Source organism: Nicotiana tomentosiformis, chromosome 12, assembly GCF_000390325.3.
Source record: "Nicotiana tomentosiformis chromosome 12, ASM39032v3, whole genome shotgun sequence".
Taxonomy (NCBI): Eukaryota; Viridiplantae; Streptophyta; class Magnoliopsida; order Solanales; family Solanaceae; genus Nicotiana; species Nicotiana tomentosiformis.
In genome coordinates this window covers 34,650,302-34,722,390 of record NC_090823.1, presented here as the reverse complement: position 1 = coordinate 34,722,390, position 72,089 = coordinate 34,650,302, and the positions used below count along the sequence as shown (strand labels likewise).

The 72,089-nt window shown below is 39.1% G+C and overlaps 2 protein-coding genes across 2 annotated transcripts; both read left to right on the top strand.

Annotated features, from left to right (window-relative positions):
- Positions 1 to 26,824: 26,824 nt before the first annotated feature.
- On the top strand, positions 26,825 to 27,899 carry LOC138902460 (RING-H2 finger protein ATL39-like). Its single transcript, XM_070190328.1, has 4 exons — positions 26,825 to 27,233; positions 27,303 to 27,309; positions 27,530 to 27,578; positions 27,753 to 27,899. The coding sequence occupies exons 1-4, from the start codon at positions 26,825 to 26,827 to the stop codon at positions 27,897 to 27,899; spliced, it is 612 nt and encodes a 203-aa protein (XP_070046429.1).
- A 33,521-nt stretch (positions 27,900 to 61,420) lies between these two features.
- Positions 61,421 to 62,028, top strand: LOC117277581 (uncharacterized). Its single transcript, XM_033656990.1, has 2 exons — positions 61,421 to 61,534; positions 61,738 to 62,028. Exons 1-2 carry the CDS (start codon positions 61,421 to 61,423, stop codon positions 62,026 to 62,028), a joined length of 405 nt encoding a protein of 134 aa, XP_033512881.1.
- The last annotated feature ends 10,061 nt before the right edge of the window (positions 62,029 to 72,089 follow it).

Here is a 72,089-nt window from a genome sequence, read left to right as displayed (position 1 = left end):
TTTACTTTTGCGAACATCGCAATTGCGAATAAAAGTTCATAATTGCTATATCTACAGCTGGGTAATTTGTGAAAAACTCAGGACTCGGCTCATTTTAAACATTTTTTGAGCCCTAGACTCCATAAAAGTAATTTTTGGAGAGCAATTTCTTCCCAAATTTATAGGTTAGTAATCTTAACTTGTTTTTATTCAATTTCTATTACTTTGTCACGCAATTTATCATTAAATCTATGAATTTCAAAGTAGAAATGGGGGGGGGGGGGGTTTTAGGTAGAATTTAGAGATTTTATAACACTGAGATTTAGACCTTAAATTGAGGCAGAATTTCAAAATAAATCACATATCCGAGCTCCACTGTGAATGGATAATCGAGATTTGGCCTTAATTTCGGATTTCTACCACGTGGGCCCTGGTTGACTTTTTGTTAACTTTTTTAAAGATCGAACCTTTTCCATTCGAGGGTAGTTTCTAAAACTTATTTTAACTTGTTTGAACAATATTTAACTAGATTTGATTATTTTGGAGGCTAGTTCTAAATGAAAAGTCATGATGAATTGTTGATTGTGTTTCGAAAATAGTAAGTGTCTTGGCTAACCTTGATTTGAGAAAAATAGGGTAGAATCGAGTCTATTTTCTATGTGATTAATTATTTGGGAACGACGAATATGCTAGATGATGAGTATATATACATTGTCTGTGGGATAAGCATGCATGTAGAATTAGTCTTATTTGTGCCATGTTATTTGTGTATTATGTCTTCTATGTTTTTTATTATTTTATAATGTGATGATGAGAGTAAAAGCACGAATGATAATGCCATGCAAATTTATTGATTTCATTGCTCTTTACTTTGATATTTGGATTGTGGACTTGGCTTTGTGATTTCGTTATTTACTTTTAAAAGAGGCTTAATCAGCGACACCTTACTTTATGTTTCCGTTTTATGCCCCTCCACTTGTGTAATTGTTATCCCTTTCACTTGTCATTATTCAATTATTATATTTGATACTTTATATGTTATTTCTGTTTCCATTATTGATACATCGTATCATCATTGTTTGGGTTGATTATCATGATTCTTGTGAGCCTGAGAGACTGGAAAGATTGATGACCGAGTGAGGCCGAGTGCCTGATTGTGCGGATATTTATGGGATCAGGCTACACGCTGTAACATATTTTATTAATTCATGCCATGATTGGCTTATTATACCGCTTTTGTTGGATTTGCCCCTCTGGAGTCTGCACACCCATAACGAGCGCATGTACCTAGTGAGTGCTAGTGCGAGTGCCGAGCGATTGGAGGAATGAGTGATTGTGAGGATGGAGGGAATGGGAGGACTAAGTGATTGATACTCTGAGAGAATGCATATGATTTCATCACTGTTTTGTACTTCAGTTGGCGTACATAACTGACATGTATATATCGAGATGTATCCTTTCTTAATTTAGTTGTACTTGACATATCTTACCTGCTTGGGCTTTAACTGTTAAACTTGAAAGCATGCCTATATTTCTGTACTATATCTCTGTAATTTGACTGTACCCGTGAGGCTCGTCACTGCTTTCAGTATACTAGTTAGACTTCTTACTTACTGAGTTGGTTGTACTCACGCTACACCCTGCACTTCGTGTGCAGATCCATGTATTTCTGGACATGGTGGTTGCTGATTCGAAGAGTTTTCACCCATTCGAAGATTATTGAGGTACCTGCCCTGGCGTTCGCAGACCTTGACTCTCCTACCCTATCCCTTAGTTTTACTTAATCAGTTTTTGCTTTATTAGACAGTGTATTAGACTTTGTATTTGTATAGAGGCTCATGTACTCAGTGACACCCCAGTTTTGGGAAACTTCTATATCGAGTTGTGACAATTTTATCCAGTTTTATGAGATTTTTACTTATTTATACATGTTTTAGTATATTTTAAATTTTAAAGTCTTGGTATGTCTGAGTTGTCAGCTTGCCTAGTATCATGATAGGCGCCATCATGACAGGTTGAGTTTTGGGTTGTGATAAGTTAGTATCAAAGCCTAGGTTACATAGGTTTCACGAGTCATGAGCAGGATTTAGTAGAGTCTTGCGGATCGGTACGGAGACATCTGTACTTATCTTCGAGAGGCTGTCGAACCATTAGGAAAACTTCACATTCTTGTATTCTTGTCGTGCGAAATTGTTGATTCCGGGAACTAAAGTTCTGTTATTCTATTCTCTAACAGATGTCGAGGACACGTGTTATTGAACCGGATGGACAACCACCAGTACCACAGACTAGGGCCACGAGAGGCAAGGGCCATGGTAGGGGTCGTGGTGGGGGCTGAGGCGCAACTCATACAACAGCTAGAGCAGCACCTACAAATCCACCAGTTTCTCCTGCTCAGGAGCAGGTTCCAGATATGGTTCAGCAAGTGGGGCCAGCTCAGGCACCAGCTGTGTCCATTATGATTCTAGGCCTTCAGGAGGCTCTAACCCAAATATTGACTGTTTGCACTAGCCTTGCTTAGGCAGTTTCTATTCAGACCGTGCCAGGCACTGCTCAGGCCAGGAAAGGTACATAGACTCCCACCGCCCGCACTCCATAGCAGGTGATGTAGGGACTTAAGACACCGGGGGTACTACCAGCCCAGCCGATTGTAGTTTCTCAGGCCCAGGTGGGTCCCATTATAACTGATGAGGATCCGAATAGGCTGGAGAGATTTGGGAGGCTCAGACCTACATCATTCAGTAGGCCTCCATCATTTAGTTCTTCATTCTCTTCTTGGAGAAGTTTGTGCCACAAGCCTGCAGGGAGCAGCTACACAGGCAGTACGAGCAGCTACGTCAACAGGGCATGTCTGTGACCTAATATGAGTTAAAATTTTCAGAGTTGGCTCGTCACACAGTTTGGTTGGTTCCCACTGAGAAGGAGAGGATTAAGAGGTTCACTGATGGCCTCCACTATCATTTGTATTTTGTTATGCCTCGGGAGAGTGTATCAGGTGCTAGGTTCAACGAGGTGGTTGTCCTTATAGACCCGCTCAAATGGCTCATCCAGCTAATCGTTGTGAATCATCTAGCCCTGGTTCGTACAATGCTCGTCCGGGTCAGTCTTCTCTCAGTGCTCTCCCAGCTCAGAGTTCATCCCGTGCTCCATTCATTCAGGGTTCATCTGTGCCAGGTCCTTCTAGCAGTTACTCTAGTACTCGAGGCCCAATTCAGCCTCCACCATCACTAGCGGGGAGTTGCTTTGAGTGCAGGAAGTTTGGGAATATATGGAGATAGTGTCCTCGTTGCCCAGGAGGTCCAGTTCAGCATAGGGGTTAGATTATGACTTCCGCACTAGTTACTATAGCACCCGCCCAGCAAGCTCGGGGTGGGGCACATGCAGCTAGAGGTTGCCCTAGAGAGGGAGGCCGATCAGTTGGTGGTCAGGCCTAATTCTATGCTATTCCTGCCAGGCCAGATGTTGTTGCTTCTAATGCCGTGATCACATGTATTGTCTTAGTGTGCCACAGAGATGCTTCCATATTATTTGACCCTGGTTCTACTTATCCCTGTGTGTCATCCTATTTTACTCGTTATTTGGATATGCCCCGCGAGTCCTTAGTTTCACCTGTTTATGTATCTACGCCGGTGGGCGATACTATTGTTGTGGACCGTATGTATCAGACTTTTGTAGTGACTATTAGGGGATTGGAGACTAGAGTTGATGTCTTATTGCTTAGTATGATCGATTTCGACGTGATTTTGGGTATGGATTGGTTGTCTCCAAGTCATGCTATTCTGGATTGCCATGTTAAGATGGTAACATTGGCAATGTCGAGGTTGCCAAGGATCAAGTGGAGAGGTTCTCTACATTATATTCCTAGCAGGGTGGTTTCTTATCTTAAGACCCAACGGATGGTTGGGAAGGGGTTTCTGTCATATTTGGCCTTTGTGAGGGATGTTCGTGCTGATACCCTTGCTATTGATTCTGTTCCGGTTGTGCGAGACTTTTAGGATGTGAGTTAGCCTATAATTGATATTCAAAATGTTACAGGCTCAACAAGCCGGTATAGCACAACTACAAAATCAGCACCGAACACCGAGTAGGATCGAACTAGAAGTTGTCCACAGGACCGAGCCTGTGCCGGAAAGGTCGAACGCCAATGAATCGGGGACTGACCCCGCCATTATGAAAATGCTCGAGGAGCTCACTAAATGGATTGAATCGGGAGAAAAGGAAATCAAGGCAAATAACAAGTAAGTAGAGATATACAACTCCCAGTTTGACCAAATACCGGGGGCACCGCCGATTCTGAAGGGTATGAATTCAAAGAAATTCCTTCAAAAGCCTTTCCCTCCAAGTGCTGCTCCGAAACCCATTCCGAAGAATTTTTGAGTGCCAGAAATTTCTAAGTACAATGGGACCACCGACCCTAATGAGCATGTCACTTCTTATATATGCGCAATAAAAGGGAATGACTTGGAAAATGATGAGATTGAATCTGTTCTACTAAAGAAAATTGGAGAAACCTTGTCGAAAGGAGCAATGATATTGTAACACAATTTGCCGCCTAATTCCATCGATTCCTTTGCCATGCTTGCAGACTCCTTCGTAAAGGCACATGCCAGAGCAATAAATGTTGCCACTAGGAAGCCGGATCTCTTCAAGGTGAAACAAAAAAACAATGAAATGTTAAGGGAATTCATGTCTCGATTCCAGATAGAACGAATGGAACTACCACCGGTCACAGACGATTGGGATGTTCAAGCCTTTACTCAAGGTTTGAACGAACGAAGTTCAGTGGCATCACGACAGCAAAACCAGAATTTAATTAAATATCCAGCGGTAACCTGGGCCAATATACATAATCGGTACCAGTCAAAGATAAGGGCCGAGGATGATCAATTGGGGACCCCTTCCGATTCCGTTTATCCAAAGAGGCCTGTCGGTAGAACTCAAAGAGATACCGACTACGTCCTACGAGAAATCTATGAGGGAACCTGTGGAAATCATTCCGATGTCGAATCATTGGTTCACAAAGTCATCAGAGCAGGATACTATTGGGCCGATATGGAAAAGGATACAAAAGAGTTTGTTCGAAAGTGCGACAAATGTCAAAGGTATGCACCGATGATTCACCAACCCGAGGAGCAACTCCACTCAGTCTTATCCCCATGGCCATTCATGAAATGTGGAATGGATATCGTCAGCCCTCTACCATCGGCCCCGGGTAAAGCTAAATTTATTTTGTTTATGACTGACTATTTCTCTAAGTGGGTTGAAGCACAGGCTTTCAAGAAAATTAGAGAGAAAGAAGTCATAGACTTCATCTGGGACCACATTATATGCCGATTCGGGATGCCTGCCAAGATCGTATGCGACAATGGAAAGCATTTCGTCAGCAGCAAAGTGACAAAGTTTCTCAAAGATCACAAAATAAAAAGAATCATGTCAATGCCATATCATCCTAGTGGGAACGGAGTGGCCGAATCGACAAACAAGACCATCATTAAAAATCTAAAGAAAAGATTGAACGACGCTAAGGGAAAATGGAAAGAAATATTGGCCAAAATCCTTTGGGTGTATCGAACAATGCCAAAATCTAGTACGGGGGCAACACCGTTCTCTTTAGTATATGGCACCGAACCTTTGATCCCAGTTGAAGTCAGGGAACCCAGCGTCTAGTTTTGATATGCAACGGAAGAGTCAAATCACAAAGGTATGAATACAAGCCTCGAATTGCTAGATGAAAAATGGGAAGCCTCCCTCGTTCAAATGGCTGCACAGAAACAGCAGATCAAAAGGTACTACAATCGAAGACCCAATCTTCGACACTTTAAAATCGGGGACTTAGTTCTGATAAAGGTCACCCTCAATACTCGAGACCCAAACGAAGTAAAACTTGGCCCGAACTGGGAGGGACCGTATCAGGTCCTCGATATCATCGGAAAGGTATACTTGGCATGATGAACGACGAACAATTACCAAACAATTGGAACATATCACTCCTCAAACGATATTACTGCTAAGGTACGGTCTTCTCCACTTTCATCTACATTTTATACTAACCATTTGCAGGTGTTTAATCAAAAACATCAAAGGATTCTTCAAACACAAAGTCCATAGGCCTTAAAGCATGAGTTGCACTCTTTTTTCCTTAGATCGATTTTTGTCCCAAATGGGTTTTTCCGGCGAGGTTTTTAATGAGGCAAGCATTGTTCGTGCTAACTTAGAGAAATTCAACAGTATCTGAGGCTGCAAACATGTACTCATGTTAATATATTGAAAAAAGTATTTTTCCTTGCCAGATATTTCATGCCTTAGAAAATTTTTTACTTCACAATGTCATGCTTGTGATCTATTGTGGAAACTGGCTTAAGGGCCGGTCACAACTAAAGTTCGAACAATTGACCCCGCACTCCGGGACTGCCATCCAAAACATCAATATGATCGAATTACTAAAACCTAGAGATCGTAAGATATAAAAAAGCCAACCCTCAATTTTATATGCCAGAGCCACCCCACTCGGGGACTGATACTTTGAACAAGTTCGAAGTATAACAGGGGAACAAGCCAAAAAGGCGAATCCCAAGCTAAAGGCTATGACCAAATTAACACGGTTTAGAAACGTCTCATTTCTGTTATAAAACAGGCCTTCGAATTTTTTCATAAATCGGTTAAAAACTCTACCCTCGACTGAATTACTAAGGGTCTCGATAATATCGACCCTCGAAAACCCTAATGGGTACAACGTCGTTCGAACTTTTGAACAAATTCTCTATTTTATGCTAAGGCATTATGAAATAAAGGGTCTCGATAATATCTACCCTTGAAAACCCTAATGGGTACATAATCGTTCGAAATCTCGAGCAAATCCCTTATTTCATGCTAAGGTACAACAGATTTTATATGATTAAAAACTTTTTAAGCCGAAAAGGGGGAGAAACCCATTCTTTTTACTATTGCCGTATCGGCCTAATTCAAGAGCCTAAAGGGACATTTTATTTTTGAGTTCGAGAAATCATCCTAACTCAATTAAAACCTAAGGGTCACCCTATTCCGAGTTTGAGCAGGTACTCACTCGATTAAGAATACACTAGTCCCGCTTCGATCAAGTTGCCTAAGCCTCGAATTTATGAGCAAAATTTTCATAAAGTATGAATGAAACAGAATTTTAACGAGGGAGGAAATATAATAAAGACAAGTCAAAGAGAAAAAAGATATTTTATATATACGAGGATATTTACAAGGACCGATCAGGGTCCCGCACAAAAAAATCAAAAAACAAAAGAAAAAGCCTATGATTCCTAATTTTCCTCAGGGGAAGCTTCTTCTCCATCGAGGACCTCCCCATTCTTGCACCCGCTCTTGCTGCCATCATCATCATCATCGGAAGAGGCCAGCGCTCCAGTATCAGCTTCATGCTCTCTAGCCTTTATTATCTCGTCGGTAAGATCGAAACCTCGAGTGTGGATCTCCTCGATGGTTTCCCTCCGAGATTGGCATTTGGCGAGTTCATCAATACAATGTGCTCGAGTTTAAGCAGTCTCAGTTTTCTCTCTTGCTTGGACTTAAGCGGCTTCAGCATCGGCCCGGTAGATGGCAACCATCGCCTGTGCTTCGGCCTTTGCCTTTTCGGCTACAGATTTGGCCTTTGCAAGTTCGGAAGCCAACCGAGCCTCGAGCTCCTCTATTTTCTTTGCTTGAGCTGAGCTCTTCTCCTTCGTGCCTCGAAGAAGACTTTCGAACGGTGACAATTGAGCTCGAGCAGTCTCTTTTTCTGTAGCAAAGTGGTTCATACCTTCTTTACACCCCATGGTCTCTGCCTTCATCATGTTGACCTCCTCGCGGAACTGCTCGATTATCTCGACCTTCTACTGCAGCTATGAGATTGAAATGTTAGACACAGTTCCCAAATCGAACCCATGAGCTTTTAAGATTATCATTAACATGATCTTTTCTTCTTTTTGCCCATCGAGCAGGTTGAGGTCATTCCTCTCCTCGGTAAGCCTTTGAATGTCAGCCTCATACTAACTCAACTCAGCTCGAGATCGAGAAAATGCTTCCTAATTAACATGAATTGGTTCAATTATATTGTTAATTTTCAGTTGCTTGAAATTATTGTCGATGGGAGCCAATGTCGAGGTATATATGCTCGATAACTAAGAGCTTCCTTAAGTAGGTGAAGAAAGACTGCAAATGGGAAGGCAAAGAGGTGGTGATTCCGGCCCCCGAGGAAGACATCACTACCCACATGGAAGGGTTTCTGAGTATTTACACTTGCCCTTTCATGCTGGGCCCCCTCGATCCCATTATCGCCGATTTCTTCCGCAAGTATCAAATAACCCTAGGTCAAATCCATCCCTTATTTTGGAAGATTGTTATTCTCCAATTTTTCATGATCAAAGTCGAGGGGATGCCTTTCACCCTCGACCACCTCATCAGGTTGTATAGCCCCCGCCTCTATCGAGGTGGGTTAATATACCTTCAGTGTCAGTCTATCAAGGTGTTGTTCTCAAGCATAGATGCTGATAAGAATCGAGGCTGGATGGGCCGGTTCTTTCAAGTGAGGACTTCCGACCTAATCCCAACCGAGGAGATGCCATTTCCCGAGAAATAGAATATGAAGCGTAAGTACAATCCCACTATTAGCTCCTATTTATTGTTTTTCTCCTTTGCTTCTTCTCATAGATATCCTTTTCCGTGATGCAGCGGTCGCTTGGATGCCCGGTACAATTCCTAACCTCGAGATTTGGGTTCGAGACCTGGCCTCGACCTCTACGTACGCCAAGAGCTCATGGCGTGATTTATCAAAGGGTCGATGGGAGGCCAAAAATCATTGTATGCCCCTTTTCCACGTTTTCGATGATTTTGTTAAAGCATTTCTTACTTAATTTCCTTTTATACATGCCTTGGCAAAGATGTTGTCATGAGACCTCTATCTAGTGAGGAGGACACTTCTATCCCAACACCGAAACCGGCAAAGGACAAAAAGGGGAAAAGACCTCAACCTCCGAGGATCCAGAACCTAAGAAGAAGACGACTCGTAAGCTGAAGAAGAACATCATCCTTCTGACCGAAGACTCTGTTTGGCGTGTAAGAGAGGAAGACAAAGAAAAGGAACAAGACGACTGCGGGCTGGTGGCCCAAGTGGGAATGAGCACCGAGGCCCCAAAGGCCACTGAATCGGTAAAGGCTGCAGAGACTCTATCTCGAGATGAGGGGGTCTCGGGAAGAGATTTGGGTGATGTCCCCAAGTCATCGAGGATTGAAGATGCCTCCCACCATAATGAGCCAACAGTGGGTACGGTTGTAGGGGCTGGTCTCGAGGCCCTTCGAGATGGAGAGAACGCCCTAAGTGATCCACTTGGGGCTAGAAATTGGAGGCTCCCCACTGCTCCCCTCATTTTCTGAGGAGATGATCCAAGAGGCTCGGGACTTGAAGACCCCCTCCATCGAAGGAGCCCACGGAAGGGAGGACCCCTTTCGTGATTACTTTACTGGGGTTGAAGATACTACCTGCCTGAGGGACTTGGAGGTCTCGAGGAAGGACTTAGGCGAGGCATCGAGCCTTTTCAATGAAGGGCAGCAAGCTTTTAATCAGGTAAGCCTTAACTCCTCTTATTGGTATTACCCTTGTGTTCATTTTTCTCTCCTTGTCTAACTTCTTTTCTTCTTTCTGCATAGGCCTCAGCGCTTCATGCCCGACAGGTCTTCTATAATCATATCTAGGAAGTCTCTCGCAATCAGAACTGACTCAACGGTATGAGTATCAACACTAACATCCCTCACAAAGGCCAAGTACGCCAGACACCCCTTCTCAACCATCCTTTGAGCCTTCAAGTATGAAATCACCATACTCAGAACATAATACAAGGAACCCCTCCACTTAACCCTAGGCAATATAGGCATAGCCAACATCACGGTCTTAGTGTGACAATTAAGAATAGCGTTACATGGCGAAAATTAATCCATGCCCAAAATCATATCAAAATCAACTATGCTAAGTAGTAACAGATCAAATTTCGTCTCATACCCCTTATAGACACCACACACATCGATACACGAGGTCCACAATAATAGAATCACCCACGGTGTAGATACATGAACAAGCATAACTAAAGAATCACGAGATATATCCAAATAACGAGCAAAGTATGATGATACATATGAATAAGTTGAAATAGGGTCAAATAATACTGAAGTATCCCTGTGGCACACTGGAACAATACGTGTGATCACAACGTTGAAAGCAACTGCCTCTGCCCTTGCAGGAAATGCATAGAAATGGGCATGACCACTGCCTCAACGACGCCCCATCTAGGGCGTCCTTATGCTGACTGTGCCCGACAACTAGCTGGTTGTGCAGGTGGGTAGCTGCAAGTGCTAAAATCATAGGATGAGAGCTCTGCTATGGGACCCTACTCAACAGGCTGGGTTGATCTCTCTTTAGATGACTCAAGTCCCTGCACTCAAAACAACCTCTCCTCTGATGGAGCTGCTGACCTTGATAGTTTCAATAATTGTCCGTGGAACCCAATGCAGATGGAGCATGATAAGAACTATGTGTTGGCAACACACCAAATGATGACTGAGTTGGGTACGTATAATACCAAACTTTGGATGCACATATCTACATATATGTATGTAGTTATGTCATGTATGACATATAAGATTAAATATCTTCGAGTCTAGTTTCTAACGCTTCAAACCGTTTGTCATTTGCACACTCCTACAAGAAGTTATGACCAAATTACCAAAGGCTGGAAGAAGGTGATTCTGCGGCCAATTCTGCGATTGCAGAATCATTCTGCGGGCCGCAGAAGTGGTCTGTGGACTACAAAACTGGTCGCAGAATGGATAAGTGTAGCCCAAATAAGTAAGGATTGGGTTGTGGAGTAAAGCAAAACTTGTTGAAGAACCTTGTAGTCAAATTTGCACTCAAAGTGTTTGATGAAATGCTCAAATGAGCTGAAACCATGAATACCTTCCTAATTTGTGTTCAATCTTGATATGTCTCAAAATAGATTGGGATTGCTAGAATTTCTGAAATGTTGTAGTAATTTAAGGAAAGCTCAAAGCGAGGTATGTTGTCTAAACTTTCTCTCTTAGAATTAAATTCTATGATGTTCCCGTAAGTTCCAAGTATGGTTGTCTGAAGTTCCTTATTCTATTTTTCGAGTTGTTCCCAATAAATTCGATTGTCCCGAATAAGCAAAGTGTCGAGAATTGTATAATAAAAACTTGTTCAGAATGTTCCTATCATATTATGTTATCCTTCGGGAATGTGTTCAAGAATGATATATGTATTAAAATGTTATGGCTTTGAGTCGTGTTTCAAATGAAAGCTAGTATGCCAAATTTTGTGAGAAAAACTCAATATGTTTAAGACTCTTAATTGCTCATATATGTACATAAAGTCTTGATTTGGAAATATCTTGTTGTTGATAATCTATAATGATGCTTGAAAATGAAATAAGTGAATTGGGGATATAGAGCGTGGCCAACGTGCCAAGAATGAAGGTTATACTTGTGGCTAATGGTGCCAATGAAATACGATGATGTGAGAAAGATTATGAAATGAGCTTTTATTCAACTATTCCAAAGAAAGATTATGAAATGAGCTTTTATTCAACTATTCCAAAATTGACTTCGAAAATAGAATTTTCCTAAAAGCTTATGTACCCAGGTCATGCCCATATGTGGCTGTTTAAACTAATGCTATGCTTTGTGAGTATTTTTAATGTGTTTTGCATTCTTACATATTCGTGAATGGAAATTATGTTTTGTCTTTTTTGGGGAAAAGTATTTCAAGAATAAATGGTGTGTTACTTGTATATAATTAATGTATATTATATTTCAAGCTCCTAGACTGTTGTAAATGACACGCTAAGGTATATGCATGTGCAAAGTGTGATATCTAGCTCAAATAAACAATTTCATCACATAAATAGCAATTATAAACTTCATTCACTGAAATAACCTCAACGTAACATCAAATGTGGTACAAATAGCTCACAGAGGGGTACAAATATAAGAAACATCATAGCAATTAGATTAGCAATAAAAATCTTAGCCTAAGCACTACCCCGAGCATGAATAGTACCTCGATGCACAATTATGGGCTCAACCCTACGCATATGGGCCACTCATATCACATAGCTATCACAAATAACTCACGCAACTAGTACCTCAACCAAGTTTTGTAAGATACGTACCTCAAGCAAGCCAAATCACTCCTCTAAAAAGACCTTCCCATGTGTATCCACCTCTGGACAGCTCGAATCTAGCCAAAATAAGTTAATATAATCAATACGAGCAATAGAAACTGATTCCAATTGATAAAGCAGAGATCTTAATTTAAATATCCAAAAGTCAACCCCAGGCCCGCACCCTTGAACCCAATAAAATTTACAAATTCCGAACACCTATTCACTATACGAGTCCAACCATACCTATTTCATAAGATTCCAACCACAAACCGACCCTCGAATTATCAAATCTAACTCTCCAATAACATGGCCAAAAAATCCCCAAATTACCTTTAATTCACATAAACTAGGTATAATAATCAATAGGCAATCAATATTTATCATCAAAAGTGATTAGACTTCACTTACCTCTTCAATTATGGTGAAAAGTACTACAAAAATCATCCTTAGCCGAGTTTCACAAATCCAAAATTGAGAAAAATACCAAACACTTCAATATATGTAGTATGTCCAGCAAAACTACATTCGCGGTCAAAATAATCGCACTTGCGATGCCGCATCTGCGAAAAATCCTTCGTAGATGAGGAAACTCATTAATCCCTAACAATCTTTTTCTATGGATCAACCCTCGCACCTACGAAAGCACATCTTTGCCTCTTCGTCCGCCCTTGCAGACTTCCCTACCCCACTCAACGTCCGCACTTATGCACTCCGCGTCGCACCTGTGCTTCGCGGTCCACTTCTGCGGACTAGCATATGCAGAAATTCATCGTGCCTGCACACAAATAGTCGCTCATGCAGCTCCACATATGCGGTCAAGCCCTCCGTAGATGCAAAAACAACAGAACCTGCAAATCTTCAGCAATATCACTAAGTCAACAATTGATCCGATCTGAATCCAAAAAATACCCGAGGCCCCCGGGACTCCAATCATACATATTAACAAGTCCTAAAACACATTATGAACTTACTCAAAGCCTCAAATCACCTCAAACAATACCAAAATCACGAATTGCACCCAATTCAAGCCTAATGAAACTAATGAACTTTCAACTTTTTAAACTCATGTCAAACCATATCAAATCAACTTAGAATGACCTCAAATTTTGTATGCAAGTGCCAAATGACCCAACAGACATATTCCAACTCCTGGAACCAAAATCCGTACCTGACATCAACAAAGTTAACTCCCATTCAAACCTCTCAACCTTCCAAATCTTCAACTTTCTTACTTTTGCCGAAAAGCACCAAATCAACCTACGGATCTCCAAATCAACATCAGGACATACATAAGTTTAAAATCACCACACGAAGGTATAGAAATCATCAAAATACTATTTCGGATTCGTCTACACAAAAGTCAAACCCCGATCAACTTTTTAACTTAAGCTTCCAACCTTGGGACTTAGTGTCCCAATTCACTCCAAGAACTTCCCGAACCCAAGCTAACCACTCCGGCAAGTCATATAACCAGAAATGATTATAGAAGATGCAATAAATAGGGAAACAAGGCTACAATACACAACACGACCAGTCGGGTCGTTACATAGGAATTTAGTATAGGAAAACCTTACTAACAAGAAAATGAAGTAGTTGAAGTATTGATTAGTTTAATTAAAGTACTTGAACTAGATAAAGAGATAATATAACTTAGACTCATATTCAATTACTTTTATTTCTACCCATTTGGACTTGAGAGAGATAATTTTGGCATAATCACTCTTTAATCGAGAGGTATTGAGTGAGTACATGTGCATTGAGAGTCAAAACAAACCCCGATCTACCAAGAAAGAATAGATTTACTCTACCCATTAGGTTTAAACCTAGGTTAAGGTTACAACCCTAGGAATTTCTATATTTTATAAAACGTCAAAAAAAATTCAGTTATTACTTTTTCATTAACTAACCAAATTCCTTAGTAGTTTATTTTAGCATAATTGACACCCACCTTTGTTTGGAAGCCAAATCTAGTTATTTCAAGTTTCCCTCTTAACTATTTACCTCAACACCAATTTTAAAATCCTTGTGGATTCGACCCTGACTCGCATTGGGTTTATTATTGTAAGGACCGTTTCATATTCCTTTAATTAGAGTGTTAATATTTGGCACCGTTGCCAGGGAGTTTACGGTGTTAGATATATACTTGAGTTTGTTTATTGAAGTCTCTTCTTTTATTTTTGTGATTCTAACTTGTTGAAGTGATTGTAGGTTACAAATAACGAACGATGAATTTGAAAAAATACCATTGGGGGAGGTTGATGGCGAATAGGAGAAACTTGATAAAATTCCACAAGCCCCACAATAGAACTGTTAAGGCCGTGATGTAATGATCCGACCAGTTGTTTTGAGAATTTGCATTCAGTTCAGTAGTTTGAGGTCATGAGTAGCTTCATATGATGTATTCTGACTTACATGTATCGTCGGTTTTGATTTTCGAGTGGTTCAAGATTTATTTAGAAGAATAATTCTCATTTAAGTTGGAAGAGTTTACCAAGTTTGACTTTTGAGAATTTGACTTTGGATCAAAGATTTTTATGGATCCATTAGATCCGTATGGTGATGTTGGACTTGGACGTATGCCCAAATTTGCATTTTGGTGTTTTTAGAAGGTTTTGGCTCTATCTGGTAAAAATTGGCAATTTGAAGGTTTGAAAAGTTCATAGGTTTTAACGGGAGTTGACTTCGATGTTATTGGTTTTGGATTGTTGTTCTTGAAGTTGGAATATGCTCGTTGTATCGTTTGGAACTTGTATGAAAATTTTGAGGTGATTCCGAGTTGTTTAGACGTATTCGGCGTAAGTTTGGAATTTGGAAGTTTGAAATTGTTCATTAAGTTTGATGTGTTGTGCAATTCGTGGTTGAGGAGTCCGTGTTCGTGAAGATTTGTTGGTCGGGCGGGGTCTCGAGTATCGTGGTATCAGTGAAAGCAACCCATTCGCGAAGGCCTGGCCAGTGTGGAGGTACAAATTTGCAAAGGATACATCGCATTCGCGATGTTTTTTCGCGGCTAGAGGCAGTTTGGCTTCGCAATCGCGAGGGTGCAACCAAGATCGCGAAGGTTACACCTAAAGCAGCAGTGTATGTTTATATTTTTCGGACATAGAGTTATTTTATCACATTTTGTGTTGGGGAGCTTGGATTTTGGTGATTTTGGAGAATATATTCACCACAGGGATTGGGGTAAGTATTTTTGACTCAGTCGTTATTATTTTACATTATTCCATATTCAATTTTGTCATTTACTTTAATGAATCTAAAAGAGATATTGGAGGTTTTTGTAAGAACGTTTCTAAAGTGAATAATTGGATTTTGATCATCGATTCAGAGTCTTAATTGGATGAAACAAGTATGGTTGAACTCGTACTAGAATGAGTTGTCAGAATTTATGATTTTTTTGGGATTCTTGTGTGCGGGTCCGGGTTGACTTTGAGTATTTGATTAAAGATCCGACCTTTATTGTTTGTGTTCTTTTCATATGGTATTAATTGATGTTTTTCAGTTGCTTTTGGCTTGTTTCGAGCCATTCGGAAGTCGATTCCATTGGGATGGCGCTTCTAGTATATCGATTTGGCTTATTTGAAGTAAGTGTCTTGCCTTACTTTGTTGGGGGAATTTTTCCTACTAATTGATATCGTTTGTTACATGTGTGGGTGATGCATATTTGAGGTGACGAGCGTATATGCATGTGATAGAGTTTCCATGCCTACAAAGGGGAATTATATATTTCTTTATGCCTTTGTTGAACGTGATGATCCCTTAACCTATGCTTCATTTAATACATTGACTAAAACTCAATTAACTGTGTTAGAAATCATGTTGGGATATATGACATCTTAAAAAGGATTTAATGTTCTGCTTTTGAGATTTGTTGCACCATTAACTTGATCGGGGTATCACGATCCTATATCTATAACTTTTATTGTTACGTGTCTTGAGCTTCTTTATTTATATTAAGAGATGATGATTAGTAATTAGGGCTACATTTGGCATGATGGGTATTTCCGTGCTGTTGATATGATGTGGGCACAATGAGTATTTCCGTGCAATTTGAAATAAGATTGGTTTGTTGGTTCTTACCCTACGAAAAGAAAGGAAGTTAGATTTTTGTTATGATTACTCATTCGTTAAGTACTTGCGTGCCTTTTTACTTTGGTTATATTAGTGTTTGTTGTTGTGTATGATACCTTCAATTGAGTTCCTTATGTAGTCACCTATGTGTTTACCCTTGGCCTGTTACAGTTATAGCCATGTCTTTACATTGTCTGTTACAGTTACTCCTACGCTTTTACGTGATTTACTTGTTAGATGCCTTAGCCTGCTACATCTCTTCACTCACTACATGATTTCACTTACTACATGTCTTCACTTACCATATGCTTTTACTTACTATATCCCTTTACTTATTAAATGACTTTACTTGCTACATGATTTCATATATAATGAATGCCTTCATTTGATCCCTATTCTTACTTGAGAAACACCTTTACTCGTTTAATGTTCTACTCTCCTTTGCTTAACCGGATTTGGTGACTTCTAGATTGGTTGTGTGTTATGATTTTTGGAAGACATGTAATTATATACAATAGATTAACTTTTCATATGGGACTGCTCATCCTATTCCGTTTGAGTTGTATTACCTAGTTGAATACCATGTGTTCATTTTGTTATTATTACATTGCGAATTTTTTCCGCGTTTTGTTGTAGTTGCGGTTTCATATGATTTTATTCATATTGTGAATAGGTTGCGCGCCACAAAATTGTTAATTGAGATTGGGATCGGTTTGCATGCTACAACAATATTTATTTATGATCTTTGCGCGCACTTCATGAATATTATTTCATTCGTACAAATGGGTATAAGGTTATGACTTGTTGCAATATCTGTTAACTGCCACTTCGCTCTCTAGTTGATACTCTTATCCTTTTTTGATATATCTCTTGGCTTGTTTTCCTGCTTATTATCTGCACATGCACATATTAAGTGAGTATTTTTAATATAAAATCTCGTCACTACTTCATCGAGGTTAGTCAAGATACTTACTAAGTACATAGGGTCGGTTGTACTCATACCACACTTCTGTACATTGCGTGCAGATCTTGGAGATGCGCAGCTGCGGAAGACGGAGCCTTGCATTGAACATGTACCTGCGTTCCAGATTCAAGCTACCTCTTTTTCATGATAGTTTTGTGATTCATTTCTGTTTATGTAACCATCAACCAGATATTGTATTTATCCTTCATATAAATTTTGTAAATCTAAATCATAGTGGATCATGACTTGTACTACCAATCCATGGGGTAGTTGTATTTAATTGGGCTATACATTGTTGATTTTCCGTTTAGTTGTAATTTATGTTGTTTGGCTTACCTAGTGGGCTGAGGTTAAGTGCCATCACGACTAGGTAAACTTTGGATAGTGACAAGTTAGTATCAGAGCACTAGGTTCGTATGATCTACGAGTCATTAGCAAGTGTCTAGTAGAGTCTTGCGGATCGGTATGATAACATCCATACCTTTCTTCGAGCTGCTACAGGGCATTTAGGAAACTTCCCTTCTTTCATTGTTTATTGCGACCTTGTTTCAGCGTGAAGCTTGCAACTTTGATTCTTCCTAATCGTCCGTATGTGATGTTGAGCGCCAAGTATTAGTGTGCACCGACGGTTTATGATGTTGTGGATAGACTATTAAAGGGATATGGATGCTCGATTATCGTCACGATGTGTTGTCTAATCTTGGAAGTAAGTGCACAGATACATATTTCAGTTGTTCATTTGTGGAATAAAGCGATACTTGTATTTGGGTGATGAGTACGTACTCATGATAGATTAATTGGTTGCCTAGTTGTTATGACCAGGGTGGGGTCATGGGAAGGTGTTGATTTGAGGCTAGCCGGTGGGCTATCTCAAGCATGAAGACTAGAGGTCATGTGTCTCGTATAATGTTTCTATTTAGAGGAATGCGTATATTATCATTTCAGAGCATTTGAGGAAGTAGGCTTGATGGTCACCAGGGTGAGTATGTACTTGGAAGAGTCTTTAGAGCGTTTTATGAATAGAGTCACATGGGTTTATGAATTATTCAGTTGATTAAAAGTGAGAGACCGGGGAAGCTATGAAGGGAGGATGTTATGGGCCACAAATGATGTATTTAATGGCTTCGAGCCAAGTGGGGGAGTCTGCTATCGATAATCGGATTTCATGGTCATGCGTTGTATTAGTCATTGGACTACAATGTGCTCGTGGATTAGCTATGATTTGAGAAATGTTTCATCGAGGAAGTGATCAATGGATGTATGATGTACTGCACCTTATGGGTATATAGAGGTCTTGGGATGTTTTAGGGTTGATCCTCATTATAGATGTAGTGTACAAGGAAAAGGAATCGCTTGGTTGCTTCTTTCAATATTCATGAGCCGGTGAAGCGCGAATTATTTGGTGCGTATTGGATGTGTATTGGAGATCAGAATTTTGGTGCGTATATAAACACGGAATGGAATTATTCTGGTAGGTTAAAGATTCATATGTGGCATTTAGGATTTACAGAATTTTGTATGGCTAGGGCTTGAGATCGGTAGTGGATGGTGTCTAGAATTGCGGCACTTCTATATCAATATAAACACGGCATGGAAGTATTACAGAGATGTAGGAAATGGCTTCGAATTCGACGAAGGCCCCTTTATAGCATGCATTTAGGTTGAGTTACTTTTGGGTTTGGCAGTCTGCGTGACTTAGTTGAGTTAGAGGAAATCAATTATGATAACTTATTTATGTGTTAATAGGTTTCGAAGGATTCACGATAGTTATGGCCACTACTCGGGGTTGATGTCTTCTACGGGTATAAATGGTGTGTTGCATGTGGTGATGTCCTCCCGGATTGAGTTAAATGGAAGGTTCTTAGTTTATGAGGTGTTCATCCTGCTGGTGATTCAGAGTTGATTATGAAGCTTTCGTATTTTTGCAAGTTAGAATGATAGTGGCAGTGAGCCGTGTGGGATTGAAAGTTGCGACTACAAGGCTGCGATTTAGTTTCAAAGGGAAGGTTATGAGTTCTTGATGGCACGAATGATTTTAGTTGTTTAAGAGAATGATGGCACTATTTGATGTCGCTGCAGAAAAATGCGCATTTTAGAAGGCGCATTGTATTTTTGACTTGCGGATGCTTGACTAGTGTTATAATGATCGCTTGGTTTTGGGCTGCTGTGGTTCAGGTTTTGTTAAGGTGGCATAGAAGATCTGTGTGAGCATTTTCTATAAGATGATGGCGTATGAGTGACATATCACTCATTTGAATTGCGGAGTTGGGATCGATTTTGGAGATTCCTGTATTCATGATGTTTAGAAACTGGATGTTCTAGTAGGCAGACTATTCCTTACTTACTGACTATGAAGATGTTCGGAATATGATAGCTGAGGGTATGTGTTGTGGATACATTTCTATGGACTTTTGGAAGGTGGTTACCTATTTGGGGATAATCAAAATTGGTTCTGTGGCTATTTGTAGGCTTAATGAGACTAGGTATTCCATATCAGATCGGATTTGCTTACTCTTACGCAATTGCTACGGTAGGTATATTATCAGACATAATGGATGTTACTCATGACCTAATCTATATTATGTGTTCCTCTCTTATATTATGACGGGTTGTGAGGCTACTTGATTATTCGTCCTTATGGCGATGTATGAGTGAGATGTCTCTCGTGATGTTGATTTGCTTATTGCAACTCAGTTGTGCCCACCTTTTCTCGTATTGTATTATTCATATTCAACTCTCCATAGTCAATTTGTGCACTCTATCATGCTTGATGTTGACACACATGTGCTTAGTGAGCATAAGCATTATGGCTCAATGGGTATCCCTATATGGATTGATATGTTTGGGATCAAGTTACGATCCGTAACGGTGTTGTGTGGGATACCCTTCCTTATGTTTATTTTGTGTGTTTTGTTTTCCCTTTTGGGGGATGAGTTCATGAAATTATGCTTTTGTTGTTAAATAAATTGTACTTGTTGGATAGTTCTCATACCTTACTTTCTTTACATTCTATGATATATCTGAGTTATTGTATGTTTGGGTGTACAAACCATGTTGTGTGAGGTTCTATGTCACCTTTGTGGTGACTTGTCTGTTGTGCTGGTTGTATTAGGTGAGACGAGGTGTCTAGACACGGGATTTGCACCATCGTAGTGGGATAAGAATGTTTGGAAGAATAAAACCATATTTCCGCTTAGAATTTTGCAATGGTCATTGTCTGACGAGATGGCTTCTTGACATATTGATTTCATGGGTGGTTACGCGTTTCTGTATGTTTCTTTTATCATTAGCAGTATTATGAAGGTTCGGAATGATGTTTCATTTGATATAACATATATTGTCGTTACCGGGTTAGATAATAAGCAGCTATCGTGGTCAGAAGTTATTACTGTGAGTACATGAGTTATGTGGCACATTGGGTGGTTTGACCATGGTAGTGTGATGGCTTGGCACAAAATATTTAGACTTATACATCGTATAGATGCAAGAATCATGTCTTATAATGAGTTTCAGATGTTGGAGATATGGGTTCTAAGGTTTATGGACTAAGGTTGAAGTAAGATCTTCAGTTAAGTTGTGTTGTCAGGCTTATGTGGATTGGGTGACATGGGATCACCCACGGTTATGTGTAAGGAGAGGTTATATGGTGATTTGATGGCTATGGAATGACGCTTGGCACGTTCGAGGATGAATGTATGTTTAAGTGGGGGAGAATATAACCATCCGACCGGTCGTTTTGAGCATTTGTATTCAGTTCGGTAGTCTAAGGTCATGAGTAGCTTCATATGGTTTATTATGACTTGCGTGTATCGCCGGTTTTGATTTTCGAGTGGTTCAAGATTTATTTGGAAGAATGATTCTCATTTTCGAAGCTTTAACTTTGAAAAATTGACCAAGTTTGACTTTTAAGAATTTGACCTTGGATCAGAGATTTTGTGGTTCCGTTAGGTATTAATTGTGATCTTGGACTTGGACATATGCGCGGATTTGTATTTGGGTGTTTCTAGAAGATTTTGGCTCTATTTGGCGAAAGTTGGCAATTTGAAGATTTAGAAAGTTTATAGGTTAGACCGGGAGTTAACTTTGATGATATTGAGTTCGGATTGTTGTTCCGAAAGTTGTAATATATTTGATGTGTATTTAGAACTTGTGTGAAAATTTTGAGGTGATTCCGAGTTAGACGTGTTTGACGTAAGTTTGGAATTTTGAAATTTGAAATAGTTCATTAAGCTTGATTTGAGGTGCGATTCGTGGTTTTGATGTTTTTATGTGGGATTGGAGGCCTCGAGCAGGTCCGCATTATATTTTGTGACTTATTGGTATGTTCTGACGGGAACCCGAGGGGCTCAGTTGAGTTTTGGGGTGGTTTCGTATCATTTTGAATCGATTTGGGATGACTGATGTTCTGTTGCTCATCGCGTTCCCAGTCATTATGTCGCGTTCGCATAGCAGGTATTTGGGTCCCTGGTGTTTGTTCATCGTGTTCGAATTGAGGAGGACTCATTCGCGAAGCTTTGTTAGTTAGACGGTGTTTTAGGCATCGTATTCGCGGTGAAAAGGGCGCGTTCACGAAGGCCTGGTCAATGTTGAGGTACGCGTTCGCGAAGGATACGCCGCGTTCGTGATGTTTTGTCGTGGCTGGAGGTAGTTTGGCTTTACGATCGCGATGGTGCAACCGCGATCGCGAAGGGTACACATGAAGTGGTAGTGTAAGTTTATATTTTCAAACTTAGTGTTATTTTATCACATTTTAAGTTGGGGAGCTTGGATTTAGGCAATATTTGGGGAGGATTTTCACCACATGGATTTGGGTAAGTATTTTCGACTAGGTTTTGATTATTTTACATGATTCCATCTTCGATTTTGGCATTTAATTTGATGAATCTAAAAGAGAAATTGGAGATTTTTGTCAAAACGTTTTTAAAGTGAATAATTGGATTTTGAACATCGATTCAGATATTGAATTGGATGGAATTAGTATGGTTGGACTCACATACGAATGGATTGTCAGAATTTGTGAGTTTTGTCATATTTCGCGGTGCGATCCTATGGATTTTGGGGGTCAGTGAGACTAGTTTCTACCTCTAGCGGAGTTTGCCGACAACAATATCTATCAGTCGAGTATCTAGATGGCTCCGTACGAGGCCTTCTATGGGAGGTCATGTCATTTTTTGGTTGGTTAGTTTGATCCTGGTGAGGCTAGATTGATGGGCACAGACATAGTTCGTGATGCTTTGAAAAAGGTGAAAGTGATTTAGGAGCGACTTCGTATAGCTTAGTCCAGGCAAAAGGGTTATGCAAACCGGAAGGTTCGAGACGTGTCTTTCATTGATGGTGAGAAGGTTCTTCTCCGAGTGTGGCCTATGAAGGGCGTGAGGCGATATGGGAAGAAGGAAAAGTTGAGCACGAGGCTTATTGGCCCGTTTGATATCGTGGAGATAGTTAGGGAAGTTTCTTATAGGATTGCATTTCCTCCTAGCCCAGCACAGGTACACTCGGTATTTCACATCTCCGTGCTTCGGAAGTATCATGAAGATAGGTCACATGTTTTAGACTTCAGCACGGTGCATGTAGATGGGAATTTGACCTATGAGGAACAATCAGTGGCTATTCTAGACCGGTATGTTTGAAAGTTGAGATTTAAGAGCTTTCCTTATGTGAAAGTGCATTGGAGAGGTTAGCCAATTGAGGAGATTACTTGGAAGTTCGAGTATGATATGAGGTATAGATACCTACACCTTTTTGCCTATCCAGGAACATTTCTATGTCTATTCGAGGACGAACGTTTCTTTTGTGGAGAATGAGACGACCCGATAGGTCATTTTGAGTACTAGCTTCATTTTTTGTGCTTGGAGACTTTTTATAGCTCCATTTGATGATTCATGATTGCGTTCATAGTCCGTGTCGTTTTTCAAAAAGTTTATACAGTCAAACCTCTCTATAATAGCCTCGTTTATTCCGAATATTTTTCAATGTTATAGCGAAGTACTGTTATAGAGAATATATATTATAACATAACATGAAAATTGATTCTCGAAAAGGTTGGCTTTTATAGTGAAGTGTTGTTATATAGGGATGCTGTTATAGAGAGGTTTGACTGTATGTGAAATTTTGAAGAAAATATAATTTTTGACCTTAAAAAGAATGACTAGAGTTGACCGCTATCAATTTTTTTTGTAAACAAACTCGGATCGGTGTTTCGACGATTTTGGTAGGTTCGTATTATATTTTGGACTTGTATACATGTTTTAGTTGGGGTCTTGGGTGACCCGAGGATGTTTCAGTGGATTATGTGAAACATTGGAAAATCAGTTTTAAACTTGAAAATGTTGAGTTTTGATGACTGATTCTTGACATTTGACGTTATTTTAATGATTTGAAATAAAGAGCGAGTTTGTATGATATTATTATACTTGCGCGAATGTTCGAATTGTAGTGCGATAGGATCAGTTGAGCTTTCAATGGGTTGTACATGGTTATGGACAACTAATGCATCAGTTGGTGTGGTCAGCATGTGGGTTTCGCAAATGTGAGCTTCGCATTTGCGAAGTCAGACTCGCATTTGCGAAGGGGAAATGGGAACTGGGGACTTCACTTTTACAAAGTAAAGGTCGCAATTGCGAGATGGTGGTGTACTGTAATTGCGATGGATGTGAAACTCTAACCGCATTTGCGATGGATGGGCACTTCGCAAATGCGAAGGTATTGTCGCATTTGCGACATCTGCATGGTTCAGACACTATTCACTTTTGCGAAAAATGGTTCACTTTGCTGAACATCGCAATTGCGAACAAGAATTCACAATTTGTGATATATGCAACTGGGTAAATTGTAGGGATTTCGGGATTTAGCTCATTTTATACCATTTTTGAACCCTAGACTCCATAGAGGAAATTTTTAGAGAGCAATTTCTTCCTAAATTCATTGGTTAATAATCTTAACTTATTTTTGTTCAATTTCTATTACTTGTTAAAGCATTTTATCATTGGATCTATGAATTTAAAAGTTGAAATTGGGTGTTATTTAGACCTCAAATTGAGGTCGGATTTTAAATTAAATCACATATCCGAGCTCGGTGGTAAATGAATAATCGAGATTTGATCTTCATTTCGGATTTCGATCATGTGGGCCTGGGTTGACTTTTTGTTGACCTTTTTAATTATGTAAAGATTGAACGTTTTTCATTTAAGGGTAGTTATTAAAGCTTGTTTTGACTTGTTTGAACAATATCTGACTATATTCGATTGGTTTGGAGGCTTGTTCTAAAGGGAAAGGCGTGTTGGATTGTGTTCCGGAAAGAGGTAATTATCTTGGTGAATCTTGATTTGAGGAAAATAGGTAGAATCGAATCTATTTGCTATGTGATCTATGTGTTGGGGGCGGCGTATATTCAAGGTGAAATTTGTATATGCATTGGCCATGGGATAACCATGCTGGTAGAATTAGCCCTATTTGTGCTTGGTCAATTATATATTATGTCTTCCATACTTTATATAGATTCTTTAATCCTTTAATTTCTCGTGTTCATATTATTTTATATGTCGAGATTATTGAGATATTGGTGTTGAGATCGTTGAATTGTCAATATGTTGTTGGTACTATTTATTGAATGATTCTCATATGACAAGTTGTGTTTAAATAATACTATTAATGCTGAATTTGCTTCCCACCTTGCTTGGTAAAATATTGTATGTTATTGCTTGATGAGGAAGAGAGAAATGCACGAAGGGTGTTGTCGTGCCTGTGAGGAAGTGTGAATGTGCATGAAGGGTATTTCTGTGCCTTATTTGTATTTGAGTGAGCGTGAGGATATGCACGAACGGTATTTCTGTGCTTGTTATTATTTTATAATGTAATGATGAGATAAAAAGTATGAAAGGTGATGCTGTGCAATTGTTTTTACATTATAATGTGGGGATGAGAGTAAAACCACGAAGGGTGCTGCTGTGCAATTTTGTTGATTTCACTGCTCTATACTTTTGATATTTGGAATGTGGACTTGGCTTTGTTGTTTCGTTATTTAATTTGAAAGAGGATTACTCAGTGACACTTTACTTTATGTTTTCATTTTATGCCCCTCTACTTGTGTACTTGTTATCCCTTTCACTTGCCATTATCTCGTTGTTATATTTGATACTTTATCTGTTATTTCGTTACTTCTTGATATATTACTGTACATGTTTATTGTAGTTGTCTTGTTTTAGTCTCGTCAGCACCTCATCGGCGTTAGGCTCGACACTTACTGAGTAAATTGGGTCGGTTTTTACTCATACTACACTTCTGTACTTCTTGTGCAGATTGGATATTGGTACCAGTGGAGTCCCGAGAGGTGCTTAGTTGATACCATATGAGTTATTCGAGGTAGAGCTGCATTTCGTTCATATGCCTTGAGTCATCTTCTTATTTCTATTGTACTGTTTTCATTTTTTGGACAGTGTTGTATTTCTTTCAAAATAATGTATTTAGTAAACTCTAGTAGCTCATGTATTTGTGACTCCACATCCTGGGATGGTTTGCATTAGATGTTGGTTTAAGACTTATTATGTATATCTTCGAGTTTCTTTTACACTATGTTACTATCCTGTTGTTACACATTTATTGCAGTTCTTTCATGTTTTTCTATTGTGTGTTGGCTTGCTAAGCAAGCGGTGTTAGGTGCCATCATGACCCCCGATTAGGTTTTTTTTTTAGCAAATTATACTACTAGGCGGGCTTCCTAGTAGCTATTTTATTAATAACTAAACCAAAATTCACAAAAGAAGAGTACAAGTAAGGGGGCCAAAGGCTACAGGAGTATTGCCTCTATACCTTAGTTATATAATCATTACTATGCGCCTTCATTGCCTCGTGATGGCAGCCTCATGAAGAGGCTCATGGTGTGGCTGCCAGCAACGTCTCACGAGGGCGAATGATCTCATAGCCGTTTGGATATTTCCCAAAGGTATAATACAAATAGTAAACACTTACTGAGCTAGACCTTACCGCGATTGGTTGGGATCTTGAATCGTGACAATTATTATTATTATTATTAATAATAATAATAAAAATAATAATAATAATAATAATAATAATAAACTTTAATCTTCTCAAGTAATTTTTTCTAAATTCCATTTGTCTTAATATATATATATATATGTTCCGAGGTATTATAGAGCCGAGTCAAAGGACTATATCTGTTTCCTGTCGTTCTATCATTCAGTTAGGGGTTGTAATAATCGCATTCCCATTATTTTGCATAAGGTTAAACTTTGTTTTTTTGCTTTGCTTTTCCATGCCTTGACTAAATTTAGAAAGGAAAACAATAGACTAGATATAGGTAATCAAGATTTCCTATTACTGTGTAAGAGACTTTAATTATGACATGCGTATACCTTATTAATTTACTTCCCCACGCAAATCTCTAAACCTTTTGCGGTATACACGATTGGATGCACTGCATGATAAATTTTTTTAGCATATCATTGTGGACCTAATTAATAATTTGCTAAAGATATTTTCTTTAAAAGTAAAGGAACTAGAATTGATCTTCGTCTCCTAATGAAATGGTGATCAGATTTTATATATCTATATATGCAGCAATGTTTCTCCCTCTGTTAAAGCACACTAGAACATCCAAGTAATGTCGCTCGCTCTGTCACTTGCTCTTTGGATAACTTTCAGTGTCACGGTCCTCTTATGTTTTGCTTACTGCTGCTGGTTGATCTATTATGTGGCCAGATTCCAGCCTGACCATGACGATGCTGCTGGAAATAATAACAGTGGTCCGCCAGTAAATGGGGGTGAAAGGGGACTGTCTGCCGAGGAACTGGAACAACTCCCGAGAATCACGGGCGAAGAACTGGCAACGGAACATGAGTGCGCTGTATGCTTGAGCCAAATCAAGAGCGAGGAGCTAGCTAGAGTGATTACGGGTTGTAACCATGTCTTTCATCAGAAGTGTGCGGATATTTGGCTATCCAAACACCCTATTTGCCCTGTTTGTAGAAATAAGCTGGAGACTTCTGATCCTCCAGAAACCAGCTCTAGGGGTATGTGAAATTCAGCCTTTTGGTATATTATAGTACTAAGGGTTTTTTTTCTTTTGGTTACTGATGCAGTACTCAGGTAAGATAGTTTTCTTTTTTTTTTTTGTATCGAGTTAGTTACAGTATATTATTAGTGGAGGTTGCCTGTGCTGAGCATAGGGCCAAGCACAGTACTGCAAGCTAGTATGATATTTATTTTCCACTGTACTTTTGTTTTAGCTGGCCAATTTTAATTACGAGGTTATTACTAATTTTTTTGTATCTTACTAAGCTCCATATAAGATTTTGAAATACTCCAGCCCAGACAAAGAAGAAGCTAAAAGCAAACTTGATCAATTATTGGCTCCGGTTAACTCTCCAACAAGATAGTAGTACTATATGAAGCACTGTAAGTGATTTTCTGAAATTTCTCTGATCTCAAAGCCTTTCGGTAATTTGTTCCTCACAAGTCAAAACACATATAAGGTACCAACAGCAAAATGATTCCTGTAAAGTTAATGATTGCAACGTGTAATATATCAGAGCAGAAAACAAATTGCCTTCTCAGAGTGCAAGAGACCACAGATAAGTATTCAAGGGGACTATCTTTCAATTGAAGAGCAAGTCGCTCCTCTCCCTCCCAGCAGATCAGTTAAAAGGTCTGAGCAGGAAAGAGAGGCTTTTCAGTAAAGAGTCCACCATTTTTGAAAAGAGTCCACGAATGTTTTAAGCATATAATGTGGAGTTCCAAAACTACAAAACAAAGAAAAGCTAAATTAATTTCCAATAATGCTACCTAGACTCTTTTCTTAATATCAGACCACAGTCTCATGCTTCCATGTGCTCTACTTTTACCACGAAATAGGGCATTCTGTGCATAGATCACAGGTGAAAACTAGTAGCCCCATCTCCACCATTTCTATAAACCATCTGATGGAAAATTAGCATTGTCCTGGTTAATAGAAGTAACAAAAGGGACAGTGAATATATGAACCAATGTCTCAGATTGTCTTGTTACGAAGATATCAACTCTCTTCACAATGCTGTCTTGTTACCAAGCTGTTCGCATTACCAACAATATATAATTCATTGTCATATCGTTTTGTGGAGTGTTTCTCCTGCAGAGAGTGCTACAACATAGATTAGTGCTGTCTGAAACATGAATTCTAAGTTGGAAAAAACCAACTTGACACAAATTATGCACAATAAAATTCAGAGCAACGCCTTGTTTATTAGTTTAACTGCGCAAGGGGAGCTAGAATACAGGATTCAGATGCATAGATTGCCTTCATAAAGAAGCATAAACTAAGCACACATAGATCATAGACCTTAGCGAACGTTTCCTCACCAATACTCTTTCGCACTTCGTATTTACCAACTCTACGTTAGATTTTTGTCCGATTCATTATTGAGATACCAGCAGAGATTCTGTAGAAAATAGCAAGAGTAGTTATAATTCTCTATATAAAACAATTTACTCCAAAATGTCAATAACCTTTCATAAAACACCTCGCTTTCCAACACAAACTATCCTTCACACTATTCATACACTTAGCAGATAAAAAACCATCATACATACATAGATGAGTCTACTACTTACATTCATTCAGTTCATTCACAGAGTTGCCGCACAAACTAAATGATTGAAATAAAATTCCGAAAAGCATCAACAATACCACTAACGTTTTGAAAATGGCTCAAAAATACCATCCCTTAACCTTTTGGTTCGCAAATGTCCCTAAGATTTGTCTTTGGGTTCAAACATACCCCTATATCTAACCGAACTAACCTAGTCAATTTTTTGGCTTTAACTTCGTCATGTGACATTTTCTTAACCCACCACGTGTATTATTTTGTCACGCCCCAACCTCGGGAGACCTTTAGTACCGATATTCCACAATTCACAATACCTCTGTATTCTTACACGAAGTCCGATTTGAGCCCGATCGGCTAGGCCATCTCATTTGAGATATTACCACAATTTCATTATAACTTCCAGCACAGTACCACTATGTGTGCGGCATAGCGTCCAATCACGGCCCGATCGGCTAGGCCATCTCATTTGAGACATTACCACAATTTTATCCACAATACCATCGTGTTCTCATACGGAGTCCGATCTCGGCCCGATCGGCAAAGCCATCTCATTTGAGACATTACCTTCTTCAGTAATCATCTCACATCGTACTTTTTAACAATTACAAAGTCATTCTTGGCACTTGGCCGTATTTCATAGTTCCAGTTCCCTTTTCCACATTCAAATATCATTATCATTATCAACATCAATAGGGCTTCCCATTAAAGACATTAATTCACATATGGGCATTTTGAAAAATCTTAGGCACATAGAGGCCATTCATACAATTTGGCATAACAACCTTTATTTCGGTCTTGACATGAAGTTTTAACATTCCTAACACATATTCCACATTTTGAACATATTCTCAAATGGAAAGATGACACGATGAAGCATTTAGAATAAACATTGAACCAACATCCTTCAACACAACCATATTAGGACAAGCCAATTCAATAATGATCAAAGACTTACTCCAATTACATGAACACCGTGGGATTCAATTCTAAAAAGAAGGTGGTTTAGCCAACATACCTCAATTGATCTTCTCAAACTCTAAAATGATCCGTAATTCTTAGCAACTTTAATATATTTTAGAAATATAACAAGTTGAACCATAATTAGGAAAATGATCATGGTTTTAGCTCATTTGAGCATTTTATCAAACACTAGGTGTGCATTAAGGTTCTAAGGCTCTTTTGTGGGAGACCCATGATTTTCCAACCCACTCTCTACCAGTTTTAGCTCACAACCTTCCCACATACTTTAAGGATGCATGCATGCAAGACAACAATCCCCACAGCTAATAATTGCCTCTCTAATTACCCCGTTTTTCTAATATTCCGAAATTGAGAGCTAGGACATATATTCTTACTTTTAGGGTGAAGACTCCCTTTGTTAATCCTCAATGATTGAGAAAGAATTGATGGATAATGTTTAAGGATTTCTCCCCTACTCTAAGAACTCTCCCTCTCACTCTAAAATATCATAAATGTGCTCAAAATAGTCTATGGGATATGTTTCAACGGAATTGGGTCGGGTTTAAAAACCCCAAAATTGAAGCTCCAGAACGGGTTCTGCGGTCGCATATGTGACCGCATAATGGTTATGCGGTCCGCGAAATGATCGAGAAAATGGGTGCCAGAGCTGGAAAGAAAGGGACTTGGTCTACGGTCACTATGCGGCCCACAAACCTATTTTGCTGTCGCATAATGCACCGTAGAACGGTTCTGCGGTCGCATAGTGCACCGCAAAACCTCCCTCCGAAAAATCCCAAGGCGGGATATGTGACAAGAATGTGGCCCACAAAACGGTTAGGCGGTCACACAATGTCTGCGAAATTGGGCATCAGAAATGCCCCAGAAATCTGCCCCACTCTGCGACTAGTCTGCTGTCCGCAGGTTCTGCGGCCGCAGAAATGCGTACTTCTACCCAACGTTTTCCTTCAACTCCCAGCTTACTGTTCAATCCAAACAGTCCGAAAGCATTTCTACTACTATTAACCTCTACGCCTACTTTGGCATCACGAAATTCGGGTTTTTAGGAAATATTTTACGGGGCCTTACATCCTCCCCCACTTAAGATCATTCGTCCTCGAATGAGGATTAGGGTCTATTGTTAGCACCTTATGAAACTCATTTTTTTTTTCATACCCTACACCAGCAACCCCAAATTTAACTAACTCCCTAAATTTCCAAAAAATTCGCAAGAGTTTCTTTTGTAACTAGGCTTATCCACCTGTTAGAGAGCCCCAGAATCACATCCTAACGATATGCATAGAAACCAATGAGGTAACATAACTCATAACAACACCAACCGTGGCCTCATGTAAATAACATATAATCAAAAGGAACACCTTTACATTACTAAATAAGGGATACAAAATTCATAGGCGACAAGTTCATAAATAGGATTACACAACTATTCGAATAAGTAAGGATACTTCTTTCTTCTTCATATGTTCCTTGGCCTCCCATGTGGCCTCTTCCACCTGTTGGTTTCACTATAACATTTTCACGGAGGCAATTTCTTTATTTCTCAACTTTCGGACATGCCTATCAAGAATAGTAACTGGAATTTCATCATATGACAATTCTTTATTAACCTCAATGGTCTCAACCGGCACAATAGTTGACGGATCTCCAACTACCTTCTTTAACATAGACACATAGAATACCAGGTGCACTAATGACATCTAGGGTGGTAGCTCAAGCTTGTACGCCATCATATCGATCCTTTGGATGATTTTGTACGGCCCGACATACATCGGACACAATTTACTCATTTTCCCAAACCACATAATACCCTTCATGGGGGAAACCTTCAAGAATACCCAATCATCTTCTTTGAACTCTAAGTCTCTGCGACAGACATCCGAATATGATTTTTGATGACTCTGGGCAGTTTTTAACCGCTCCTTTTTTATCTTAACCTTCTCCATAGCCTGATGCACGCAGTCTGGCCCTATCAACTTCGCTTCCCCAATCTTTAACCACCCAATGGGAGATCTACATCTCCTACCATATAATGCATCAAATGGTGCCATCTGAATACTCGCATGAAAGTTGTTGTAATAAGTAAACTCTATGAGTGGCAAATGATCATCCCAGCTACCCTTGAAATCAAGAACACAAGCACGCAACATGTCCTCAAGCGTCTGAATAGTCCGCTCTTCTTTCCCGTCGGTCTGTGGATGGAAGACTGTACTAAGATTTACCTCACTACCCAAACCTTGCTGAAATATCTTCCAAAAATTGGCCGTTAACTAAGCCCCTCGATTGGAAAATAATAGAAACTGGAGTGCCATGTAGCTTGACTATTTCCTTGATATACAACTGAGCATATTGTTCCTCTGTGTCGGTAGATTTAACTGGCAAAAAATGAGCTGATTTCGTGAGTCGGTCCATGATCACCCAAATTATGTCAAACTTACGCGGAGTGCGTGGTAATCCTAGCACAAAATCCATATTTATCATCTCCCACTTCCACATTGGAATTTCTATGTTCTGTGCCAACCCACCAGGCCGTTGATGTTCGATCTTCACTTGCTGATAATTCAGACACTTTGCCACAAAGACCGCCACATTCCTTTTTATGTCATTCCACCAATAGACTTCCTTGAGATCGTGATACATCTTTGTAGAACCTGGATGCACGAAATACCTAGAAGCGTGAGCCTCAGTCATGATTCTTTCCCGGAGACCATCTACATTCGGAACACATAGCCGCCCTTGGTACCTTAGTGTACCATCATCCATTCCAAGAGAAAAAGCCGTAGTCTTATGTTTTGAATCCCCTCCTTCAATTGCACCAAAAATGGGCCGTTGTATTGCTTCTCTTTGACTTCCACAGCAAGCGATGAATCGTCCCTATTTTGCATAATTACCCCTCTTTCATTAGAATCCGTAAAATGAACTCCCAAACTAGCCAATTGATGGACTTCCTTGGCCAATGGCCTTTGATATGACTCCAGGTGTGCTAAACTATTCATAGATTTCCGACTAAGCGCATCCGCCACAACATTGGCTTTCCCCGGGTGATATAGAATATCGATGTCGTAATCCTTGAGTAACTCAAGCCATCTTCTTTGCCTCAAATTCAGCTCATTTTGTTTGAAAATATATTGAAGACTCTTGTGGTCCGTGAATACCCCCACATGGACCCCATACAAATAGTGACGCCAAAATTTCAATACAAAAACCACCGCCGCAATTTCTAAGCCATGAGTTGGATAATTCTTTTCATGATTTTTGAGTTTCCTTGAAGCATAGGCTATAACCTTGCCGTGTTGCATTAATACACACCCAATCCCAATTATTCAAGCATCACAATATACCACGAATTCATATGTACCCTCTGGCAGGGTCAACATCAGCGCTGTAGTCAATCTTGATTTCAACTCCTGAAAGCTCCTATCACAAGCATCGGACCATTGGAACTTAACCGCTTTTTGAGTCAATTTAGTCAATCGGGAGGCAAGAGTAGAAAACCCCTCCATAAAATTCCTGTAATACCCTGCTAAGCCCAAGAAACTGCGAATCTCGATGGGCGATGTAGGTCTAGGCCAATTATTTACTGATGAATTCTTTTGAGGATCAACCTTGATTCCTTATCTAGATACAACATGACCCAAGAATGTGACAAATTCGAGCTAAAATTCACACTTTAAACTTTGCATACAATTGGTGCTAATGAAGAATCTGCAACACTGCCCTGAGATGATCGGCATGGTCCTCCCGACCTCGTGAATTTACAAGAATATCGTCAATGAACACTATCACAAAAGAGTCGAGGAAAGGCTTGAAAACCCGATTCATAAGGTCCATGAAAGCTGTCGGAGCATTGGTTAGCCTAAAAGACATCGCCAAAAATTCAAAATGCCTATACCGAGTCCTAAAAGTTGTTTTCAGAATATCCTTCTCCCTCATCTTCAGTTGGTGATACTAGGAATGTAAATCAATTTTGGAGAAGTATCTAGAACCTTGTAACTGGTCAAACAAATCATCTATTCTTGGTAACGGGTACTTATTTTTGATTGTGACCTTGTTGAGCTATCGGTAGTCAATACATATCCTCAGTGATCCATCTTTCTTCCTCACAAAGAGAACCGATGCGCCCCATGGTGACACACTCGGTCAGATGAAACCCTTTTCTAACAAATCCTTCAATTGCTCCTTTAGTTCCTTCAATTCTGCTGGTGCAATTCTGTTGGGCGGAATAGATATAGGCTGTGTGCCTGACATCACATCACTCCCAAAATCAATCTCCTCTGGCGGAATCCCATGGAGTTCATTAGGAATGACCTCTGAAAATTCATTCACAACTAGCACAGATTCGAGTGTAGGTGCCTTAGCAGTGGTGTCCGTGACTCGGACCAAATGGTAAATATACCCCTTGTCGATCATCTTTGTGGCCTTAAGATAAGAAATAAACCTACCCTTCATCACCACATTATCCCGCTTCCACTCAACAACTGGCTCATTAGGAAATTCAAACCTCACAGTTCTAGTTCAGCAGTCGAGCTTAGCAAAACATGAATAAAGCCAATACATTCCCAAAATTACATCAAAATCAACCATCCCCAATTCAATGAGGTTGGCCACGGTGTCCCGACCATGTACCATGACAACACAACCCCTATAAACCCGTGCGGCCACAATAGACTCGCCAACCGGATTAGATACAGAGAACGACTCAGGAAGCTGTTTCGGTTCTATCCCAAATTCCATAGCAACAAAAGGGGTAACATAGGACAAGGTGGAACCGGCATCAATAAGAGCATATACATTATGAGATTATACAGTCAATATACCTGTGACAACATCTGGAGAAGCCTCTGCACTCTGGCAACCACTCATAGCATAGAAACGATTGGGTCCTCCTGAAATTTGTGCACAACCCCTAGCTGCACCACGCCTTGCTGGTGCCAGAGGGCCTCGAGCTGGAGGGGGTGCTGAAGATGTAGCAGCTACAAGAACTGGATGGCTATGATGTGCCCCTGCCCGCACCTTGGCGGGATGAATGACACTCTCTCTGAATAAGACCCCTTAATCCGCACCTGTAACATATAGTTAAGTCCATGTAGCAGATCCCCGAGTGCATCTTCCCACACCTGGGGCAAGGGGGCCTCCGCTGCTGCGCGAATCTCCCTCCTGATCGACCCTAATGGTGGGTTTCCCTACTGCCCTGATTGGGGCTGAATCGACTCCCCTGCTGCTGACTATGCCCTATTGGTGGTGCACTAGCTGAATACTGAGCATAAGACTGGGATGGCCCTGATGACCCTCCCCTGAAAGATGATCTTCCCCCACCAAATGACTCCCCAAAGTTGCCCGCGGACCGGGCCTTACTGGTATCCTCTCGCTCCCTTCTGTTCTTCAATTTGCGGTCCTCTGTAGCTTGACCAAATGCTACCATTTTTTCATAGTTCATATCTGAATTCAAGGCAGTTGTAGTGGCCTCATTGATAACCAAGGGGCTAAGGCCCTGAACAAACCGGCGCACTCTAGCCTCCATAGTAGGCAACAAGTGAATAGTATATTTTGATAGTCGCGTGAACTCCATGTGGTACTCCTACACACTCCTACCCTCTTGCTTAAGATTCTCAAACTCTGCGGCACGGGCTGCCCTAGTCTCAGCAGGCAAGAAATGGTCTATAAAGGCATCAGCGAACTCACTCCATCTCGCTGGAGGGCTCCCCTCCTCCCGAGAGTCCTCCCATAGCTCAAACCAAGAATATGCCAACCCTTTCAGGCGGTAGGCGGAAAACTCCACTCCCTCTATCTCAGTAGCGCGCATAACCCGAAGAGTCTTATGCATCTCATCAATGAAGTCCTGTGGCTCCTCTTTAGGATTGGAACCCGTGAACACCGGAGGGTCCAACTGAAAAAACTTGTTCACCCTGGAACTACTAGAATCCCCTTGTTGGCTAGACTAAGTGGGTGCAACATTTGATCTCTGGGCTTGAGAAGCCACTCTATGTGTTAGCATCTAAATAGCTCCCCTAAGATGCCCATGAGAAATACTAGAACCGGAAGCTGGGGTTGGTGGTGGAATCGAAATATCGGTTGGAGGAACCACTGCACCCTCAGTAGGTGCAGGAACTGGTGTGGTCTAAACATGTGTAGTAGAATCAGGTAGTGTAGCAGTCGGGGATTATCCTCACCCCTCGGGTATTCACCCGCCTCACCAAGTAAAGGGTCAACTGCCATTCCCAAGGCGACATTGGCTCCTTGGCCAGTTCTTACTCTCTTCTTAGGTGCCATATACTGAAAGTTAAAGGAATGCATGAGTTAGAAGAGGAACAACACTACAAAAAAAACCCCAATTGCAAACGGATTTTACCAACGACCCGAATTTGTTAGTGTATTAGCAACAGATTACTAACAAAATCGTAACTAATTTATTTTTCAGAAATTTAGTAACGGATTCCTAACCAAAATTTTACTAACTAAATAATTTAGTTGGTAAATATGGCGGAAAACATTGGCGGCTAATCTAGCAACTGCTTATTAACGGATTACCAACTCAAATATTACCAACAAACATTTTTCGTTATTAATATTACCAATGGAGTACATATCCGTTGTTAAATATGGTGAAAAAAATAATTTTGTTGCTAATTTTACCACCCAATTTAAAATGCGTTAGTAAATTACCAACTGAATGGTATCTGTTAGTACACTTGCCAACTGATACCAAATCGGTTGGAAATCTTTACTAATAGATCAAGATTTTGATTTTTAATTTATTAATAGATTAAAATTAGTTGTTAATATTACTTACGATGTGGAATTTGTTAGTAATTACTACCAACAGAGCCTAGTTCCGTTGGCAAATTACCAATTGATATTGAAATAGTTGGAAAATTTATCAATATAGAGATGAAATAGTTGGTAAATTACCAACTAGCGTTGAAACGATTGATAAATTTAACGATAGATATAAAATCAATTGATATTTTCGGACGGATCTAGCATTTATAGTAAATATATCAATATATATCATGAGTCACACTCCAATATTGTTTGTGCACGAATGCGAATCATCTTTTTATGAACTAGAGTCACAATCCAATCTTTAATAAAAAATTCACGTAAAATTATATTTTTCAGATATAAATATCCAAATATTTGGTTATAGACTTCCCACTAATAGGCACTTGGGCAACTTTCACTAATATAGTAGTATTAGTAGCCGCGATGCTCGTACATTATTAAAGAATATTACTTATATATGAAAGTATGATCGATCTGAATTGTTCAAGTACTTCAAATCATATATTTTAACAAAATCATAAATTAAATATCATATTATCTCAATGTAAGTACCAAAATTTTTTATCTCTTTTAGACTTTTATTCGATTGCTCCGAATTCATTTATTATTTGAAACTATCAATAATATTTTTGAGTATTATTTTTACTTTATTTTTTTAAGTTAATTCAAAGTATACTTAGTGTTACTCTATCTCTATTTTTCGTTCCTTATACGTTATTTTACTATCACGACATCTTACTTGGCTTTTTCAGTTAGTATTTTACCTATAACTCAAAGATAATATAGTTTATTCTAATTTGTAAGTACTACTATTTTAATTTATTTGAATAAAACACAAGAATACATCAAAACCAATTCAGGATTCTTTCTAACCATCTAATTAGTTAGATCCAAATATGCATTTTCTTCAATGCTCGAGAAAGAGCTTTAATTAGTTGAATGATTAATAGATCTCATTCAACTACTCCTTCAATTTCCTACATATAAAGCTCTAATTTTTTCTTATCTCATTCACACATTGTTTTTCCTCATTTCTTTGCTACTCCAAAGTACCTATATTGTTTTAACCCTTAGCTCCTTCTCTCTTTTTTTCAACCGTGAATCAAATTAAATATTTTATCTAACAAATAACGTGAAAGGGTTTTATACTTCCACCCACAATTAGTCTACATACAAAAGTCCAACAAGCAATATTATCAACTCGATAATATAAAAGTTTATTCGAAGAGTTTATTGCTCACCTATAAATCTCACCTTCTCAAATCTCTTGATTATTGTTTGGTGCATGAGAGAATGCCTAAGAGGAAAAAGTAGCTAGAGTAAGTTTTTAATAGAAAAATTATTTCAACGACTTAGATTTATGTTTATGTTCCTGATCTTTATCATATCCAAAACTGTCACGATTATAAATAACTCTATCATGAGTTATTTTGAGAAGATTAGTTCGTTAAACCACCGAGGCTAATTCATTTATGTACTCATACTACACTTCTGCACTAATTGTGCAGGTACTGAGGCAGGTGCATTGGGTGCTCACTTAGGTGCGTAGTCATATCAACTGGAGACTTAGTAGTGAGTTGCTTTCCATGCTTCAGCCCGCATCACCCGAAGTCTTCTCTCCCTATATTTATTGTATTCTGCATACTTTCATTTCAAACAGTAGTTGTAGTTAGGGGTGGGCATAGTTTGGACAAACCTAAAATTCAAACTGAAATCCTAATTTTTTGGATTTTTGGTTTGGATTTTCGGATAACAGAATGGATTTTGGATTTAATTTTTAAAATTTTTAAATTTTGGATTTTATATTGGATTTGGTACTTTGAACTTTTGGATATCCGAAATTCTTATACTTTATATTAGTCAATTATCCATATTCTAATAATAATAAGTTTAATGCCCTACCCATTAGATATTATCTCATATATTCAGTGTTAACTAGTATTAAGTTACTGTCAGAATATTTTATAATTAGATACGAATTTACTATTGCTACTTATAGTTCGTGTTAATGTCTCTATTATATTTTCTTGATAATAATTTTATTACTTGAATACTTCATTTGGATGATTGCGGTGAGAATGAGGAACTTTTCAAGCGATTTAACATGAGTACTTTATTTGAATATTTTATAACGATCCGGCCGATTATTTTGAGTATTATAAACATGTTCCCCCATTTACTGCTCAATTTATACTTTACAGTTATTTTATTACTTACCGGGTTAGTTGATTCGTGTCCGAAAGAATTTCAGAGTGAAATGAGACACTTAGTCTCAGAATTTGAAATTAAGTTAGAAATGTTGACTGGATGAGGACTTATGTGTAAACGGCCTCGGATTTGAATTTTGCTGATTTCAATAGCTCCGTATGATGATTTTGGACTTAGGAGCGTGTCCGAAAAATTATTTGTAGGCCCATAGTGGAATTAGGCTTGAATTGACAAAAGTTGAATTTTTAAAAAGTTTGACCGGGAGTTGACCTTTTTATATCAAGGCCGGAATCTGATTATGAAAATTTTAATAGGTCCGTTATATCATTTATGACTTGTGTGCAAAATTTGAGGTCAATCGGACGTGATTTGATAGGTTTCGACGTTCTTTGTAGAATTTAGAAATTTCAAAGTTCATTAGGCTTGAATCCGGTTGCAATTTGTATTTTTGAAGTTATTTGATGTGATTTGAGATTTTGACTAAGTTCGTATGATATTTTAGGACTTGTTGGTGTATTTGGTTGAGGTCCCGGGAGCCTTGGGTGAGTTTCAGATGGTTAACGGATCAAAATTTGGACTTAAACAGCTGCTGGAATTTTCTGATGTCTGTGTCTGGTTTCCTTCTTGGCATTCGCAAGAGGGCTCTCGCGTTCGAGAAGAGGAACATGAGGCAGGCAAGATTTACTCTTCGCATTCGAGATGGGGTCTCACGTTCACGAAGAGGAGCTGGGGGCAAGCAAGGTTGTTCATCGTGTTCGCGACGGGGCATTGCATTCGCGAAAGGGAAAATAGCTGGGGTGGATTTTTGTCTCCGCGTTCGCGAAGGGGAGCTCGCGTTCGTGAAGGGGAGCTCGCATTCGCTAGCAGTGTCTCATGTTCACGAAGGGCAATACTGGACAGCACAATTTTGTGCTTCACAGCATTCGCGAAGAAGAGAGGTCTGAACAGAAAGTTTAAGTTCTGAAAATGGGACTTCGTCCCTTTTTTTTATTTTTACTGATTTGGAGCTCGGATAGAGGCAATATTTGAGAGATTTTCAGAGAAAACAATGGGGTAAGTGTTCTTAACCCAATATTTATTAAATTACTCGAATCCATAGTTGTTTTTAACATTTAATGGGTGAATTAAGTTGGAAAATTTAGAAAATCTTCTTGGTTTAATTTGAAGATTTAAGGGTCGAGTTGAGGTCGGATTTTGGTAAAATTAGTATGGTTAGACTCGTGGTTGAATGGAATTTCAGATTTTGTAACTTTTGTCGGGTTTCGAGATGTGGGTCCCACAGGCGATTTTTGAGCTAAATTTCGAATTTTGTAGAAAAATTAGTATTTTCTTATGGAATTAATTTCAATAATTTTTATTGACTGAATTGAATTATTTGTGGCTAGATTCGAGGCGGTTGGAGGCCAATTCTCGAGGCAAGGGCATAGCGGAGTAAAACATTTCATGGTTTGAGGTAAGTAACATTTTAAAACTTGGCTTTGAGGGTATGAATCCCTAAATGTTGTGTTATATCAATTATTGGAGTGACACACATACAAAGTGACGAGCGTGTGGGCGATGTGCTAGTTTCATGAATCTCCTGTCCATGTTAGGGGTGACACACATGCTAGGTGACGCACGCACATACTAGTTTCATGAATCTCCTGCCCATGTGCATAAATAATATCATGTAATGCATCTCGTAGACAGTAACCAATTGAACTCTTACTTAGGTTCCCTCTCGTAGCACCATCAGTATTCAATTTTAGCCATCCTTCTCTAGGAAACTCCCAGATGATTCATTAAGCTCTTTTAAATTTTTTTCTTGTAGAATTTTTATATTTAAATTTGCTCATTTGTCCTTTGGATTTATAGAATATAGATATTCCTCTAAGAAAGCATTTTTGAATACGACAATTAGATCTATAGTGCATCTACTTTATAAGGTATGTGTGACATTATGTTGTTTATACACTTGCATATTCTTCTATTTCTTTTTGGGTTTTATATCTTAATCTTTTTCCTTTTTTGTCTTAAAGTAGTATAATATATATGTGATTGAAATTCCTCTGAGATTTATAACTGCAGTTTGTATTAAGAATATTAGGTTCTGTAGCTGTGGCTAATACTGGATTTTGATTTCTTAAAGGCATGTGATATTCTCTGCATTTCCTTTGTGATTGATTGTTCCCAGTAGTAATAATTTTCTCTTTAGTAACTTTATAATTGTCTTGCCGGATTCTTCATACAATTATATCATAAAATGAGAGTGTAACGCAACCTTTGCATGGTCCTTAACTAGTTATTTTATCTATAGAATAACAAAACATGTTGGATTTCTGAATAGGAGTTAGACTTCCTCTTACTTTACCATTGAGATTTTATAAATCTGAACATATAAGATATATAACAAGTCACTGTTGAAAATTATTACTTTTTTATCTGAAAGTATAACAAATTGATGACAAACAAGTAATGCAATTTGTAGGAAAAAACATTGTTCTGTACATCAAAACAATTATTTTTAAGGTGTTGTTATTGACTAAGTTGCTCGGACTCGGATGCGGGTGTATAATACGGGTGTGGATCTAATGGTCAGATCCTTCATGATCTAAATTTAAAGATTTGGGGGTACGAATCCAGGTACGGATACGAGTATGGGGATTCGGCTAAAAATAATTCAATTATTTAAAAATGGAGTTATAAAAATATATCTAAATTATGAGAGTGAAAAACTTACAAGGTATTCCGAGAAGAAGAAAATATTAAGGAAGAGTAGAATTTTAGAAGGAGATAAAAGGAAAAGGACTGGCATAAAAATTTATATATACAAGGTATTCCATTTTTTCCATATCACCCTAACTTTTGATTTATTTTTAAAAATCATTGTTTCTGCCCCAAATTTCTCCGTTGATTTTGGTCAAAGTACCCAAAATCGATTGACCAGATCCGACACGGATTCCACGCCCATACCCACACCCACGTCGTATCGACACGGGTGCGGCATTGAAAGTGAAGAGTCCGAGCAACTTAGGTTATTGACATTTGAGTTTTCAGTTTCGTTGCCTTTATGACTGTGTTCTTGATGTTTTCTCTTTCAAAAGTTATTATTATAGAGTTTATATCATTTTTTTTTGTTCAGGATGCCATAATGTCTAAAATTGCGTCTGCATCTCAGCCTGAAGATGGGTCCAGTGAGCCTCCTGAAGTTGATTTCTCACAAATTTATTTGGAGGAAGTCGGTGCTAAGAAGCCGCGCATTTATAGTCTTGGTTCTCAAGCTCCTTTCTACGGGCATGTTGGTGCATCCTCCAGTTCGATATCTCCACTTCAAGATCTAGACTTTAATGCTCGGGTGAATGAATGTGTCGGACATCGTTTGTAGGAAATTAAGGAAGAAATGAAGCATGAGATGAGATCAGATATCAGAGAAGAGATTAGACAAAAAATGCGAGAAGAACTGCGTGAAGAAATGAGACACGAAATACAGCAAGAGGTGCGTGAGCAAGTTGATCAACTGCTCCAAAACCGTATGTCGGTCCTCATAGGCGACTTATCTACACCGCCTTCTCGTAGACATGACTCGTCGTCAAATGACACGAGTCATATTTAGATTTATTTAGCTTCTTTTATGTTAGACACGTCTTGGATTATGCTTTCAACTTCATGATAGATGTTATTATTATTTATAAAGTTCTAGTATGTTTTTTGTTTTGTTTAAGTGTTTTTTTTAGATCTTTTAAAGCTTTAAATTAATATTAATACAATTATAAAAATAAAAAATTTTAATATACCCATTTACTTTGTAATAGTTGGTAACACATTTACAATTTGTTAGTAAATTTTATGACGAATTACTAACAAATTACTAACGTAATTTTTAAAATTTGTTTGAAATTTTATGACGAATTACTAATGAATTTGAAATTTGTTTGTAAATTACCAACAATTTACTAAACAGAACTTTTCCATAGCTAAAATTACCAACCGATTGCCAATGTATTTTTAAAAATATACTATCGGATTTACCAACCAAGTTGGTATCCATTAGTATAGTTGCTAGCGGAATACTAACGGAATTTTTCTTTGTTACTATATTTACCAACCAGTTACAAACACAATTTAAATAATGAAAAACCAATTTTACTAATTCATTTTCTATCTGTTAGTAAAGTTACTAACAAACTTCCAACCGAATTTTGGTTAGTAAATTTACCAACAAAAATCTTGGACTCAAGATTCAAAAATTACCAAAAAATTTATTTGGTGTTTACTAACTGATTTTTAGTTGGTAATTTTACCAACAAATTCAAACTGGTTGGTAAAATTTACCATCGAGCCTTTTAGCAACGGATCAATATCCGTTGGTACTCTGTTAGTAACTCAAATTGCCAACCAATTTGATAAATTTACCAACAATTTTTTTTGTTTGTAATTGGGGTTTTGTTTTGTAGTGCAATTACATAATTAGTTTTATCGCACGATCCAGAATATCAAAGAAGGGTATTATTCCTAAATGTCCAAGTAGCTGTTACGACCCGAAATTTTTTACCGACGGGACCGTGATGGTACCTAACATTTAACTTGCCAGGCAAGCCAACGTTAGAGAATCATTAAACCAATTCCTTACTTCCATTCAGTAAATAACAATAATTAACTAAAATAAAATATAATAAGTGCGGAATATCATAAAACCGTATTAATTACTATCATCCGGATCTGGAGTCACAATTCACTAGCATTATAGAATTTTACTACAGGTAATACTATGAAAGAAATACAATTATCTAAATAAAAGAAAATAGTAGGACATAAAAAGATAGACGGAGACTTCAAGGTCTGTGAACGCCGACAGATCTACCTTGAGTCTCCGGATAGCAGACCAATAGTAAATCTCGATCAACCTGAGTCGGTATCAAAATATGCACAGAAAGTGTAGAGTGCAACATCAGTACAACCGACCCCATGTACTAGTAAGTATCGAGCCTAACCTCAGCGAAGTAGTGACGAGGCTAGGACAAGACACCCACATATAACCTGAACAGTATATTCATACTAGTGGCAACAACAGTAAATAAGAAATAACGCAGAAATAATGGAAAAGGAACATACAGTTGGGGAATACAACATAAAGAGTGAGAATAATGAAAAGACAAAATTAAACCGGAAATCCTTAAACAAATTGAGCAATTAAGACAACAAGAAAAACTGCACGGCATCATCCTTCGTGCTTTTACTCTCTTCCTCAAAATATAAATAAATCATGCACGACATCACCCTTCGTGCTTTACACTCTTCCTCACAATATAAATAAATCATGCAATGCTTCACCCTTCGTGCTTTACACTCTTCCTCACAATATAAATGAATCATACACGGCATCACCCTTCGTTCTTTACACTCTTCCTCACAATTCATAGAATCAATAACAACGGATAAATAGAAGTTTCACAAGAAATCAATATTTCATCAATGGTTACTTTCACAATTTTATCAACCTTGGTGGAACTGGGTACAAGTCTCCCAACATTTCAACAACAACACTAAACATGGATAACACGATCTAAGACTACAAATTTGCAACAAAAATAAAATTTCACTCGCATGTTATGACTCGACCACAACGTATAGATGCTCGTCACCTCAACTATACATAGTATTCAACAACAAAACACGTAGCAATTACTCTCAAAATACCAACTCCCTCAAGCCAAAGTTAGGCACGACACTTACCTTGCTCCGAAGGGCACTTAATTCTCAATCACAGTTTTTCCCTTGGAATTCACCTCCAAACCGCTAGTATTTATTCAAAAATGACTCAATAATATCAAATATTACTAATGGAATTAATTACATTTAATAAATTAAATATCACAAATTTTTCCCTAAAAAGTCAAAAAATCGACCCCGGGCCCGCTTGGTCAAAACTCGAGGTTCGCACCAAAATTCTTCTACTCATTCATCCCCGAGCCCGAATATATAATTAGTTTTGGAATCCGACCTCAAATTGTGGTCTAATCCCCAAATTCCCGAAAACCCAATTTTCTACCCTAACCCCTAATTCTACCATGAAAACTCTAGATTTTAGGTTGAAAATTTAAGAAATATAATGGGTAATTGAAAGAAAATGGTTTAGAATCACTTACCAACAATTTGGGGAAGAAAATGACGCTTGAAAATCGCCTCTACCCGTTTGGTTCTTGAAAAATGTTGAAGAAATGGCTCAAACCCATGTTTGGAGTATGTTTTAAGTCAGTGGACAGGCCTTCATCGCGTTCGCGAGAGGCCTATCACGATCGCGATGCACAGCGGCCTAAGGCCTTTGTGTTCGCGCGTCTTCCTTTACGTTCGCGTAAGGAAACTCCCCCTAGCCTTCGCGTTCGCGACCTAGTGGACACGTTCGCGTAGAAGAACATGACCAACCCTCCCCCACGTCCCCAAGTGCTTCACGTTCGCGATGGTCAGGTCGCGTTCGCGAAGGGTAAATCCCCCATCACTTCGCGTTCGCGACCAGGCCTTCGCGTTCGCGAAGAAGAATTCTTAACCTCACCAGATTACTCTTCGCGTTCGCGAGAGGACCTTCACGAACGCAAAGAAGGATATGCCAGACACCAGAATCTGCAAAAAACCAGTTTTTTCCCAAGTCCAAAACATCCCGTGGCCTATCTGAAACTCACCCGAGCCCTCGGGGCTCCAAACCAAACATGCACACAAGTTTAAAAAAATCATACGAACTTGTTCGCGCAATCAAACCTCCAAAACAACACCTAGAACTACAAATTTAGTACCAAATCAAATAAAATTCTCAAGAACACTTTAAAATTCCTATCTTCTCAACTGGACGTCTGAATCACGTCAAATAAACTCCGTTTCTCACCAAATTTCACAGACAAGTATTAAATATCATAATGAAACTGTAACGGTCTCCATAACCAAAATACAAACATGCTACCAACAATTCCATGCATCAATAAATTCTTAAAAATAATTAATTTTTATACTTTTAATTTTTCTCAAAAATTCATATCTTGAGGTAGGGACCTCCGAATTCGATTCCGGGCATACGCCCAGGTCCCATAATTTGATACGGACCTAACGGGATCGTCAAAGCATGGGATCGTCAAAGACTTTCATTAGTTTTCAACATAAAAGCTTTTCAGAAACCTGCCCGGACCGCGCACGCAAATCGAAGAGGCTAAAAATGAGATTTTTAAAGCTTAAGAACATAGATTCGAGTTCTAAAAGATAATATGACCTTTTGGATCATCACATTCTCCACCTCTAAAACAACCCTTCGTCCTCGAACGGACATAGAAAAAATACCTGGGCTGGTTTAAAGGTGGGGATATCTACTTCGCATATCGGACTCGGACTCCCAAGTAGCTGCCTCAATAGGCTGGCCTCTCCACTGCAGTTGAAATAAAGGGTAACTCTTTGACCTCAACTGACAAACCTGCTGATCTAGAATGGCTACCGGCTCCTCCTCGTAAGTCAAATCCTTGTCCAACTGGACAGAGCTGAAATCTAACACGTGAGATGGGTCACCATGATATTTCCGGAGCATAAACACATGGAATACCGGATGAACTGAGGATAACCCTGGATGCAACGCAAGTTTATAAGCTACCTCCCTCACTCTCTCAAGGATATCAAATGGACCGATATAACTAGGGCTTAACTTGCCCTTCTTCCCAAATCTCATAACACCCTTCATGGGCGATACCCGAAGCAATATTCTTTATCCAACCATGAATGCAATATCACGAACTTTAAGGTCAACATAACTCTTTTGCCTGGAGTGAGTTGTACGAAGTCAATCCTGTATAATCTTGACCTAGTCCAAGGCCTCCTGAACTAAATCTGTACCCAATAACCGAGCCTCCCCGGCTCGAACCACCCAACTGGCGACCTACACCGTCTACCATATAATGCCTCATAGGGAGCCGTCTGAATGCTTGACTAATAGCTGTTATTGTAGGCAAACTCTGCTAATGGCAAAAACTAATACCAAGAACCTCCAAAATCAATAACAGAGGCGCGAAGCATATCCTCCAAGATCTGAATAGTACGCTCGGACTGCCCGTCCGTCTGAGGATGAAATGATGTGCTCAACTCAAACCCGCGTACCCAACTCATGCTGAAGTGCCCTCCAAAAGTGTGAGATAAACTGCGTACCTTGATCAGAAATGATAGACACGGGCACATCGTGAAGACGGACAATCTTACGAATATAAATCTCTACCAACCGCTCCGAGAAATAGGTAACTGCCATAGGAATGAAATGCGCTGACTTAGTCAGCCTGTCCACAATGACCCAAACTGCATCGAACTTCCTCTGAGTCTGTGGGAGTCCAACAACAAAGTCCATAGTGATACGCTCCCACTTCCACTCAGGAATATCTAACCTTTGAAGTAAACCCCCAGGTCTCTGATGCTCACACTTTACCTGCTAGCAATTTAGGCACCGAGGTACATAGGCAACTATGTCCTTCTTCATTCGCCTCCCCCAATAATGCTACCTCAAGTCCTGATACATCTTGGCGGCACCCGGATGAATAGAATATCGGGAACTGTGGGACTCCTCAAGGATCAACTCACGAAGTCCATCCACATTAGGAACACAAATACGACCATGCATCCTCAAAACTTTGTCATCTCCAACAGTAACCTACTTGGCACCACCGTGCCGCACTGTGTCTTTAAGGACAAGTAAATGAGGATCGTCATTCTGCCGATCTCTGATGCGCTCAAAAAAAGAAGACCGAGCAACTGTACAAGCTAGAACACGACTGGGCTCAGAAACATCTAACCTCATGAACTGGTTGGCTAAGTCCTGAACATCCAATGCAAGCGGTCTCTGACCAACTGGAATATATGCAAGGCTACCCATACTGACTGACTTTCTACTCAAAGCATCGGCCACCATATTGGCCTTCCCGGGATGATATAATATGGTGATATCATAGTCTTTCAATAGCTCTAGTCACCTTCTCTGCCTCAAATTGAGTTCCTTCTACTTGAACAAATACTGCAAGCTCCGATGATCAGTGAATACCTCACATGCCATGCCATAAAGATAGTGCCTCCAAATCTTCAGCGCATGAACAATGGCTGCCAGTTCTTGATCATGAACAGGGTAATTCTTCTCGTGAACCTTCAGCTGCCGTGAAGCATATGCAATAACCTTTCCACCCTGCATCAATACCGCACCCAAATTAATACGAGATGCGTCAAAATACACTGTATAAGATCCTGAACCTGTGGGTAACACCAATACCGGTGCCGTAGTCAAAGCTGTCTTGAGCTTCTGAAAGCTCGCTTCACACTCGTCTGACCACCTGAACGGGGCACCCTTCTGGGTCAATCTGGTCAACGGGGCTGTTATGGATGAAAACCCTTCCACAAATCAATGGTAATAGCCTACCAAACCCAGGAAACTACGGATCTCTGTAGCTCATGTTGGTCTATGCCAATTCTGGGCTGCCTCAATCTTCTTAGGATCCACCTGAATACACTCTGCTGATACAACGTGATCCAAGAAAGCAACTGAACTCAACCAAAACTCGCATTTTGAGAACTTAGCATATAACTGGCTGTCTTTCAGAGTCTGAAGAACGATCCGAAGATGCTGCTCATGCTCCTCTAGACTGTGGGAGTAGATCAAGATATCATCAATAAATACAACCACAAAGGAATCCAGGTAGGGTTTGAACACCCTGTTTATCAAATCCATGAATGTTGTTGGGGCATTTGTCAGCCCAAATGACATCACTAGAAACTCATAATGCTCATACCGAGTCCAAAAAGTTGTCTTAGGAACATCGGATACCCTAATCCTCAACTGATGGTAGCCAGATCTCAAATCAATCTTTGAAAACACTTTGGCACCCTGAAGCTAATGAAATAAATCATCAATCCTTGGCAATGGATATTTGTTCTTGATGGTGGCTTTGTTCAACTGCCGATAATCTATACACATCCTCATCGATCCATCTTTCTTCTTCACAAACAACACAGGTGCACCCCAGGGCGAGACACTAGGTCTAATGAAGCCCTTATCCAGCAAATCTTGCAACTGCTCCTTCAATTCTTTCAACTCTGGCGGGGCCATGCGATATGGAGAAATGGAAATAGGCTAAGTACCCGGAGCCAAATCAATGCAGAAATCAATATCCCTGTAAGGTGGCATCCCTGGCAGGTCTAGAGAAAACACCTCTGGAAACTCACGAACACCCAGCACTGAATCCATGGAAGGAACCTCCGCACTAGAATCGCGGATATAAGCCAAATAAGCTAGACACCCCTTCTCGATCATATGCCGAGCATTCACATAAGAGATAACCCTGCTGGCAGAATGGCCAAGATTCCCTCTCCACTCTAATCGAGGCAACCCTTGCAAGGCTAAGGTCACCGTCTTGGCATGACAATCTAATATAGCATGATAAGGTGACAGCCAATCCATACCCAGTATGACATCAAAATCAACTATGTCGAGAAGTAGAAGATCTATACGAGTCTCAAGACTCCCAAATGGTGACCACACACGAATGATAAACACAATCTACAACAATAGCATCTCCCACATGTGTGGACACATACATAGGAGCACTCAAAGAATCACATGGCACAACCAAATAGGAAGCAAAATAGGATGACACATAGGAGTAAGTAGACCCCGGATAAAATAGAACTGAAGCATCTCTACTGCAAACTGAAACAGTACCTTTGATGACAACGTCAGATGACTCAGCCTCAGGCCTGGCTAGGAAAGCATAACACCGGGGCTGGGCCCCACCACCCTAAACTACGTCCCTAGGACAGCCTCTAACTGGCTGGTCTCCACCTCTAACGGCCTGACTTCCACCTCTAACTGTCTGGCCCCTACCTCTGGATGCCTGACCCTTTCCCCGAGCTGGCTGAGCAGGTGGTGTAGCAACTAGTGCCGAAACCATGGCACGAGAACTATCATGCTGTGAGCTGCCCGTTGCTCGAGGGCAAAATCAGCAATATGCCTCAGATCACCACAAGTATAACATAACCTCGGTTGCTGTGACCGTTGGCCCTGAAACTGATCCCTATCGACCTGAATAACCATCCTGATAACTTTGGAGTGGAGGTGCACTAATAGGAGCTGGTGGTGCACTGTAGGCTAGCTGGTCGGAATAATGCATCTGAGCGCCACGACCACATGAGTCACCGTGGGATGCCTGGAGCACTGAACGAAGCGGCATGGGAGGATGGACTCTACCAAAAGTACTCCTGCCTCTAGATGAGGCACCGCTGAACTCACCGGAATGACGAGGCCTCTTGTCAGAACCCTGACCTCCCTGAGTAAGAACCATCTCGACGACGACATTAGCAGCCACCTGAAAAGAAATCTGCAATCTGATAGGCTGAGCAAGTCCATCAATAAACCTCCTCACCCTCTCTATCTCGCTCTCTCTCGGTGGGAAGTAGAAGAATAGCATGATGGGACAAATCCACAAAACAGGTCTCATAATGAGTAACCGTCATACCGCCCTGCTAGAGACGCTCAAACTGACGATGATGCTCCTCTCTCAATGTGATAGGTAGAAACTTCTCTATGGAGAGCTGAGAGAACTGGTCCCATGTAAGAGCAGGCGACCCAGCTGGTCTGATCAACAAGTAATCTCTCCACCATTGGTCTCCACTATACCCATATTCCGTAGAACCTCGTGACAGCTGTCATGATACTCATGGGGATCCTCTGATGGAGCACCACTGTAGTAGATAGGAAAAAGCTTGATAAACTTATCCAATCTCCATGAACTAATCCGACTGGCTGAGCTACTGGAGCCTGATACTGGGGAGTTATCTGCTCCGGAGCGGGAGTGGTAGGAGTATGGCCTCCTCCTTCAGCCTGAGAGACTGCTGGTGCCATGGGAAATGCGCCAGTCTGGGCCACACTCTCCATAAGGCCCACCAAACAGACCAAAGTGTCCTAAAGTACTAGGGTGGCAATGAACCCCTCCGGAACCTGACTTGGTCCGGCAGGAACAGTCTGGGCTGGAACCTCCTCGTCAAGCTTTATCTGAGGCTCCACTGCTGGGGCTGCTGCTCGGCCCCTAGGCTGAGCCCTGCCCCTGCCTCGGCCTCTGGCACGGCCTCGGCCTCGACCTCTGCTCTGCGTAGGAGCTGTCACTGGAGGCTCTGGCTGCTGTTTAGCTGAGGAAGCGGTACGTGTTCTCGCCATCTGCGAGAGAATAAGAGTAGAAGAGTTCAATCAGTATTGAGAAAGCAAAATCGCACGATAGAGAAGAAATAAGTGAAACTTGTTCCAAAGCTTCATAGCCTCTGGAAGATAAGCACATACGTTTCCTTACCGATCCTCCAGACTCTACTAAGCTTGCTCGTGAAGCGTAAGACCTATGTAACCTACTTCTCTGATACCAACTGTCACGACCAAAATTTCCCACTGACCGGACCGTGATGGCACCTAACATTTCACTTGCCAGGCAAGCCAACGTTAGAGAATCATTAAACTAATTCCTTATTTCCATTTAGTAAATAACAATAATTAACTAAAATAAAATATAATAAGTGCGGAATATCATAAAATCATATTAATTACTACCACCCGGATGTGGAGTCACAATTCACGAGCATTCTAGAATTTTACTACAAGTAATAGTTTGAAAGAAATATAATTGTCTGAATGAAAGAAAATAATGGGACATAAAAAGATAGACGTGGACTTCAAGGTCTGTGAACACCGACAGATCTACCTTGAGTCTCCGGATAGCGGACCAACAGCAAATCTCGATCAACCTGAGCCAGTATCAAAATCTGCACAGAAAGTGCAGAGTGCAGCATCAGTACAACCGACCCCATGTACTAGTAAGTATCGAGCCTAACCTCGGCAAAGTAGTGACGAGGCTAGGACAAGACACCCACATATAACCTAAACAATATAATCATGCTAGTGGCAACAACAGTAAATAAGAAATAATGCAGAAATAATGGGAGGGGAACATACAGCGGGGGAATACAACATAAAGAGTGAGAATAATGAAAAGACAAAATTAAACCGGAAATCCTTAAACGAATTGAGCAATTAAGACAACAAGGAAAACTGCACGGCATCACCCTTCGTGCTTTTACTCTCTTCCTCACAATATAAATAAATCATGCACGACATCACCCTTCGTGCTTTACACTCTTCCTTACAATATAAATAAATCATGCACGGCATCACCCTTCGTGGTTTACACTCTTCCTCACAATATAAATGAATCATGCACGACATCACCCTTCGTGCTTTACACTCTTCCTCACAATTCATAGAATCAATAACAATGGATAAAGAGAAGTTTCACAAGAAATCAATATTTCATCAATGGTTACTTTCACAATTTTATCGTCCTTGGATGAATCGGGTAAAAGTCTCCCAACATTTATACAACAACAGTAAGCATGGATAACAAGATCTAAGACTACAAATTTGCAAGAAAAATGGAATTTCACTCTCATGCTATGACTCGACCACAACGTATAGATGCTCGTCACCTCAACTATACATCGTATTCAACAACAAAACACGTAGCAATTAATCACACAATACCTATTCCCTCAAGCCAAAGTTAGACACGACAATTACCTCGCTCCGAAGGCCACTTAATTCCCAATCACAGTTTTTCACTTGGAATTCACCTCCAAACCACTCGTATCTATTCAAAAATGACTCGATAATATCAAATATTACTAAAGGAATTAATTACATTTCATAAATTAAATTTCACAAATTTTTCTCTAAAAATTCGAAAAATTGACCCCGGGCCCGCTTGGTCAAAACCCGAGGTTCGGACCAAAATCCTTCTACCCATTAATCCCCGATCCCGAATATATAATTGATTTTGGAATCCGACCCCAAATTGTGGTCTAAATCCACAAATTCCCGAAATCCCTATTTTCTACCCTAACCCCTAATTCTACCACGAAAACTCTAGATTTTAGGTTGAAAATTTAAGAAATGTAATGGGTAATTGAAAGAAAATGGTTTAGACAACAATTTGGGGAAGAAAATGATGCTTGGAAATAGCCTCTACCCGTTTGGTTCTTGAAAAATGTTGAAGAAATGGCTCAAACCCATGTTTGGAGTCTGTTTTAAGTCACTGGACAGACCTTCATCCCGTTCGCGAGAGGCCTGTCCCGATCACAATACACAGCGGCCTAAGGCCTTCACGTTTGCGAGTCTTCCTTCGCATTCGCGTAAGGCAACTCCCCCTAGCCTTCTCGTTCGTGACCCAGTGGATGCGTTCGCGTAGAAGAACATGACCAACCCTCCCCCAGGTCCCCAAGTGCTTCGCGTTCGCGATGGTCAGGTCGCGTTCGCGAAGGGTAAATCCCCCATCACTTCGCGTTCGTGATCAGGCCTTCGCGTTCGCGAAGAAGAATTCTCAGCCTCACCAGATTACTCTTCGCGTTCGCGAGAGGACCTTCGCGAACGCGAAGAAGGATATGCCAGACACCAGAATCTGCAGAAAACTAGATTTTTCCCATGTCCAAAACATCCGGTGGCCTATCCGAAACTCACCCGAGCCCTCGGGGCTCCAAACCAAACATGTACACAAGCCTAAAAATATCATACAAACTTGCTCGCGTGATCAAACCGCCAAAACAACACCTAGAACTACAAATTTAGCACAAAATCAAATGAAATTCTCAAAGAACACTTTAAAATTCCTATCTTCTCAACTGGACGTCCGAATCATACCAAATCAACTCCGTTTCTCACTAAATTTCACAGACAAGTCTAAAATATCATAATGAAACTGTAACGGGCTCCGGAACCAAAATACGCACCTGATACCAACAATGCCATGCATCAATCAATTCTTAAAAATAATTAATTTTCACACTTTTAATTTTTTTCAAAAATTTATATCTTGAGCTAGGGACCTCCGAATTCAATTTCGGGCATACGCCCAGGACCCATAATTCGATACAGACCAACCGGGACCGTCAAAGCACGGATCCGGGACCGTTTACAAAAAATATTAACCGAAGTCAACTAAATTAACCTTTAAGGCAAAAATATTTTCATTAGTTTTCAACATAAAAGCTTTTCGGAAACCTATCTGGACTTCGCACCCAAATCGAGGAGGTTAAAAACGATATTTTTAAGGCTTAAGAGCGCAGATTCAAGTTCTAAAATATAATATGACCTTTTGGGTCATCACAATAGCGTCCAACTTATAAATGTGGTCGACAACACACCTATATAAGGACTCTAATAGACACAGCTCCGAGACATCCAAGGACATTTTAAAACCTTAGGCTCTAATACCAAGTTTGTCATGCCCCAACCTCGGGAGGCACGACCGACGCTCAACCGAGTGAACCCGGCTGAGCAAGCCTGTTAAATACTTTCTACCCAACTCACCCATGATAAGAGAAGGCATATTGTTATTAGCTAAATAGTAGAAGGACCATATGCATAGACATTACTAAACCATTTCATTTTTTGCTACTTCCTATTAAGTTTCAAAAGGCATACATTTTGTGATTTAGTGGAACAAAAATCCAAAATACAACATAATCCGTTTGACCTTTCTAGCACCCATATACAACCCACATAGTGTCTATGGAGCCTCTAAAGATACAAAAGAGAGTAAAGATGGTTTCCGCAACAAGCCCCCGGCTATACCTCAAAATGTGACAGCAATATAAGCAAAAGGTACAATACTTGAACCCAGAATGAAATGGGGCTCACCGAGTCCGCTAAGAAAAGGATGCAGCACTATCTATGATCAACACTGTCTGTTATGTAACCACTTGCATCCATTTAAAGATGCAGTGCCTCTGGAAAAATGGATGTTAGTACCGTCGAATAGCACTAGTATGTAAAGCTAAACACCAACTCAATGGAATGTATAATAATACAAGAGGAATAGTCAAGAATTCAATAAGTGCTTCAAATAATACAGAAACAACAATATTAAGGATCATATACATTTTCAAGTCAATTCCGTATTATTAAGTTGGGTGGCCTTTAGTACCGATATTCCACAATTCACAATACCTCTGTATTCTTAGGAATACGATCTCGACCCGATTGGCTAGGCCATCTCATTTGAGACATTACCACAATTTCATTATAACTTCTAGCGTAGTACCACCATGTGTGCGGCATGGCGCCCGATCACGGCCCGATCGGCTAGGCCATCTCAATTTAGACATTACCACAATTTCATCCACAATACCACCGTGTTCTTATACGAAGTCCGATCTCGACTCGATCGGCTAGGCCATCTCATTTGATACATTACCTTCTTCAGTCAATCATCTCACATCGTACTTCTTATCAATTACAAAATCATTCTTAGCACTTGGCCGTATTTCATAGTTCCAGTTTTCTTTTCCATATTCAAATATCATTATCATTATCAACATCAATAGGGCTTCCCATTAAAGACATTAATTCACATATGGGCATTTTGGAAAATCTTAGGCACATAGTGGCCATTCATACAATTTGGCATAACAACCTTTATTTCGGTCTTGACATGAAGTTTTAACATTCCTAACACATATTACACATTTTGAACATATTCTCAAATGGCAAGATGACATGATGAAGCATTTATAATAAACATTGAACCAACATCCTTCAACACAACCGCATTAGGACAAGCCAATTCAATAATGATCAAGGACTTACTCCACTTACATGAACAACGTGTGATTCGATTCTAAGAAGAATGTGGTTTAGCCAACACACCTCAATTGATCTTCTCAAACTCTAAAATGATCCGGAACTCTTAACAATTTCAATATATTTTAGAAATATAACAAGTTGAACCAAAAATTAGGATGATGATCATGGTTTTAGCTCATTTGAGCATTTTATCAAACACTAGGTGTGCATTAAGGTTCTAAGGCTCTTTTGTGGAGGATTCCATCATTTCCCAACCCTCTCTCTACCATGTTTAGCTCACAACCTTCCCACATACTTCAAGGATGCATGCATGCAAGACATCAACCCCCACACCCAATAATTGGTTCTCTAATTACCCCATTTTTGCAAAATTTCGAAATTGAGAGCTAGAACATAGATTATTACCTTTAGGGTGAAGACTCCCTTTGTTAATGCTCAATAATTGATAAAGAATTGATGGATAATTGTTAAAGATTGCTCCCCCACTCTATGAACTCTCCCTCTCACTCTAAAATATCAGAAATGTGCTCAAAATGGTCTATGGGGTGTGTTTTAAAGGAATTGGGTCGGGTTTAAAAATCCAAAAATTGAAGCTCCGGAACGGGTTCTGTACATAATGGTTATGCGGTCCGCAAAATGATCGCAAAAATGGGTGCCAGAGCTGGAAAAAAATTGACCTGGTCTGTGGTCATTATGCGACCCGCAGACCTGTTCTACGATTGCATAATGCTTCGCAGAACGGTTCTGCGGGCGCATAGTGCACCGCAGAACCTCCCTCCGAAAAATCCCAAGGCTGGATATGCGATAAGAATACGGCCCGCAAAACAGTTATGCGATCGCATAATGGACGCGAAATTGGGCATCAGAAATGCCCCAGAAATTTGCTCCACTCTGCGATCAGTCTGCGGTCCGCAGAGTGGTTCTACGGCCGTAGAATGGGCCGTAGAAATGCGTACTTCTGCCCAACGTTTTCCTTCAACTCCCAGCGCACTGTTAATCTCTGCGCCTACTTTCGCATCACGGAATTCGGGTTTTTAAAAAAAAATTCACGAGGCCTTACATATTTATATTAAATAAAACCCACATGTATCTAATAAAATACCCAACAACCGTGACCCGCTCATATATATTTGGATGGTCGGCTAAAATTAATTATATTTGTTAGTCAAATATATAAAAAAAATATACATTGATTATATATAAAAATATGTATATTATATATTAATATTTTAATATATATTTTACATGATATTATTTTTAGGAGAAATTATAAAGTGTAGTTTTTTCTATTAATTATGATCTATAACTCGAATTTATTAAGCACATCTGACAATGGAACGATAATTTTTGCTAATATTTTAGCTCTATCGTTATATATTAAAACACTATTAATTCCCATTGAAAAGATCAAGTGAAGTCCATTAATGTGCTAAGCAGTTAGATATGTATATAATTAAAGGTTTTAAAGAATTTTCTTTCCATCTTTTTCTTCGTTTCTCCTTTAGGAGGTCATATAAATAGAGCATTCTCATTTTTATATTTGCAAATTAAAATTTATATTTGTTAAACTTGTTAAGATCTGCAAAATTTGAATGGAAAGCTATACCGTATAATTTCTTCTAAAAATAATATCATGTAAAATATATATTAAAATATTAATGTATAATATACATATTTTTATATATAATCAATGTATATTTTTTATATATTTAACTAGCGAATATAATTATTTTTAGTCGACCGTCCAAATATATAAGAGCGGGCCAGGGTTGTTGGATATTTTAAAAGATATAGGTGAGTTTTATTTAATAAAAATAATACACGTAGCGGTTTAAGAAAATGTCACTTGGCGAAGTTAAAGCCAAAAAATTGACTAGGTTAATTCTGTTAGATATATGGGTATGTTTGAGCACAAAAACAAACGCTAGGGGCATTTGCGGACCAAAAGGTTAACGTAAAATATTTTTGAACCGTTTTCAATACGTTAGGGGTATTGTTGGCCCTTTTACGAATAAAATTCTATAGATTTAGGTTCCTTCGGTTCAATCTTTTAACCTTGAGTGAGTGGAGTGACTTGCTACAAATAAACGCCAATTGCATCAACATACAACCCAGAACGCCATGAATACCCAATATGGCTCCACCTTCTTTCAACGCAAGGGAAAATGGGGTACCACTGGACTCGTATCCAGAAGGTCCACAATTAATCAAATGATCACATAATTACCCAATGTGCCGTTTATGCCCTGTCAAATATTTGCAGGGACCGTTCTCTATAGTAACCTAGCAAACAATCAATCAATAATAAATCAAGCTATTGTGTCTTAACATTCAACACTCAAAACTATTTATTGTTGTCTATATCATTTCACATTATTTAGATATTAATTAGTCTTTCCGTTTCAATTTAGATGGGCTAGTTTGACTCGGAACAGAATTTAAGAAAAAGAGGGTGTTTGGCTAAGCTTATAAGCTGGGCAAACTGGCTTATATACACTTTTTGGCTTATCTACGCGTTTAGTAAAATTAAAAGTGATTATAAGTCAAGTGCTTATAAGCCGAAAATAAGTCATAAGTTGGTCTCCCTCAACTTATCAAATTTCAGCTTATAAGCACTTTAGATTTGACCAAAATATTTACTATTATATCCCTAAAATACATCTTTTTAAAACAAAAACTCTTCGTTTAGTTTACTTTATCCCAGTTCTTCAAAACCTAAACAACCGTTGCCTCTGCAATTCTCCAGCCGTGCCTCTGCAACAGTAGAGGGGTTGATCTTATTGCTTCCTCTGTTACGTGGAATTCCCTTCTGTCGTGCTTCTCTGCTCGTGGGTTGTCCATTGGTGACTCTGATTCTCGTGCTCTCATTGTTGAATGAAAGCTCTCTAAATATCTGCAGCCGTGCCTCTGCAACTAATCATAAATATCTTGTGGTAACGAAATACACTTGTGTTCTTAAAGTTGCTTTGTTTCAACAGTACTGATTGTTGTATTAATGCTACTGGATATTGACTATAGTATTTAAGGCTACTTTGTTTCAAGAGAGATTGCTATGTTAAATATGACAAACAGTTGTGTTATATTTTTAAGCAACTTTGGAAAATAATATATATAGTAAAGGATGATGATTAAATACAAACAAATCGGATATCATTAATGTTAAGATCAACAATTATCTTGAAAAATATAAAAGGTAATTTGTAAACTTTTATTGCCACCTATATCACATACCAGCAAGAATAAAGTAAGGCCTCCTATTGTATCCTCTAATAGGAAGAGTTTCAGTTAAAAGGCCCAAAGACACTTCACAATCCAAAGAAGTTGAATTATTCTTGAATATATTAGAGCTTCAGAGGGTTGTAGCTTCTGCTCATCCTTCATATAATAATGAGTACTAATCTTGCTTAGACCTGTACTCAATCCCTGATTAATAGCATATATAATAACCACACCTGACACAAAGCTCCAGTGAAATTCATAACATAGCATTCTGAACCAGTAATATGGTCTCAGAATTAGTCTCGAAGTTTTATCTTCTTGGCTCTTCTGTTTTTGAAGTTGCCACTCTAATTGAAGTTCAACTTCTTGGCTCATTATTCATCTAATTATTATCATTCAATGAAATATTTATACCGATACTTTGCTTTAGCCTTTAAGAGGAGACTGACAATGCTATGTTATCCCTACCGAAGTTTCCTTGTTAGCAGCACTATAATAGTTAGTACATTTTGTATGTTGAAAGTGTACTGATTTCACTTTCTTTTTCATTAAGCACATATCGCTTGTCCAACTAATATGAATGAGGCTGCTTCTGGCTCGTTATTGCTTTTTCAAACTAATATACATTTTCTTGGGTATAGAAAGCATGATACATCTCCTAGTTACATTGTGATTTGAAACTTCTAAAGCACCCGGGAGACTCAGTTGAGATTAAAACGCATATTCTTTGTTCTTAGATTTAGCCAATAAACAAATCTCATTTTCATTATCTTCTCTTAGACTTAACCGATAATTGATCGATAATTGCTAATCCGATACTAAACCGCCCGATATCTTATCGGTTGGCTAGCGGATTAGTATATTTAAAAGCCAACAGCCGATAAGCCGAAACGTTAATCGTAAATATCTATTCAATCCGCCCGATAAGCAGCCCTAATCACTATTTCTTACATGCTTTTTTGTGTTTTTTTTTTTTTTTTTTACAATTAAAATATTTTCTTTTTTACTTCTCTCTAGTAAGTCTTCGCTGTACATGCTTTCTCTTGTTTTGTTAGTCACTAGAAGTTTAAGACAATTGGTCTCATTACAATATTGAATATTATTTCTACTTCAAAATTGTGTGACATACAAAAATAAGAAGGCGTTCTTTTGAACTTTGTTTATTTTGAGTTGTGCATAAATATTATTATATGTGTATGTTTATAGCTAAATCTTGTAATCTCTTCAGATTGTTAACATTCAATTATGGGGGAACAACATAATGCTAAGCGGGACGAATATGCATATATAAAATTCATTGAATTGTGTGAGCAAGAAGCTAGAAAAGGAAATAGGCAAAACACTTACTTGTCTAAGACGAGACTACAATATACTAGAAAACAAATGAAAAATTATTTGGATCACATGAAAGTAGAGTCAACTCTTTTTAAGTAGTTGATGAGAGGTGAGAAAGGTTTAGGATGGGATCCCACAAGAAAAATAATTATTGCAGATGATGATTGGTGGGACCAAAAAATTAAGGTACATTGCTTGCCCTTTTCTATAATTATTTCATAACTCTTTTAATTGTTAGTTTCATTTGTTTGCTTAGAGTAATTTTAAATTCTTTTTTACAGGAGAATTCTAAATACAAAAAATTTAGGAACAAAGATCTTTCGCTGATATGGTTTCGTTACGATATTTTATTTACTGATATCACTGCCACCGGAGAGAGAGCACATGCAACAAATCAAGAACAAGAGTCGGAAGTTGGGTTAGATCAAGATGATGATGGAACAAATGATGTTTATGATAATGACATAGAACAATGGAATGATGAAAGAAGCGATGAAAGTCATGACTTGCAGAATATGGATTCAATTACGTTTTCTAAGCCAACATTTAGAAAGCGAAAGTCAATAGATGGCAGTGGCAATAGCAGTCAAGTCAAAAAGCGCAAGACAAAAAATAATTCATTATCTCTAAAAGAGGAGATACACTCCCTAATTGAGTTTAAGTCTAACAAAAGCACATCTAAATTTTCAGAGCCCACCATTAAGAAGTGCATGGATATTTTAGAAAATATTCCTGGTATTCTTGGAGGGAGTGATATTTTTAATTGTGTTGTGAACTTGTTGACATAGAAAGAGATGCGTCATGCATTTTTGAAGTTGTCTACCGATGAACCTAGGAAATCTTGGTTGGAGTACAACCACCGACGATCATCATGCCGAATAATCCATCTAATCCAATCTGAGAAGTTGTTGATAATGCCTTACCCATATTATATTAGCATTAGACATTTTAACTTGCCCTTTAAAGTATGTGCAGGAGGTTATATTTTCTTAATGTTTTATTTCCTGGTTAGACATAATGGTGGTTTAATCATTTCTTGTTTAGACATTACGTTATTTTAATAGATGACTTTATCAACTTAAAAGTTAGAATTTGTCATATTTAATTCATAAAAGTTTGTATGTCTGATTCATTTCAGTTTAATGGAATGCTGGAACAATGATTTGTTAAATGATGAAACTGAAGAAGAGGAAACTCAAGAAAATAAGGAATGGATGGCACTATGTCGAATAGCATGTAAGAGTATATTGATATAATATGAGAAATACATTTGTAAGGAACCATGTCGTACATCTAAACGCACTGGGAATATATTTATCTAGGAGATATTACATGAAAATGAGACTCGGTGTTAAGAAAATTTTCGATTGAGGAAGTTAGTGTTTCTTGATTTAAGAAAAATCCAATTGATAAATATGGTCTTAAACCCACGCATGGGATGTCTGTCTGTGAGGAGTTAGGGATGTTCTTGATGCTTTGTGCACATGGTGCCGGAAATCGATTGGTACAGGAGATTTTTCAACATTCAGGAGAAACAATTCATAGGCCATTGGTAAGCTTGCAAGAGACATAATTCAACCACATCCAAGTTATAATGATGGTGCAGGAGATCACAAGACATGTAATCAACGATATCTCCCTTTCTTTAAAGTACGTGACATTACTTAATAATTATATTATTATATTTTTACATTTTAACTCAAAATATTATCTAGTGTAAACTTATATATAGTTTATGCATGTATATATTTTTAGGATTGTATTGGAGCACTTGATGGCACACATGTGAAAGCAAGATTACCTCAAAGTCAAGAGATACCATATATTGGGTGTAAAGGTTATCCTACTCAAAATATTCTTGTTGTTGTCGACTTTAATATGTGTTTTATATTTGCATGGGCTGGGTGGGAAGGAGCAGCTCATGATAATCGTATATTTGGTGAGGCACTTCGTAGACCCGAACGGTATTTTTCACATCTATCCGGGGACAAATATTATCTTGTTGATGCAGGATATTCACACAAAGAGAAATATGGCTCCATATAAAGGAATTAATGTGAGATACCACCTTGCAGAATTTCATCGAGGTGCGACACGATAAATGCGAGTACCAAATGGACATAAAGAAATATTCAATTATTTGCATTCTTCTTACAGAAACATTGTAGCGAGAATATTTGGGGTATGAAAAGCAAGGTGGTCTATTTTGCGAGATATGCCTTTTTATCATATTGACACTCAAAGAGATATCGTATTGGCTACAATGGCGATTCACAATTACATTAGAAAGAAATGTAAGGTGGATAATGCATTCCAAGAGGCTGAGAATGAGAGATATGTGCCACGTGTTGATCCTGATATTGGAAGATCCACAAGAGTCAACGTTGCAAATGAAGAAAATGTAACAAATCAAGGAGATAATAATATTTGGATAGAAATTTGTGATCTGATTGCTCAAGATATTTATGATAGTTGAATGTTTTATTCTTATTTATTACAAACAATACATATTAAGTGCTTGTTTCTTATCTACAAATATTGTGTGCATTATTTAAGGTTTGTTTCTTAACTTTTGTTAATTTATACCACCCCTTCTAATTTATGATTATATATTTATCATAACATAAATTATATTTATAAAAAAAGATATTATCTAATCATTTTTATAATTAAAATAACTTGATAAATAGGTAGAATCTATGTAGAATCTAAAATATTTAAGAAAATAACGTTTTTAGTAGTGTAAATTATTATAAGGTCATTTAAGTCATTTTAACATAAAAAAAGCTTATCAGCACGTTTTAATCAAACAATTTCAGCTTCTTATTATTAATTCCAACACTTTTATCCAAACACGTAACTGCTTATTTTTTAAATCAGTTTCAGCACTTAAAAGTGCTTTTCAGCACCTAATACTTATCAGCTACTCTAGATTAGCTAAGCCAAATAAGCTCTAAAGTAGCCAGAAGGAAATCAAATTCATATGGTAAAAAGAAATCTTAAATTCGGAGTATACTACTTCAAATGAAATAAAATTTACTTGTGTGAAGAAAGTACATAATCATGTGAAAACTGTATGTATACTGGGGGATTTAAATTTTCAAGAATTTTGAAAACTTGTATAAATTTTTAGGATAAAAGTGTGAAGATTGGTGTGAAAAAAAACACTTTCATTGTTAGTGTTTATCATTTAAAAGTAGGGGTTTAAAAAGAACCCCAACATACTAAAATTATCATAAACACCCTAAATGGCCCCAACCCCCCTTGGCCCCAACAAAACGAGAGAACCTCCCAGCACCTCTATTCCCGCTTCCCCATTCGCGCTTTCTTCTTCTTCTTCTTCTTCTTCTTCAGTCCCAACATTATTTTCCCATAAATCTTCTTCTTCGAGGTTCCTGCTCTTTGTTGAAGAAGACTGGTAAAAATAAAATAAGAACAATTGGAGGTCAATCCTTGCACCATTGACAAGTAGTACTTGACCGTGATTTGCTTAATTGGCTTGTGCATTAATTCAAGCGAGATATTTGGTCCATTCGTCATTGTTGGTAAGTGAAGATTGGTGTTTAAGTTTTTCTTTTGTCTGTAGATGTTGATATGTTTTCTGCAATTTTTTAAACATCCTATAAGATTTTAAAACCTCCCTTATAATCATAGATAATTATTTCCAACATCCTAAAAGTTCAAAGAAGATGTTTCAAATATACTTTCAAGATATTTTAAACATCCTAAGTGTCCTCTGAGAAACATCTTCTTAGAATGTTTGAAACATCATTAGAATGTTTGCAAAAAAACGTGATTCTTTAAACCAATTATTTATATATTTGTGATATTTTCAGGTATTGTAATCATAAAATGGTTGATTATATATTATTGGATGTTGATTGTCACAGTGAATGGATGGAGTGCTCTACTCGTTTTAGCTGGTGTCGAACAGTAAATGGGCGATTCTAATAAAGATGTATGGAGATGTTAGGCATGATGAGTTTGTTGACATGACCATCACCAATTGTTGATTAACTTGCTATTAAAGTGATGTCTCCATGACTTACATGCATAGAGTTAGCGAAGATCACAAGAAAGTAGCTTCATTTAAAATAAAAAATTATGATTGTTTGAGCTATTATTTGGAAGATGAAAATAAGCCCATTCTAAGGGTATCTTTAGTTGAAAGATCGGTAAAATTTACAAATTCATCTCTACTGGAACAATGTCACGACCCAATTTTTCCTCCGTTGGGTATCGTGATGGTACCTAGTCTTAGGGACTAGGTAAGCCTAACATTCTATGAACAACAACAATAATTAAATAACATCTAACTATTTGAAATGGAAATTCTTATAAAATTTATAATTCTCAAAACCGCTAGTACAAGTCATAAGCTCTACAGAGATTACTACAAATTTCTATACACAACTGTTTGGAAATAGGTAAAACAATGTGAATACAAAATAGGAAGGTGACTCTGAAGCCTGCGAATGCAGCAACAGGTTTACCTTGAGTCTCCATAGCAACAGTCAGTACAACTAGCTAATGATTAACTGACTTTGAAATACCTAAATTTGCACAAAAATGTGCATAAGTGTAGTATGAGTACACCACGGCGGATCCCAACAAGTATCGAGACTAACCTCAATGGAGTAGTGACGGGAAACAGTATAGATATAGAAACAAGAGAGTATAATATCTACATAAAGACTACGCGATATGACTAGCAATACAATAATTGCAATAGGAAAGGACAACAACAAGTATCAGCGGAATACCATAAAAATAACACATGAGAGTGAACACAAACGCAACCTAAATCCTAAGTAACAAAGACAACAAGAACAAATAATAACTCAACAACAAAGAACGCTTTCACATCAGGTTTTAGTCAACAAACCCCACAAGGTACTGAACCTCGGACAAATCATAACTCCCGAGTCTCAATACCTGAACCCTAACACTTGACATCATATGCCCTCGTTATACCTCATAATTGCACTGACGACTCACGTGCTAGATAGAGCCATTCTCACATAGAAGGCAAGTAAGCAAGGGTGTGCATCTATACTCAACAATATCAAAAAAATTAAGAGTGCTTAATTACGTGTATGCTTGTGCAAGTGTCGTAACATAGTTCATACCAGCTAGTGAGCATAAGGAAAAGAACGGACAGCATGTAGAATATTTTCTCACAACTTTCACAAGATAAAGCTCACACAGATACGTCTACCACTACACAAATATCAACAACAAGAATGCCCCCAGGCCATCACAAATTATCACAAATCATCTGACATAGCCCACCTTGTCTCACCACGTATGCAATAGTAAAATAAATACCTGCCTTGTCTCGCCACACGTGTGCAATAATTTTTCAACCTTGTCTTGCCACATGCGCAACCCACACACACACACACACATATATATATATATATCCCGCCTTGTCAAGCCGCATGTGCAAATATCAATAGTAATAACAGCACGGCAGAAACCTCGTGCAACCTCATAACAAAGAGATGTCAACAAAGGGCACTCTCGAGATACCGTCTCGTAGTCCCAAAGGTAAATGCTTAACAGGGGATCTCCCGAGGTACCGCCTCATAGTCCCAAAAATAAATATAAGAGATAGGGAGATCTCCCAAGGTACCGCCTCGTAGTCCCAAAAGTAAATATAAGAGACAGGGAGATCTCCCGAGGTACCGCTTCGTAGTCCCAAAGTAAATATGCAAGACAGGGGGATCTCCTGAGGTACCGCCTCATCGTCCCAAAGTAAATATGCAAGACAAGGGGATCTACCGAGGCACGACCTCGTAGTCCCAAAGTAAACATGCAAGAACAACAAGTACAACAATAATAATAACACTAATACAAGGGTACGCCAAATAAATCAACTCAGAAATTTCAGAACTCAAAGGAACGGAGGAATTAATTCACAAGTAGTGGCCACAACAGAGAATTCTAATTATAATAAGAACAGCTCAACAAGAAAGAAAATATTATATAACAACGGTCCACAATTTACAGTTTGACAACGAGGGAGCTAACACAAGGCGAATAATTCCAAATAAGGACAAGTCAACTAAAATATAGGACATCTAACTTCTTTTAAGGTTGGAAATTAAGAAAGAGATACAACAAATTCAATTAGGGATAAGCAACAGAATGATAATCATAGCCTCAATTAAGGATGAACAATTATAAAAGAGATAATTATAACTTCAAATAAAGATAAGCAGTTAGGGGAAAGATAACATGGCAATAGAAGAGATAACAATTTAAGTTAATGCACAAATGACTCAAATAAGCATCAAGAGCAGATCATGAAGCAATTAATTCTAATTAAAATGGGTAGATGTGAAACTAGTAATTTAGAAACGTATTTGTAACGAGAACAACTGCATATTCAGTGAATACAAGGACCTAAGAACCCAAAAGGCCAACTTTTCACAAATAAGTCTGATCACATACTCGTCACCTCATGTACACGGACTACAATTAGCATAGAAGACTCAAATCCGAAGGGTAGTTTCCCCACACGAAGTTGGGCAAGATACTTACCTCAATCAATCAGTAAGAATGATCTTTCCTCGATTATCCGACTATGAATGGTCCAAATCTAGCCAAACACAATTACATATCATGAATAAAATTACTAGAAACTAATTTAAATAATAAATCTACGAATTTAGCAAAGAATCAAAAATTCGGCCCAAAAGGTCGACCCAGGCCCACGCCTCTGAATCGGGTAAAAGTTACAAAATATGAACACCCAATCAACTACGAGTTCTCTCATACAAAAATTATCCAAGTCCGATATCAAATCCGAATCAAAACTATAAAATTTATTCGAAGAACTTCTCCCATTTTCCCCAAATTTCTCAACCAAATTCCTTAATTAAATGATGAATTCAACTATAGATTAATAGAGTATAACAATAAATGAGATAAGAATCGTTACCCAAAAGCTTTCTTTGAAAATCTCCCAAATTATCGCCCAAATCCAAGCTCTCAAAGTTCCAAAATGAAAATGAGACCAAACCCTCAAAATTTCCTCTTTTCTACCCAGCGATCTCGCACCTGCGGACCCAAAGTCGCACCTGGGACGCCACACCTGTGGGAAATCCATCGCAGGTGCGGAATTGACTTACACACCTGGGTCCGCTTCTGCGATCACATGGTCGCACCTGCGAGTGCGTGCCTACGAACAAATGTCCGCTTCTGCGGATTCCCTCTCCAGCTCACTCTCCGCATCTGCGGAACTTCAAGCGCATCTGCGGGCTCGCAGCTGCGGAACTTCACTCGCACCTACGACCCCTGGCCATATCCTTAATCCCACTTCTACGCTTAGCCTCTCGCACGTGGGTGTACGCACCTGCGGCCACCCCACCGCAGGTGCGATTACACCAGAAGATTGAATGCTTCAGCAACTACACAAGTCCAAATCTCAATTCGTTAAGCATCCGAAACACACCCGAGGCCCCTGGAACCTCAACCAAACATACCAACTAGTCATAAATCACCATACGGTCTTAGTCGAGCCCTCAAATCACATTAAACAACGCTAAAAACACAAATCACCCTTCAATTCAAACTTAATGAACTTGAAACTTCAAATTTCTACAACCGATGACGAAACCTATAAAACCACGTCCGATTGATCCCAAATTTTGCACACATGTCTTATTTGACATTATGAACCTACTTCAACTTCCGGAACCGGATTCCGACCCCGATATCAAAAAGTTCAAAACCAGTCAAAATCTCCAAAAATTTGACTTTCGTCATTTCAAGCCTAAATGAGCTACAGACCTCCAAAACATAATACGGACACGCCCCTAAGTCCAAAATCAACCAACGGAGCTAACGGAACCGATGAAACTCTATTCTGGAGTTGTCTACACAAAGTTCCTACTACGGTCAAAATCCTAAGGCTTAAGCTTTCGTTTTAGGGACTAAGTGTCCCAAATAACTCCGAATCATCCGGTACTTGAATTCAACCACGCACACAAGTCAATACACATAATACGAAGCTGTTCAGGGCCTTATGCCGCCGAATGAGACTTAAATTATCAAAATGACCGGCCAGGTCGTTACATCCTTCCCCTTTTAAACAAACATTCGTCCTCGAACGTGCCAAGAATAGTCTCGAAGTCTTGAAATCAGTGAAAGCACATATCCAACATACACCTGTGGGTGAAACCACGTCACCCCAATCTACATAAGCCTGCTAACACCATCTCAACTGTAATTTATCCTTTCTACCAACACCGATAAGCCTTAGAGTAAAAGTTCTCACCTTCCATTCATCTCCAAAAGACCCAATTCTAAATCCATACCTGGTATCAGTCTAAACCAGCTGCAACAACTCATGCCTACACCCACAAGGTATGACCACTCAACATGAAAAGCCACACATAGGCCCATAATAACATTTCTGATCATAATAGCTTCCCGTAATCAAAATCAGCACCAGCACCAGCAATTAGCCTCATATCCGTTAGAACACTATTTCAAACCTCCACAACACTAACAACGATGCAAGAAATATGAATACCTCTTAATTATACACCCAAATAAACAAGTCACAACTAACACCACCGGGCACGCACCCCGCAAGCTAAAACTCCAGAAGCACATAACGAAAATGACTAAATAGGTAAAGAGAAACACATAAGAGAAATATCAAACAAGCCCGGCAGGCACAACTCTCTATCAGTAACATACTACCAATCAATTTACAAGGAAAAAAAATTAAAGTATATGAATATATCACAAGAATCTGATTCTGATATAACTTCCACCACAGCACGCAGTCCGGCTCAAACATATCAAATCATATGAAATCGCGAGGGTCTCACCCTCAACTCTGAATCACAAGCGGAATACACATCATACCAAATTGAAATCTTCCACTAACTCAATTCTGCCAACAAAATCATAACACTTATTAAACTTTCACCGTGGTAGAGTATCAGATCACAAATCGTAACCAAATTACATAGGAATCACATCAAACTTGCCATAATAAACAACATGAATTCACTTCTAGTCTCGTAAGTTTCAATAATGAATTAAAAAAATGATAGACACGGCTATCACTCATAGAATCTCCCAACAGGGGAAAACACATAAACATAATACTAGGTCATGAACTCACCTATAGGTAGGACAACAAATAGGGGAACTCGCCCCGATAAGCAAAACCGAATCAAAATACGAATGGTGCCTCTCTGTAACAAATCAAAAGAATACCTGTATGACATCATCGGGCGCAGTGGCCTCAAGCCCACTATATGAAACACATCAATAGGCGGGGCTTTCCCCTTTTGGGCGCCCTCTACTCGCTGGACACTCGACTGTTACACACCTGGCCGTGAGTCTAGGACAATCTCTCACCCTGTGGTTGGTATATCCACACTCGAAGCAACCTCTCTGCAGACGTGGCTGTGGGAACTGTGTGGTACAGGTACTCTGAGACCCATGAGCACCTGAAATATTATGCGAAGCCTGAAGTGCAAACTGAACTGGCTGGCCCACAAAACCTCTACAATGTCATACCTTGCTTCCAAAATAAGGAACAATAGATCTCTACAGTCTATGAGGCCTCATCGCCTCCCTGTCCTCTCTCTCCTAACCTCGCCTATCATCTCTCTCATGGCCCCCACCTGTCTCCTCTCTCTTGATCCCACATGCTTTCTACTCGGCAAGCGATTTGTACTACTTTCTGAAATGAAACATCCGACTCTAACTCCCGAGCCATGCTAAACCGAATATCATGCCTGAGCCCTTCAATTAATCTACAGACACACCCTCTAACTATATGGACCAAAGGAGGTGCATGTCTGGCCAAATCACTGAATCTAACGGCATACTCTGACACTGACATAGTGCCCTGACGCAGCTGCTCAAACTCTGCGCGCCATGAATCTCGAAGGGACTGAGGTACAAACTCTCTCAGAAACATCTATGAAAACTGAACCCATGTAAGTGAAGCCGACTCGGCCGGGCTACCCAACTCGCATGCCCACCACCACTGATAAGCCGCTCCCTTGAGCTGGAACGTAGTAAAAGCAACCCCAATCATCTCCACAATACATATAGTACAGAGAATGCGGTGACACTTCTCCAGAAAACTCTGGGCATCATCTGTATCCAAACCACTAAAAGTAGGAGGGTCATATTTCTTGAACCTTGCAAGTCTAAGCTGCTCTTCTTCAGATGCTGCTGCCCTAACCTCAGGCTGAACTGGAACCACAGGCTGTGTCGCCATGACACTTGGAACCTAACCAACATGAACTCGCTGCTCTGGAGTATGAGAGGTAGGAGTCTGAACTCCTCCCCTAGTCTGTGAAGTAGCTGGTGGAACCGGAATCAACCCCGCTTGAGCCAATGTACCCAACATGCTCAGGAACTGTGCCAAGGTCTCCTGAAGTACGGGGGTAACAACATGCGCCTCCGGTACCTGCCCCCCAACTGGAACTATTGGCAGCTCCTCAACTGCTGCTCTGGTAGGTGCCCTAGCTGCGGCACATGCTCCTCGTCGGCCTCTGCCTCTGCCCCTAGTGATATCTGCTCCGTGGGTAACGTTATCAGTAACTGCAGCTCATATCCTCACCATCTGTGAGAGAATCGAATGATAAAAGTTCAAACTTCGAGATCAATGAACTCGCATGATAGGAATGAAGAAAGTGAAACTGTCCTAATAGTTCCGTTGCCTCTCGAAGATAAGTACAAACGTCTCCGTAACGATCCACAAGACTCTACTAAACTCGCTTATGACTCGTAGCACCTATTAACCTAGAGCTCTGATACCAACTTGTCACGACCAAATTTTCCCTCTGTTGGGTATCGTGATGGTACCTAGTCTTAGGGACTAGGTAAGCCTAACATTCTTTAAACAACAACAATAATTAAATAACATCTAACAATTTGAAATGGAAATCCTTATAAAATTTACAATTCCCAAAACCGGTAGTATACGTCATAAGCTCTATAGAGATTGCTACAAATTTCTATATACAAATGTTTGGAAATAGGTAAAACAGTGTGAATACAAAATCGGAAGGTCACTCCGAAGCCTGCGAACGCAGCAGCAGGATTACCTTAAGTCTCCACAGCAACAGTACGCACAGCTAGCTAATGATCAACTGACTTCGAAATACCTGGATCTGCACAAAAATGTACAGAAGTGTAGTATGAGTACACCGCGACGGTACCCAGTAAGTATCAAGACTAACCTCAGTGGAGTAATGACGAGGAACAACCAAGATACCTACTGGACTAAATGAGCTAAAATAAGTGTAAGTATAGAAACAACTGAGTATAATATCTACATAAAGACTAGGCGATATGACTAGCAATACAGTAATTGCAATAGGAAAGGACAATGACAAGTATCAGTGGAATACAATAATAATTACATAGAAGGGTGAATGTAAACACAACCTAAATCCAAAAGCACAGATAAAACAAGAACAAATAATAACTCAGCAACAACGACCGCTTTCTCATCAGGTTTTACTCAACAAACTCCTCAAGGTACTGAACCCCGAACATATCACAACTCACGGGTCTCAATATCTGAACCCTAACACTTGGCATCATGTGCCCTCATTACACCTCGTAACCGCACTGACGACTCACGTGCCAAATAGAGCCATTCTCACATAGAAGGGAAGTAAGCAAGGGTATGCATCTATACTCAACAACAACAAGGAAACCTCTCATCCGATAAGAGAGCTTAAAAACGTGTATGCTTGTGCAAGTGTCCTAATATAGTTCATACCAGCTAGTGAGCAAAAGGAAAAGAACGGACAACACGTAGAATATTTTCTTACAACTTTCACAAGATAAAGCTCACATACATAAGTATACCACTACACAAATATCAACAACGAGAATGCTCCGGGCCATCACAAATCATCATAATCAATCCCTTGTAATAGTAAAGTAAATGTCCACCTTATCTCGCCACACGTGCATAATAATGTTCCCACCTTGTATCACCACATGAGCAACCCATATATATATATATATCCCGCCTTGATACACCGCATGTGCAAATATCAATAGTAACAATAGCACGATAGAAACCTCATGCAACCCCACAACAAAGAGAT

Coding starts and splice junctions, on each gene's coding strand:
- LOC138902460 (XM_070190328.1), top strand. CDS start 26,825: ATGTCGCTCGCTCTGTCACTTGCTCTTTGGATAACTTTCAGTGTCACG. Junction 27,579..27,752: donor TTGATCAATTATTGGCTCCG/GTTAACTCTCCA, acceptor GTAATATATCAG/AGCAGAAAACAAATTGCCTT.
- LOC117277581 (XM_033656990.1), top strand. CDS start 61,421: ATGTCTGTCTGTGAGGAGTTAGGGATGTTCTTGATGCTTTGTGCACAT. Junction 61,535..61,737: donor AAACAATTCATAGGCCATTG/GTAAGCTTGCAA, acceptor ATATATTTTTAG/GATTGTATTGGAGCACTTGA.